Source organism: Salmo trutta, chromosome 14, assembly GCF_901001165.1.
Source record: "Salmo trutta chromosome 14, fSalTru1.1, whole genome shotgun sequence".
In the NCBI taxonomy this organism is placed as follows: domain Eukaryota; kingdom Metazoa; phylum Chordata; class Actinopteri; order Salmoniformes; family Salmonidae; genus Salmo; species Salmo trutta.
In genome coordinates this window covers 82,993,190-83,056,070 of record NC_042970.1, presented here as the reverse complement: position 1 = coordinate 83,056,070, position 62,881 = coordinate 82,993,190, and the positions used below count along the sequence as shown (strand labels likewise).

Below are 62,881 nucleotides of genomic sequence, written 5' to 3'. Positions count from 1 at the left end.
ATGTGATGTCACTAAGGCACCACTGATCATTATAACAGAATGTGATGTCACTAAGGCACCACTGATCATTATAACAGAATGTGATGTCACTAAGGCACCACTGATCATTATAACAGAATGTGATGTCACTAAGGCACCACTGATCATTATAACAGAATGTGATGTCACTAAGACACCACGCATCATTATAACAGAATGTGATGTCACTAAGGCACCATGCTGATCATTATAACAGAAGTGATGTCACTAAGGCACCACTGCTCATTATAACAGAATGTGATGTCACTAAGGCACCACGCTGATCATCATATAACAGAATGTGATGTCACTAAGGCACCACTGATCATTATAACAGAATGTGATGTCACTAAGGCACCCACTGATCATTATAACAGAAGTGGATGTCACTAAGGCACCACTGATCATTATAACAGAATGTGATGTCACTAAGGCACCACGCTGATCATTATAACAGAATGTGATGTCACTAAGGCACCACTGATCATTATAACAGAATGTGATGTCACTAAGGCACCACGCTGATCATTATAACAGAATGTGATGTCACTAAGGCACCACGCTGATCATTATAACAGAATGTGATTGTCATCTAAGGCACCACGCTATCATTATAACAGAGTGATGTCATAAGGCCCACGCTGATCATTATAACAGAATGTGATGTCACTAAGGCACCACGCTGATCATTATAACAGAATGTGATGTCACTGAGGCACCACGCATCATTATAACACAATGTGATGTCACTAAGGCACCACTGATCATTATAACAGAATGTGATGTCACTAAGGCACCACTGATCATTATAACAGAATGTGATGTCACTAAGGCACCACGCTGATCATTATAACAGAATGTGATGTCACTAAGGCACCACTGATCATTATAACAGAATGTGATGTCACTGAGGCACCACGCATCATTATAACAGAATGTGATGTCACTAAGGCACCACTGATCATTATAACAGAATGTGATGTCACTAAGGCACCACTGATCATTGTAACAGAATGTGATGTCACTAAGGCACCACTGATCATTATAACAGAATGTGATGTCACTAAGGCACCACTGATCATAATAACAGAATGTGATGTCACTAAGGCACCACGCTGATCATTATAACAGAATGTGATGTCACTGAGGCACCGCTGATCATTATAACAGAATGTTAAATGCGAGTCTATTATACTGAATAAAAACCCTTTGGCTGAAGGGCCAGCATTTATACACATTAACTTTGATCAATGCAAAATGCTGTTTAATAAAAGCTCATAAGACACTCATCACTGATCTGGAGTCAGGGCATAACATTATAAAACAAACTAGGGGGCGATTACAGCGCTAACATCTGATCTGGAGTCAGAAGATAAACCATCCCACGGACAGATGAAGCTACAGAGAAACGTGATGATTAGTATGTCATAAGAAGAGTTGTCCGACCCCTGAACAAAACAACGTCTCTCTATAGCCTGTAAACATTTAAAACAGCAGAGGTCAAAGGGCACAGACACAGGGTACAGTGAGTGATGTAAGCCATTAGCAGTGAGTCATTATTAGACAGCGAGGCCAGAGTTCCTTTGATATCTTCTAATCCCTACATAATCCCCATCATACAGATTAACTAACCACACACACATTACATACACATTACATACAGACAGACACAGTGTGGATGTGTGGTGTTATACTGGGTTTCAGCTTGACACAGAAGACAGTGTGATGACGGATGACAATGAGGGGTCACACACACATGGCAGGAGCATGTTAAAGACACATGAATCAGAGAACTAACAGACTTCAATACATGAACTATCAAAACAGTAATAAGCACATCTAAAGCAGTGTAACAGTGTGTCCCAGAGTTCCTCCCCGTGGGATCATCCCTCCTTCTTGTTCCTACCAAACAACTTAAAGCTGGACGTCTTCTTCTTTTCTTTCTTGTGTCTGAAAGAGAGAGGAGGATGGGATGAGAGTAGAGGCAGAGAGGATGGGATGAGAGTAGAGGTAGAGGAGGATGGGATGAGAGTAGAGGTAGAGGAGGATGGGATGAGAGTAGAGGTAGGGAGGATGGGATGAGAGTAGAGGTAGAGGAGGATGGGATGAGAGTAGAGGTAGAGAGGATGGGATGAGAGTAGAGGTAGAGGAGGATGGGATGAGAGTAGAGGTAGAGGAGGATGGGATGAGAGTAGAGGTAGAGAGGATGGGATGAGAGTAGAGGTAGGGAGGATGGGATGAGAGTAGAGGTAGAGGAGGATGGGGTGAGAGTAGAGGTAGAGAGGATGGGATGAGAGTAGAGGTAGAGAGGATGGGATGAGAGTAGAGGTAGGGAGGATGGGATGAGAGTAGAGGTAGGGAGGATGGGATGAGAGTAGAGGTAGAGGAGGATGGGATGAGAGTAGAGGTAGGGAGGATGGGATGAGAGTAGAGGTAGGGAGGATGGGATGAGAGGAGAGGTAGAGGAGGATGGGATGAGAGTAGAGGTAGAGGAGGATGGGATGAGAGTAGAGGTAGAGGAGGATGGGATGAGAGTAGAGGTAGGGAGGATGGGATGAGAGTAGAGGTAGGGAGGATGGGATGAGAGTAGAGGTAGGGAGGATGGGATGAGAGTAGAGGTAGAGAGGATGGGATGAGAGAGTAGAGGTAGAGGAGGATGGGATGAGAGTAGAGGTAGAGAGGATGGGATGAGAGTAGAGGTAGGGAGGATGGGATGAGAGTAGAGGTAGGGAGGATGGGATGAGAGAGTAGAGGTAGAGGAGGATGGGATGAGAGTAGAGGTAGAGAGGATGGGATGAGAGTAGAGGTAGGGAGGATGGGATGAGAGTAGAGGTAGAGGAGGATGGGGTGAGAGTAGAGGTAGAGAGGATGGGGATGAGAGTAGAGGTAGAGAGGATGGGATGAGAGTAGAGGTAGGGAGGATGGGATGAGAGTAGAGGTAGGGAGGATGGGATGAGAGTAGAGGTAGAGGAGGATGGGATGAGAGTAGAGGTAGGGAGGATGGGATGAGAGTAGAGGTAGGGAGGATGGGATGAGAGTAGAGGTAGAGGAGGATGGGATGAGAGTAGAGGTAGAGGAGGATGGGATGAGAGTAGAGGTAGAGGAGGATGGGATGAGAGTAGAGGTAGGGAGGATGGGATGAGAGTAGAGGTAGGGAGGATGGGATGAGAGTAGAGGTAGGGAGGATGGGATGAGAGTAGAGGTAGAGAGGATGGGATGAGAGAGTAGAGGTAGAGGAGGATGGGATGAGAGTAGAGGTAGAGAGGATGGGATGAGAGTAGAGGTAGGGAGGATGGGATGAGAGTAGAGGTAGGGAGGATGGGATGAGAGAGTAGAGGTAGAGAGGAGGGGATGAGAGTAGAGGTAGAGAGGATGGGATGAGAGTAGAGGTAGAGAGGATGGGATGAGAGTAGAGGTAGAGAGGATGGGATGAGAGAGAGGTAGAGAGGATGGTATGAAGTAGAGGTAGAGGATGGGATGAGAGTAGAGGTAGCGGAGGATCGGGAATGAGAGTAGAGGTAGAGAGGATGGGATGAGGTAGAGGTAGAGAGGATGGGATGAGAGTAGAGGTAGGGAGGATGGGATGAGAGTAGAGGTAGAGAGGATGGGATGAGAGTAGAGGTAGAGAGGATGGGATGAGAGTAGAGGTAGAGAGGATGGGATGAGAGTAGAGGTAGGGAGGATGGGATGAGAGTAGAGGTAGAGGAGGATGGGATGAGAGTAGAGGTAGGGAGGATGGGATGAGAGTAGAGGTAGAGGAGGATGGGATGAGAGTAGAGGTAGGGAGGATGGGATGAGAGTAGAGGTAGAGGAGGGATGAGAGTAGAGGTAGGAGGATGGGATGGAGTAGAGGTAGAGGAGGATGGGATGAGAGTAGAGGTAGGAGGATGGGATGAGAGTAGAGGTAGAGAGGATGGGATGAGAGTAGAGGTAGAGGAGGATGGGATGAGAGTAGAGGTAGGGAGGATGGGATGAGAGTAGAGGTAGGGAGGATGGGATGAGAGTAGAGGTAGAGGAGGATGGGATGAGAGTAGAGGTATGGAGGATGGGATGAGAGTAGAGGTAGGGAGGATGGGATGAGAGTAGAGGTAGAGAGGATGGGATGAGAGTAGAGGTAGAGAGGATGGGATGAGAGTAGAGGTAGAGAGGATGGGATGAGAGTAGAGGTAGGGAGGATGGGATGAGAGTAGAGGTAGGGAGGATGGGATGAGAGTAGAGGTAGAGAGGATGGGATGAGAGTAGAGGTAGGGAGGATGGGATGAGAGTAGAGGTAGAGAGGATGGGATGAGAGTAGAGGTAGAGAGGATGGGATGAGAGTAGAGGTAGAGAGGATGGGATGAGAGTAGAGGTAGAGAGGATGGGATGAGAGTAGAGGTAGAGAGGATGGGATGAGAGTAGAGGTAGGGAGGATGGGATGAGAGTAGAGGTAGAGAGGATGGGATGAGAGTAGAGGTAGGGAGGATGGGATGAGAGTAGAGGTAGAGAGGATGGGATGAGAGAGTAGAGGTAGAGAGGATGGGATGAGAGTAGAGGTAGGGAGGATGGGATGAGAGTAGAGGTAGAGAGGATGGGATGAGAGTAGAGGTAGGGAGGATGGGATGAGAGTAGAGGTAGGGAGGATGGGATGAGAGTAGAGGTAGGGAGGATGGGATGAGAGTAGAGGTAGAGAGGATGGGATGAGAGTAGAGGTAGAGAGGATGGGATGAGAGTAGAGGTAGAGGAGGATGGGATGAGAGTAGAGGTAGAGAGGATGGGATGAGAGTAGAGGTAGGGAGGATGGGATGAGAGTAGAGGTAGAGAGGATGGGATGAGAGTAGAGGTAGAGAGGATGGATGAGAGTAGAGGTAGAGAGGATGGGATGAGAGTAGAGGTAGGGAGGATGGGATGAGAGTAGAGGTAGAGGAGGATGGGATGAGAGAGTAGAAGTGGTGAGAGAAGTTACAAAAAGAACCATAACTAAAAGAGAGATTACAATAAGAACCACGACAGACAATAGAAGAGAGCGATTACAATAAGAACCACGACAGACAATAGAAGAGAGAGATTACAATAAGAACCACGACAGACAATAGAAGAGAGCGATTACAATAAGAACCACGACAGACAATAGAAGAGAGAGATTACAATAAGAACCACGACAGACAATAGAAGAGAGAGATTACAATAAGAACCACGACAGACAATAGAAGAGAGAGATTACAATAAGAACCACGACGGACAATAGAAGAGAGAGATTACAATAAGAACCACGACAGACAATAGAAGAGAGAGATTACAATAAGAACAACGTATGGTAGAAAATTGCATGGAATAAAGTTTCTCAGTAATCTCTCGAGACTGAGTTGGGCCTCTGGGGCTTGGCGCTGGCAATTGAGTTATGATGGCTTGGTGATAAAACCTACATTTCATAGAATGACTTGGTGTTTGTGTACTATGAGCTACCAGGGAGGAGATGTCTCTGGTGTGGACGGCTGATGGGAGGAACCTTGTCTTTGGGGCCAAACCCTGGTTTCTATACAATTACAACAATCTGTCTGGGGGGTTCATTCTCTCTCACAAACAAAACCTCACCTTGAACAACATTCCACACATCTGTTGTTTGTCATGAACATTTCAGGAGGATGTACTTTGCTATAAAGAGCTGTAACCCAAATCTGCTGGTGGCTTCTCAGTAATCCCCTCCGGTTGACCAGCTCCATTATTACAAAAATTAAACCCATAATAAGGTTGATTGTTTTGAAGAAACCTAAAAAAAAAAAGTTTTAAAAAGTCTCTCCTCTAGTTAGAAATATTCCAGGACCAATTATTAGATTTTTTTAACCTTTATTTAACTTGGCAAGTCAGTTAAGAACAAATTCTTATTTACAATGACGGCCTAGGAACAGTGGGTTAACTGCCTTGTTCAGGGCAGAACGACAGATTTTTACCTTGACAGACAAAAAGAAGAGAGAGGTTACAATAAGAACCATGACAATCTGTAGTCAGTGTGCTGTTCATGACAACACGCTGCTGTGAACTTTGAACTGGCACACTGTACTAGTAGAGAACTGATAGGTTGAGTCTAAGTCAAGGAGGGAGACAAGCCTGTTGGTCTGGGACTAGCTCCACCAAGCCTGTTGGTCTGGGACTAGCTCCACCAAGCCTGTTGGTCTGGGACTAGCTCCACCAAGCCTGTTGGTCTGGGACCAGCTCCACCAAGCCTGTTGGTCTGGGACCAGCTCCACCAAGCCTGTTGGTCTGGGACACCAAGCCTGTTGGTCTGGGACCAGCTCCACCAAGCCTGTTGGTCTGGGACACCAAGCCTGTTGGCCTGGGACCAGCTCCACCAAGCCTGTTGGTCTGGGACTAGCTCCACCAAGCCTGTTGGTCTGGGACTAGCTCCACCAAGCCTGTTGGTCTGGGACACCAAGCCTGTTGGTCTGGGACTAGCTCCACCAAGCCTGTTGGTCTGGGACCAGCTCCACCAAGCCTGTTGGTCTGGGACACCAAGCCTGTTGGTCTGGGACACCAAGCCTGTTGGTCTGGGACACAGCCTGTTGGTCTGGACTAGCTCCACCAAGCCTGTTGGTCTGGGACTAGCTCCACCAAGCCTGTTGTCTGGGACACCAAGCCTGTTGGTCTGGGACCAGCTCCACCAAGCCTGTTGGTGTGGACTAGCTCCACCAAGCCTGTTGGTCTGGGACTAGCTCCACCAAGCCTGTTGGTCTGGGACACCAAGCCTGTTGGTCTGGGACTAGCTCCACCAAGCCTGTTGGTCTGGGACTAGCTCCACCAAGCCTGTTGGTCTGGGACCAGCTCCACCAAGCCTGTTGGTCTGGGACACCAAGCCTGTTGGTCTGGGACTAGCTCCACCAAGCCTGTTGGTCTGGGACCAGCTCCACCAAGCCTGTTGGTCTGGGACCAGCTCCACCAAGCCTGTTGGTCTGGGACCAGCTCCACCAAGCCTGTTGGTCTGGGACCAGCACCACCAAGCCTGTTGGTCTGGGACACCAAGCCTGTTGGTCTGGGACCAGCTCCACCAAGCCTGTTGGTCTGGGACACCAAGCCTGTTGGTCTGGGACACCAAGCCTGTTGGTCTGGGACCAGCTCCACCAAGCCTGTTGGTTTGGGACCAGCACCACCAAGCCTGTTGGTCTGGGACACCAAGCCTGTTGGTCTGGGACCAGCTCCACCAAGCCTGTTGGTCTGGGACACCAAGCCTGTTGGTCTGGGACCAGCTCCACCAAGCCTGTTGGTCTGGGACACCAAGCCTGTTGGTCTGGGACCAGCTCCACCAAGCCTGTTGGTCTGGGACCAGCTCCACCAAGCCTGTTGGTCTGGGACCAGCTACACCAAGCCTGTTGGTCTGGGACACCAAGCCTGTTGGTCTGGGACCAGCTCCACCAAGCCTGTTGGTCTGGGACCAGCTCCGCCAAGCCTGTTGGTCTGGGACACAAAGCCTGTTGGTCTGGGACCAGCTCCACCAAGCCTGTTGGTCTGGGAACAGCTCCACCAAGCCTGTTGGTCTGGGACCAGCTCCACCAAGCCTGTTGGTCTGGGACCAGCTCCACCAAGCCTGTTGGTCTGGGACACCAAGCCTGTTGGTCTGGGACACCAAGCCTGTTGGTCTGGGACACCAAGTCTGTTGGTCTGGGACACCAAGTCTGTTGGTCTGGGACTAGCTCCACCAAGCCTGTTGGTCTGGGACACCAAGCAGACCCACATCACCAAGCCGACTTCTGCCATGCTGACTCTACCACAAGGCAAACTACCCCCCAAATCAGTAACAGAACATACCATAGGATACATGTGACAGAGGGTTAGAGAGGATCTCCCATAGGATACAGAGGGTTAGAGACTAAGGACATTATTAGAGAGATGATTCACACATTTGAAGAGCGATAACACTTCCTGATTTGGCCTCCTTTTCGATTCGGTTCATTAAGAAATGCTAGCAGCCATGACTGAATTCAAACGAGAGTTGGTTTCGGGGTGTGGTTTGATATGTGTGTGTGTGTGTGTGTGTGTGTGTGTGTGTGTGTGTGTGTGTGTGTGTGTGTGTGTGTGTGTGTGTGTGTGTGTTCACAGGTGGGAAGGGGTAGCCAAATTATTTAGCCAATTAGCTTCAGCCAGCTGTTGTGCGACGGTGGCAAAATTGGTTTGACTTTGGGCTAGTTAGGGACCGTCAATAAATTACACACAATGTAAATCAGACCATATTTTCATGTAGCACACCTTTTAGTTCTCATTAAATGATTTCAATATCTGTATATGAATTTCTACAATTTATAGTTGGTTTGAGGTTAAGTAATTGAAATTTGGAGCTATTGTATTTTTGTGTACATTATGCAATTTACTGATGGTTCCATAGGGCTATTCATAGGGCTAAGTCAACACAAATTCACCACAGGCATTGCAATCAGGTCGCAAACAACTGCACTCCGAATTGATGATTACTTGTGTGCTGCCAGCTGTGGGCAGGATTGAAACACCCCCAACCTTCATTTATGATGTGATGCAGTCACGACCTTAAATCTCACAAAACAACATTTTGGGACGAGACTGACGTTATGACATAAATGATTCTATTTACATTTTGAAAGTAGAATAAATGTTTGACTCATAGGTGCCACAGAGGCTGTTTTCTAAATGGGAAGTTGGTTTTCAGGGGCAGTTGGTCTTTAAAGAACAGGTTAGACAGAGATCAGAGCAGTTGGTCTTTAAAGAAAAGGTTAGACAGAGACCAGAGCAGTTGGTCTTTAAAGAAAAGGTTAGACAGAGACCAGAGCAGTTGGTCTTTAAAGAAAAGGTTAGACAGAGACCAGAGCAGTTGGTCTTTAAAGAAAAGGTTAGACAGAGACCAGAGCAGTTGGTCTTTAAAGAAAAGGTTAGACAGAGACCAGAGCAGTTGGTCTTTAAAGAAAAGGTTAGACAGAGACCAGAGCAGTTGCTCTTTAAAGAAAAGGTTAGACAGAGACCAGAGCAGTTGAAAAACTGCACCAGAGGTCAAGTCAAGGTGACAAAGCAGTGGGTTTCAACACACAGAATGATTTACAATCATTTAGAAGAGGCATTATTCCATCAACTAAGGTACAAATACTGTTTCTACAGAACCCCCCCCCCCCCCACCACCACACACACATCAGAATAATAATGCCATTAACTTGTTTAATACATAGGCAGCCTCTGGTCTATTTAGAAAAGTTATCCTGGCTGACCAGACCTGATTAAAACATTACCGAGGCTGCGTCCCTATATAGGGAATGGGGTGCCTTTTTGGGATGCACTCCAAACAGCAGCGACCATTCAAAGTTGAACCAAATTATTTTTCTCCGTTTCCAGCTAACCACTCAGCATGATGAATAACAGATGAGACTGACTTCTGACTGACTCTCAGTTTAGGGTCAAATGAACCTGCTACATTAACCACAGACATTATCACACGTCAGACTCATCAGTTCAGTTACAGACCATATAGGATTTATTTTCCACATGAAAGGGGGTGGAAATTGTTAGACGCTTTTCCATTAACAGCTATTAGACTTAATGAGATGCATAATTTCCCAATGAAAACACACATATTTGGACTATTTAAATAAATAAATACAAAGTGAAAAACATAGATAGTGGTAGGCTCATCAACTAGATGAAAGTTTGAAAGTGAAAGAACTTAAATGAATCAGATGTGTCATAGGCAGCTGAAGGATGACCTCAGGTACTGTAGAATCACTGAAACGTCAAGCTGTGTGTAGAATCACTGAAACGTCAAGCTGTGTGTAGAATCACTGAAACGTCAAGCTGTGTGTAGAATCACCGGGAAACGTCAAGCTGTGTGTAGAATCACCGGGAAACGTCAAGCTGTGTGTAGAATCACGGAGAAACGTCAAGCTGTGTGTAGAATCACCGGGAAAAGTCAAGCTGTGTGTAGAATCACCGAGAAACATCAAGCTGTGTGTAGAATCACCGAGAAACATCAAGCTGTGTGTAGAATCACCGAGAAACGTCAAGCTGTGTGTAGAATCACCGAGAAACGTCAAGCTGTGTGTAGAATCACCGGGAAACGTCAAGCTGTGTGTAGAATCACCGGGAAACGTCAAGCAGTGTGTAGAATCACTGAAACATCAAGCTGTGTGTAGAATCACCGGGAAACGTCAAGCTGTGTGTAGAATCACCGGGAAACATCAAGCTGTGTGTAGAATCACGGAGAAAACGTCAAGCTGCGTGTAGAATCACCGAGAAACGTCAAGCTGTGTGTAGAATCACCGGGAAACGTCAAGCGGTGTGTAGAATCACCGGGAAACGTCAAGCTGTGTGTAGAATCACTGAAACGTCAAGCTGTGTGTAGAATCACTGAAAGGTCAAGCTGTGTGTTGAATCACTGAGAAATGTCAAGCTGCGTGTAGAATCACTGAAACGTCAAGCAGTGTGTAGAATCACTGAAACGTCAAGCTGTGTGTAGAATCACTGAAACGTCAAGCTGTGTGTAGAATCACTGAGAAACATCAAGCTGTGTGTAGAATCACTGAAACATCAAGCTGTGTGTAGAATCACTGAAACGTCAAGCTGTGTGTAGAATCACCGGGAAACGTCAAGCTGTGTGTAGAATCACTGAGAACATCAGCTGAGAAACATCAAGCTGTGTGTAGAATCACTGAAACATCAAGCTGTGTGTAGAATCACTGAGAAACGTCAAGCTGTGTGTAGAATCACTGGGAAACGTCAAGCTGTGTGTAGAATCACCGGGAAACGTCAAGCTGTGTGTAGAATCACCGGGAAACGTCAAGTTGTGTGTAGAATCACTGAAACGTCAAGCTGTGTGTAGAATCACTGGGAAACGTCAAGCTGTGTGTAGAATCACTGAAACGTCAAGCTGTGTGTAGAATCACTGAAACGTCAAGCTGTGTGTAGAATCACTGAAACGTCAAGCTGTGTGTAGAATCACTGAGAAACGTCAAGCTGTGTGTAGAATCACTGGGAAACGTCAAGCTGTGTGTAGAATCACCGGGAAACGTCAAGCTGTGTGTAGAATCACTGGGTGTAGAATCACTGAACGTCAAGCTGTGTGTAGAATCACTGAAACGTCAAGCTGTGTGTAGAATCACTGAAACGTCAAGCTGTGTGTAGAATCACTGAGAAACATCAAGCTGTGTGTAGAATCACTGAAACATCAAGCTGTGTGTAGAATCACTGAAACGTCAAGCTGTGTGTAGAATCACCGGGAAACGTCAAGCTGTGTGTAGAATCACTGAGAAACATCAAGCTGTGTGTAGAATCACTGAAACATCAAGCTGTGTGTAGAATCACTGAGAAACGTCAAGCTGTGTGTAGAATCACTGAAACGTCAAGCTGTGTGTAGAATCACTGGGAAACGTCAAGCTGTGTGTAGAATCACTGAAACGTCAAGCTGTGTGTAGAATCACTGGGAAACGTCAAGCTGTGTGTAGAATCACCGGGAAACGTCAAGCTGTGTGTAGAATCACTGAAACGTCAAGCTGTGTGTAGAATCACTGAAACGTCAAGCTGTTGTTAGAATCACTGAAACGGTCAAGCTGTGTGTAGAATCACCGGGAAACGTCAAGCTGTGTGTAGAATCACCGGGAAACGTCAAGCTGTGTGTAGAATCACCGAGAAACGTCAAGCCGTGTGTAGATCACCGGGAAAAGTCAAGCTGTGTGTAGAATCACCGAGAAACATCAAGCTGTGTGTAGAATCACCGAGAAACATCAAGCTGTGTGTAGAATCACCGAGAAACGTCAAGCTGTGTGTAGAATCACCGAGAAACGTCAAGCTGTGTGTAGAATCACCGGGAAACGTCAAGCTGTGTGTAGAATCACCGGGAAACGTCAAGCAGTGTGTAGAATCACTGAAACATCAAGCTGTGTGTAGAATCACCGGGAAACGTCAAGCTGTGTGTAGAATCACCGGGAAACATCAAGCTGTGTACTGAGAGCAGCTCAGTTTTCTCCCCTACTGGTTCTGATGAGGGTTATATAAGGGAAACTGATCCTAGACCTGTCGTGTAGGGACTGACCTTGGGTTTGATAAGGGTTATTTAAGGGAAACTGATCCTAGACCTGTCGTGTAGGGACTGACCTAGGTTCTTCATCATCTTATTGAGCTGCTCATCTTCCTCATCCTCCCTGAAGAGAGATCAGACAGAGAAGATTAACGACACAGCATGACTAATCTATACACACACACAATCCCAGAGAGCCATTCACATTAAGACAGCTTCTCCGCCCTCTCTTACCTGAATCTGTCATCCCCCTTTCTCTCTCACCTGAATCTGTCATCCCCCCTCTCTTACCTGAATGTCATCCACCCCTCTCTCTCTCTTACCTGAATCTGTCATCCCCCCTCTCTCTCACCTGAATCTGTCATCCCCCTCTCTCTCTCTCCTACCTGAATCTGTCATCCCCCTCTCTCTCTCCTGAATCGGTCATCCCCTACCCGAGTCTGTCATCACCCTCTCATTCCTACCTGAGTCTGTCATCCCCCCCCTCTCTCCTACCCGAGTCTGTCATCGCCCTCTCTCCTACCCGAGTCTGTCATCGCCCTCTCTCCTACCCGAGTCTGTCCTCCCCCCTCTCTCCTACCCGAGTCTGTCATCCCCCCTCTCTCCTACCCGAGTCTGTCATCGCCCTCTCTCCTACCCGAGTCTGTCCTCCCCCCTCTCTCCTACCCGAGTCTGTCATCCCCCCTCTCTCCTACCCGAGTCTGTCATCGCCCTCTCTCCTACCCGAGTCTGTCCTCCCCCCTCTCTCCTACCCGAGTCTGTCATCGCCCTCTCTCCTACCCGAGTCTGTCATCGCCCTCTCTCCTACCCGAGTCTGTCCTCCCCCTCTCTCCTACCGAGTCTGTCATCCCCCTCTCTCCTACCTGAGTCTGTCATCCCCTCTCTCTCCTACCCGAGTCTGTCATCCCCCCTCTCTCCTACCTGAGTCTGTCATCCCCCCTCTCTCCTACCCGAGTCTGTCATCCCCCCTCTCTCCTACCTGAGTCTGTCATCGCCCTCTCTCCTACCTGAGTCTGTCATCCCCCCTCTCTCCTACCCGAGTCTGTCATCCCCCCTCTCTCCTACCCGAGTCTGTCATCCCCCTCTCTCCTACCTGAGTCTGTCCTCCCCCTCTCTCCTACCTGAGTCTGTCATCCCCCCTCTCTCCTACCTGAGTCTGTCATCCCCCCTCTCTCCTACCTGAGTCTGTCATCGTCCAGTACATCTATGATGGCGTTCCTGTCATTGACGATCTCCACCAGCTTGACCATCAACTCCTCTTCTCTACGACGGTCCCACGATGTCTTCAGCCGCTCTGCACACATTAACACACGTCATGTTACTGACTAACATTCTGCTACAATCAGTGTTAACACACACCCCACTGTCTCCTCACCAGGTTTGTCCCCAACACACACCCCACTGTCTCCTCACCAGGTTTGTCCCCAACACACACCCCACTGTCTCCTCACCAGGTTTGTCCCCAACACACACCCCACTGTCTCCTCACCAGGTTTGTCCCCAACACACACCCCACTGTCTCCTCACCAGGTTTGTCCCCAAGCACACACCCCACTGTCCTCCTCACCAGGTTTGTCCCCAACACACACCCCACTGTCTCTCACCAGGTTTGTCCCCACACACACGCCACTGTCTCCTCAGCCAGGTTTGTCCCCAACACACACCCCACTGTCTCCTCACCAGGTTTGTCCCCAACACACACCCCACTCTGTCTCCTCACCAGGTTTGTCCCCAACACACACCCCACTGTCTCCTCACCAGGTTTGTCCCCAACACACACCCCACTCTGTCTCCTCACCAGGTTGTCCCCACACACACCCATTGTCTCCTCACCAGGTTTGTCCCCAACACACAACCCCACTGTCTCCTCACCAGGTTTGTCCCCAACACACACCCCACTGGTCTCCTCACCAGTTTGTCCCCAACACACACCCCACTGTCTCCTCACCAGGTTTGTCCCCACACACACCCCACTGTCTCCTCACCAGGTTTGTCCCCAACACACACCCCACTGTCTCCTCACCAGGTTTGTCCCCAACACACACCCCACTGTCTCCTCACCAGGTTTGTCCCCAACACACACCCCACTGTCTCCTCACCAGGTTTGTCCCCAACACACACCCCCACTGTCTCCTCACCACGTTTGTCCCCACACACACCCCACTGTCTCCTCACCAGGTTTGTCCCCACCACACACCCCCCTCTGTCTCCTCACCAGGTTTGTCCCCAACACACACCCCACTGTCTCCTCACCAGGTTTGCCCAAACACACACACCCACTCTGTCTCCTCACCAGGTTTGTCCCCAACACACACCCCACTGTCTCCTCACCAGGTTTGTCCCCAACACACACCCCACTGTCTCCTCACCAGGTTTGTCCCCAACACACACCCCACTCTGTCTCCTCACCAGGTTTGTCCCCAACACACAACCCACATTGTCTCCTCACCAGGTTTGTCCCCAACACACACCCCACTTTGTCTCCTCACCAGGTTTGTCCCAACACACACCCCACTGTCTCCTCACCAGGTTTGTCCCCAACACACACCCCACTGTCTCCTCACCAGGTTTGTCCCCAACACACACCCCACTGTCTCCTCACCAGGTTTGTCCCCATCACACACCCACTGTCTCCTCACCAGGTTTGTCCCCACACACACCCCACTGTCTCCTCACCAGGTTTGTCCCAACACACACCCACTGTCTCCTCACCAGGTTTGTCCCCAACACACACCCCACTGTCTCCTCACCAGGTTTGTCCCCAACACACACCCCACTGTCTCCTCACCAGGTTTGTCCCCAACACACCCCACTGTCTCCTCACCAGGTTTGTCCATGAGTCTCCTCAGCTCCTGCTCTACACTGGGCTGTTGTTCCTCCAAGTCTTGTGTCTTCGCTCTGCACACACACACACACACACACGTTAGAGGACAAGGAAATATCTGCTGTGTGTATTTTTGTAGTTCTGTGTGTGTGTGTGTGCGGTGTGTGCAGAGCGTCTGCGTGTGGTTCTGTGTGTGTGTGTGTGCGTGTGGTGCGGTGTGTGTATGTCTGAGTGTGGTTCTGTGTGTGTGTGGTGCGGTGTGTGTATGTCTGAGTGTGGTTCTGTGTGTGTGTGGTGCGGTGTGTGTATGTCTGAGTGTGGTTCTGTGTGTGTGTGTGTGTGTATGTCTGAGTGTGGTTCTGTGTGTGTGTGGTGCGGTGTGTCTATGTCTGAGTGTGGTTCTGTGTGTGTGTGGTGCGGTGTGTGTATGTCTGAGTGTGGTTCTGTGTGTGTGTGTGTGTGTGGTGCGGTGTGTGTATGTCTGAGTGTGGTTCTGTGTGTGTGTGGTGCGGTGTGTGTATGTCTGAGTGTGGTTCTGTGTGTGTGTGTGGTGCGGTGTGTGTATGTCTGAGTGTGGTTCTGTGTGTGTGTGTGTGTGAGACTCACATGTAGACCAGTTCAGACTCTCTCCTCATGGACACCTGCTTGTTTCTGATGAGGTTAAACCATTCCACCATCAGGTCATCCATCACCACGTCCTCTTCTCCCTCTGAAACACACACACACACACACACACACACACACACACACACACACACACACACACACACACACACACACACACTTATCAACACAGTGGAATTTAAAAGCAGACTTCAAGATATTAAAGACATACTGACAGAGTTCAAGGTCATGAAACACTAGAGAAATATTAAAGACACTATTTCCCCTCCCCTCCCTCCCTCCTCGCCCTCCCGCCCTCCCTCCCTCCCTCCCTCCTCGCCCTCCCGCCCTCCCTCCCTCCTCCACGCCCTCCCTCCTCGCCCTCCCTCCCTCCCTGCCCTCCCTCCCTCCCTCCCTGCCCTCCCTCCCTCCCTCCCTGCCCTCCCTCCCTCCCTGCCTCCCTCCCCTCCCTGCCCCTCCCTCCCTCCCTGCCCTCCCTCCCTCCCTCCCTCCCTCCCTCCCTCCTCGCCCTCCCTACCTCCCTCCTCACCCTCCCTCCCTCCCTCCCTCCTCGCCCTCCCTCCATCCCTCCTACTCGCCCTCCCTCCATCCCTCCTCGCCCTCCCTCCCTCCCTCCCTCCTCGCCCTCCCTCCCTCCCCTCCCTCCCTCCCTCCCTGCCCTCCCTCCAGCCACCAGGGCTGTCTTTATTTCCTCCTACCGCCCGTCAATCCCACAGAGACAGGAAGCTATCAGAGACTTCATTAGAGCCAGAAGTGGCGGAAATTCACCAGTCTCTTTTTGGGTCACATCCCCTCAGGTGACACCGACCCCAATCTACACCTCTCCCCTCCTCACTCTCAATCTCCCCCCTCTTCCCTCTCAATCTCCCCCTCACTCCTCACGCTCAATATCCCCCTCTCCATCCATCTCTCCTCTTCCATCTGTGTGAGTCTTACCCTCTTCATCCCCCTCTGCTCCACCTCTCCTCCTCACTCTCCATCTCCCCCTCTGTGTGAGTTTTACCCTCTTCATCCCTCCCTGCTCCCTCTCCTCTTCCTCCTCACTCTCCCGTCTCCATCTCTCCTCTGTGTGAGTCTTACCCTCTCTCCTCCTCTTCCTCCCGTCTCCATCTCTCCTCTGTGTGAGTCTTACCCTCTCTCCTCCTCTTCCTCCCGTCTCCATCTCTCCTCTGTGTGAGTCTTACCCTCTCTCCTCCTCTTCCTCCCGTCTCCATCTCTCCCTCTGTGTGAGTCTTACCCTCTCTCCTCCTCTTCCTCCCGTCTCCATCTCTCCCTCTGTGTGAGTCTTACCCTCTCTCCTCCTCTTCCTCCCGTCTCCATCTCTCCTCTGTGTGAGTCTTACCCTCTCTCCTCCTCTTCCTCCCGTCTCCATCTCTCCTCTGTGTGAGTCTTACCCTCTTCATCCCTCCCTGCTCCCTCTCCTCTTCCTCCTCACTCTCCCGTCTCCATCTCTCCTCTGTGTGAGTCTTACCCTCTTCATCCCTCCCTGCTCCCTCTCCTCTTCCTCCTCACTCTCCCGTCTCCATCTCTCCTCTGTGTGAGTCTTACCCTCTTCATCCCTCCCTGCTCCCTCTCCTCTTCCTCCTCACTCTCCCGTCTCCATCTCTACCTCTGTGTGAGTCTTACCCTCTTCATCCCTCCCTGCTCCCTCTCCTCTTCCTCCTCACTCTCCCGTCTCCATCTCTACCTCTGTGTGAGTCTTACCCTCTTCACAGGAGCGTAGTTGTTTCTCCAGGTCCACTCCTTTCCTCTCCAACTCATTAACACTGTCCTCTATCTCCTGAAGCTCTCTGAGGATCTCTTCCTTCGGGATGTAGTCTGGTTTACCCTGCACACACACACATTAATATAAAACACAACATAAACACAGATATGAACATCCCTCTCCGCGTCTCCATGTGTTAAACCTACTGGATTAGGTGTGTTGGTGTCTGTGTTGGGGCCGTTGGCTGTCGTTGAGCTCTTCCCTGTCAGAACGCCTGGTAGAGGAAACACATAGAACACTGTTTTATGGGGAGCAGGGGAAGTGGATTTATGTCTGTCTGTGTGTGTGTGTGTCTGACTTACCGCGTGTCCCAGGGCCGGTGTTCAGCGGGCTGGGTGAGGAGGCTTCTGGAGGGCTGGAGGGGGCCAGAGTACACCCAGCAGGGACTGAAGCATGGAGGTTTCCTGATCCACCGGCCCGGGGCCGAGACAGGGTTTCAGCCTTCTGAATGTCAGGGTGGAGGGGAGAGGAGTCTTTAGGTCCTACAGGCCTGGCGAGAGAGAGGAGGGGAGGAGGAGAGAGATGGGGGTGGATTAGAGAGAGGAAGAACAGAGGAGGAGAGAGAGCGAGAGAGAGGAGCGAGGGGAAGAACAGGGGAGGGGAGGAGAGAGAGAGCGAGAGAGAGGAGGGAGGGGAAGAACAGATGTAACAAGGTCTGTCTCTTCCTTTCCTCCCTGAATGCAATCTAACCTCTCATTTTCTCACAGTTAGTTTTTTCCTTCACCAGTCTCTCACCTTTTGTACGTTCTGAGAGTCTGAGGATCAGTAGGACTGAGGAGGAGGAAGAGGAAGAAGAGGAGGAGGAGGAGGAGGAAGAATGGTCATCTGGGGCCAGGGGGTGGGACTCTGAGCAGGGACTTCATGTTGCACTAGGGAAGGGCTTTAGCCGCGACTCACCGCAGGTCTGATGTGGGCGAGGAGGGAGGGGAGGGTCTTTGATCTCCGGTGGACCATCAAAACAGAGCGGCTTGGAGCGGCATGTGCAAACCGCCTGCAGAACGAATGAACGGATGAGGGATGGAAAGATGAACGGATGAATCCACGAGTACAGGTAATATGGCCAAGTGATTTTCCTCACACCCAGGTGACCCGTCTACAGCGGCTGGGACCTCACACCCAGGTGACCCGCCTACAGCGGCTGGGACCTCACACCCAGGTGACCCGTCTACAGCGGCTGGGACCTCACACCCAGGTGACCCATCTACAGCGGCTGGGACCTCACACCCAGGTGACCCGCCTACAGCGGCTGGGACCTCACACCCTGGTGACCCGTCTACAGCGGCTGGGACCTCACACCCAGGAGACCCGCCTACAGCGGCTGGGACCTCACACCCAGGTGACCCGCCTACAGCGGCTGGGACCTCACACCCAGGTGACCCGTCTACAGCGGCTGGGACCTCACACCCAGGTGACCAGACCTCCCAGATTACTAGTGGACCAGTGACAACACAACTGGAAGTGGGATAGAACCAAGTTGGAATAGAACCAAAGTAGAACAGAATAGGAGTAGGGTTGAACAGTAGTGGAACATAACAGAGTTCTGTAAAGTAGAATGGAGTTCTACAGATTATTTTAGAGTTCTGTAAAGTGGAATAGAGTATAGAGAATATAGAGTAGAATATAGAGTAGAGTAGAATATAGAGTAGAATATAGAGTAGAATATAGAGTAGAGTAGAATATAGAGTAGAATATAGAGTAGAATATAGAGTAGAGTAGAATATAGAGTAGAATATAGAGTAGAATATAGAGTAGAGTAGAATATAGAGTAGAATATAGAGTAGAATACAGAGTAGAGTAGAATACAGAGTAGAATATAGAGTAGAATATAGAGTAGAGTAGAATATAGAGTATAATACAGAGTAGAATATAGAGTAGAATATAGAGTAGAATATAGAGTAGAATATAGAGTAGAGTAGAATATAGAGTAGAATATAGAGTAGAATACAGAGTAGAGTAGAATATAGAGTAGAATATAGAGTAGAGTAGAATATAGAGTATAATACAGAGTAGAATATAGAGTAGAATATAGAGTAGAATATAGAGTAGAATATAGAGTAGAATACAGAGTAGAATACAGAGTAGAATATAGAGTAGAATATAGAGTAGAATATAGAGTAGAATATAGAGTAGAATATAGAGTAGAATATAGAGTAGAATACAGAGTAGAATATAGAGTAGAATATAGAGTAGAGTAGAATATAGAGTAGAATATAGAGTAGAATACAGAGTAGAATACAGAGTAGAATATAGCGTAGAATACAGAGTAGAATATAGAGTAGAATACAGAGTAGAATATAGAGTAGAATATAGAGTAGAATACAGAGTAGAATACAGAGTAGAATACAGAGTAGAATACAGAGTAGAATATAGAGTAGAATATAGAGTAGAATATAGAGTAGAGTAGAATACAGAGTAGAATACAGAGTAGAATACAGAGTAGAATACAGAGTAGAATATAGAGTAGAGTAGAATATAGAGTAGAATACAGAGTAGAATATAGAGTAGAATATAGAGTAGAATACAGAGTAGAATACAGAGTAGAATACAGAGTAGAATATAGAGTAGAAAATAGAGTAGAATATAGAGTAGAATATAGAGTAGAGTAGAATATAGAGTAGAATATAGAGTAGAATATAGAGTAGAATATAGAGTAGAGTAGAATATAGAGTATAATACAGAGTAGAATATAGAGTAGAATATAGAGTAGAGTAGAATATAGAGTAGAATATAGAGTAGAATACAGAGTAGAGTAGAATATAGAGTAGAATATAGAGTAGAATATAGAGTAGAATGTAGAGTAGAATAGAGTATAATACAGAGTAGAATATAGAGTAGAATATAGAGTAGAATATAGAGTAGAATACAGAGTAGAATATAGAGTAGAATACAGAGTAGAATACAGAGTAGAATATAGAGTAGAATATAGAGTAGAATACAGAGTAGAATATAGAGTAGAATATAGATTAGAATATAGAGTAGAGTAGAATATAGAGTAGAATACAGAGTAGAATACAGAGTAGAATACAGAGTAGAATACAGAGTAGAATATAGAGTAGAATACAGAGTAGAATACAGAGTAGAATATAGAGTAGAATATAGAGTAGAATATAGAGTAGAATACAGAGTAGAATATAGAGTAGAATATAGAGTAGAATACAGAGTAGAATACAGAGTAGAATATAGAGTAGAATATAGAGTAGAATACAGAGTAGAATACAGAGTAGAATATAGAGTAGAATACAGAGTAGAATATAGAGTAGAATACAGAGTAGAATATAGAGTACAATAGAGTAGAATATAGAGTAGGATACAGAGTAGAATATAGAGTAGAATATAGAGTAGAATATAGAGTAGAATATAGAGTAGAATATAGAGTAGAGTAGAATATAGAGTAGAATATAGAGTAGAATATAGAGTAGAATATAGAGTAGAGTAGAATGTAGAGTAGAATATAGAGTAGAATATAGAGTAGAATATAGAGTAGAATAGAGTATAGAGTAGAATATAGAGTAGAGTAGAATACAGAGAAGAATGTAGAGTAGAATGTAGAGTAGAGTAGAATACAGAGTAGAATATAGAGTAGAATATAGAGTAGAATATAGAGTAGAATAGAGTATAGAGTAGAATATAGAGTAGAATATAGAGTAGAATATAGAGTAGAATATAGAGTAGAATGTAGAGTAGAATATAGAGTAGAATATAGAGTAGAATATAGAGTAGAATATAGAGCAGAATATAGAGTAGAAGAGAATATAGAGTACAGTAGAATGTAGAGTAGAATATAGAGTACAGTAGAATATAGAGTACAGTAGAATGTAGAGTATAGTAGAATATAGAGTAGTATAGAGAATATAGAGCAGAATATAGAGTAGAATAGAGTAGAATATAGTAGAATAGAGCATATAGAGCAGAACATAAAGAATAGAATATAGAGTAGAACATAGAATGTAGAGTAGAATATAGAGTAGAATACAGAGTAGAATATAGAGTAGAATACAGAGTAGAATACAGAGTAGAATATAGAGTAGAATATAGAGTACAATATAGAGTAGAATATAGAGTAGAATATAGAGTAGAATATAGAGTAGAATATAGAGTAGAATATAGAGTAGAATACAGAGTAGAATATAGAGTAGAATATAGAGTAGAGTAGAATACAGAGTAGAATATAGAGTAGAGTAGAATATAGAGTAGAATATAGAGTAGAATACAGAGTAGAATACAGAGTAGAATACAGAGTAGAATATAGAGTAGAATATAGAGTAGAATAGAATATAGAGTAGAGTAGAATACAGAGTAGAATACAGAGTAGAATACAGAGTAGAATATAGAGTAGAATACAGAGTAGAATACAGAGTAGAATACAGAGTAGAATAGAGAGTAGAGTAGAATATAGAGTAGAATATAGAGTAGAATACAGAGTAGAATATAGAGTAGAATATAGAGTAGAATATAGAGTAGAATATAGAGTAGAATAGAGTATAGAGTAGAATATAGAGTAGAATATAGAGTAGAATAGAGTATAGAGTAGAATATAGAGTAGAATATAGAGTAGAATATAGAGTAGAATATAGAGTAGAATACAGAGTAGAACACAGAGTAGAATATAGAGTAGAATATAGAGTAGAATATAGAGTAGAATACAGAGTAGAATACAGAGTAGAATATAGAGTAGAATATAGAGTAGAATATAGAGTAGAATATAGAGTAGAATACAGAGTAGAATATAGAGTAGAATATAGAGTAGAATACAGAGTAGAATACAGAGTAGAATACAGAGTAGAATATAGAGTAGAATGTAGAGTAGAATATAGAGTAGAATATAGAGTAGAATACAGAGTAGAATGTAGAGTAGAATACAGAGTAGAGTAGAATAGAGAATATAGAGTAGAATAGAGCATATAGAGTAGAATAGAGTAGTATAGAGAATATAGAGCAGAATATAGAGTAGAATAGAGAATATAGAGTACAGTAGAATGTAGAGTACAGTAGAATGTAGAGTATAGTAGAATGTAGAGTATAGTAGAATGTAGAGTAGAATATAGAGTACAGTAGAATGTAGAGTATAGTAGAATATAGAGTAGTATAGAGAATATAGAGCAGAATATAGAGTAGAATAGAGTAGAATATAGTAGAAAAGAGCATATAGAGCAGAACATAAAGAATAGAATATAGAGTAGAACATAGAATGTAGAGTAGAATATAGAGTAGAATACAGAGTAGAATATAGAGTAGAATATAGAGTAGAATATAGAGTAGAATATAGAGTAGAATACAGAGTAGAACAAAGATTAGAATATAGAGGAAAGTAGAACAGAGTAGAATATAGAGGAGAGTAGAATATAGAGGAAAGTAGAATATAGAGTAGGGAAGGTTAGAATATAGAGTAGAGAGAGTATAGAGCAGAATATTGCGTAGAATAGAACATAGAGTAGAGAAGAATAGAATATGGGTAGAGTAGAGTAGAACATAGAATGTAGAGTAGAACGTAGAGTAGAATGTAGATTACAGAGTAAAATATAGAGTAGAGTAGAATATAGAGTAGAATGTAGAGTAGAGTAGAATATAGAGTAGAATATAGAGTAGAATGTAGAGTAGAATAGAATATAGAGTAGAGCAGAATATAGAGTAGAATATAGAGTAGAGTAGAATATAGAGTAGAATATAGAGTAGAGCAGAATATAGAGTAGAATATAGAGTAGAGTAGAATACAGAGTAGAATACAGAGTAGAATATAGAGTAGAATATAGAGTAGAATATAGAGTAGAGTAGAATATAGAGTAGAATGTAGAGTAGAATATAGAGTAGAATATAGAGTAGAATATAGAGTAGAATATAGAGTACAATATAGAGTAGAGTAGAATATAGAGTAGAATATAGAGTAGAATATCGAGTAGAATATAGAGTAGAATATAGAGTAGAATATAGAGTAGAGTAGAATATAGAGTAGAGTAGAATATAGAGTAGAATATAGAGTAGAATATAGAGTAGAATATAGAGTAGAATACAGAGTAGAATATAGAGTAGAATATAGAGTAGAATACAGAGTAGAATATAGAGTAGAATACAGAGTAGAATACAGAGTAGAATATAGATTAGAATATAGAGTAGAATATAGATTAGAATATAGAGTAGAATATAGAGTAGAATATAGAGTAGAATATAGAGTAGAGCAGAATATAGAGTAGAGTAGGGAAGGTTAGAGTACAGTAGAATGTAGAGTAGTGTAGGGAAGGTTAGAGTACAATAGAATGTAGAACAGAACATAGAGCAGAGTAGAATATAGAGTAGAACGTATAGTAGATTATAGAGTAGAATATAGAGTAGAGTAGGACGTAGAGTGTAGAATGTAGAGTAGGATATAGAGTAGAATATAGAGTAGAATATAGAGTAGAATATAGAGTAGAATATAGAGTAGAATATAAAGTAGAGTAGAATATAGAGTAGAATATAGAGTAGAATGTAGAGTAGAATATAGAGTAGAATATAGAGTAGAATATAGAGTAGAATATAGAGTAGAATATAGAGTAGATTAGAATATCGAGTAGAGTAGAATAGAACAGAGTAGAATATAGAGTAGAATATAGAGTAGAATATAGAGTACAATAGAATGTAGAGTAGAATGTAGAGTAGAATGTAGAGTAGAACGTAGAGTAGAATACAGAGTAGAATACAGAGTAGAATACAGAGTAGAATATAGAGTAGAATGTAGAGTAGAATGTAGAGTAGAATAGAATACAGAGTAGAATGTAGAGTAGAACGTAGAATAGAATATAGAATAGAATGTAGAGTAGAATGTAGAATATAATATAGAGTAGAATGTAGAGTAGAATGTAGAGTAGAATGTAGAGTAGAATACAGAGTAGAATATAGAGTAGAATATAGAGTAGAATATAGAGTAGAATATAGAGTAGAATGTAGAGTAGAATGTAGAGTAGAATGGAATACAGAGTAGAATATAGAGTAGAATAGAATATAGAGTAGAATGTAGAGTAGAATATAGAGTAGAATATAGAGTAGAATATAGAGTAGAATACAGAGTAGAATAGAATACAGAGTAGAATGTAGAGTAGAATAGAATATAGAGTAGAATGTAGAGTAGAATGTAGAGTAGAGTAGAATATAGAGTAGAATACAGAATAGAATACAGAGTAGAATGTAGAGTAGAATAGAATATAGAGTAGAATGTAGAGTAGAATAGAATATAGAGTAGAATGTAGAGTAGAGTAGAATATAGAGTAGAATGTAGAGTAGAATGTAGAGTAGAATATAGAGTAGAATGTAGAGTAGAATATAGAGTAGAATATAGAGTAGAATACAGAGTAGAATATAGAGTAGAATATAGAGTAGAATATAGAGTAGAATGTAGAGTAGAATGTTGAGTAGAATGTTGAGTAGAATATAGAGTAGAATATAGAGTAGAATATAGAGTAGAATATAGAGTAGAATACAGAGTAGAATAGAATACAGAGTAGAATACAGAGTAGAATACAGAGTAGAATGTAGAATGTAGAGTAGGATATAGAGTAGAATACAGAGTAGAATGTAGAATGTAGAGTAGGATATAGAGTAGAATACAGAGTAGAATGTAGAATGTAGAGTAGGATACAGAGTAGAATACAGAGTAGAATGTAGAATGTAGAGTAGGATATAGAGTAGAATACAGAGTAGAATGTAGAATGTAGAGTAGGATATAGAGTAGAATATAGAGTAGAATACAGAGTAGAATGTAGAGTAGGATATAGAGTAGAATATAGAGTAGATTGTAGAGTAGGATATAGAGTAGAATATAGAGTAGAATGTAGAGTATACTTACGTGGAGGCAGGTTTGAGTCTGGACCGCCAGTCAGCAGGAGAGCTGCTGTTGTCTGCTGTTGCTAAAGAGAGACAAGACAAAATACAGACCCCAAAAACATTACATCAACCATAATAGCCACAAATAATTACCACTAAAAAGTGAAATCAGTGAAATGTGGATAACCAACTGGACAGACAGGGCAAATGGTGCTCACCCATAGTGTTGCTGGGAGAAGCAGCTCCGGGTGCCTTATCTAGGGGTTTGTTCCACAGGCCTGTTCTGCTGGCTGGGGTTGGGGTGGAGGTGTTTGTGTTGGGAGTGAGGGGGGTGAGGAGAGAAGGGTCTGCTTTTAGCTTAACTCTGCCCCTAGTCTCCTTTTTAGGAGTCTCTGTCTCTTTCTTGGGTGTTTCAGCAGGGGTAGGTCTGAGAGAGGGAGATCTGGGGGTCAAGGGGAGACAGACAGGCCTTTCAACATCTTACAGACTCAAATAGTATTTCCTCAATTCCTCACATCTTATTTAATGCCTTGCTTCCTTCTCATACGCATTGGAAGAGAAGGTCCCTCCCCTCTGATCTGAAAAGGAGACAAGGTAAGAGGACGCAAGGAAAAATGAATTGAGGAAGGGCCATTGACGGCAACTGTATGATTGAAGTGCTATTCCCCTATTTTACCAGCAGAGGTCGGGCTCTATTTTTTTAATTTAACCTTTAACTTCTCTAGGGTAGGGGGCAGTATTTTCACGGCCAGATGAAAAACGTACCCAAATTAAACGGCCTACTACTCGGGCCCAGGAACTAGAATATGCATATTATTAGTAGATTTGGATAGAAAACACTCTGAAGTTTCTAAAACTGTTTGAATGATGTCAGAGTATAACAGAACCCATATGGCAGGCAAAAACCTGAGAAGAATCTAACCAGGAAGTGGGAAATCTGGTGCTTGTAGTCTTTTCAAGTCATTGCCTATCCAACACACAGTGATTTAGGGTTCATTTTGCACTTCCTAAGGCTTCCACTAGATGCCAACAGTCTTTAGAACCCAGTTTCAGGCTTTTGCAGTGAACAGAGAGCGAACAAAGGAAGTTGGTGACGCAGGAAAGGACATGAGTTCATTGGCGCGCATTCACGTGAGGAGGTAGCTGTGTTCCATAACGTTTTTCAAGACATTGGAATCGTCAGGTTGGAATATTATTGAAGTTCTAACCTGTTAGGGATAGGGAGCAGTATTTTCATGGCCAGATAAAAAACGTTCCCGATTTAATCTGGTTACTACTCCTGCCCAGAAACTAGAATATGCATATAATTAGTAGATTTGGATAGAAAACACTCTAACGTTTCTAAAACTGTTTGAATGGTGTCTGTGAGTATAACAGAACTCATATGGCAGGCCAAAACATGAGAAGATTCTATACAGGAAGTGCCCTGTCTGACCATTTCTTGTCCTTCTGTAGCCTCTCTATCAAAAATACAGCATCTCTGCTGTAACGTGACATTTTCTAAGGCTTCCATTGGCTCTAGGAAGGCGCCAGAAAGTGGAATGATAGCTCTGCAGTCTCTGGGCAAAAAAACAGTAGGGGTTTTTGTGAGTGGTCCTTCTGGGAACAATGACACTGAGGATCTAGTGCACGAGACGACATTTTTTTCTTTCACTGTTTGAACAGATACAACGTCTCCCGGTTGGAATATTATCGCTATTTTACGAGAAAAATCGCATAAAAATGTATTTTAAACAGCGTTTGACATGCTTCGAAGTACGGTAATGGAATATTTTGACATTTTTTGTCACGAAACGCGCCAGCGCGTCACCCTTCAGATAGTTACCTGAACGCACGAACAAAACAGAGCTATTTCAATATAACTATGGATTATTTTCGAACCAGAACAACATTTGTTGTTGAAGTAGAAGTCCTGGGAGTGCATTCTGACGAAGAACAGCAAAGGTAATCCAATTTTTCTTATAGTAAATCTGAGTTTGGTGGGTGTCAAAATAGCTAGCCGTGATGGCCGGACTATGTACTCAGAATATTGCAAAATGTGCTTTCACCGAAAAGCTATTAAATCGGACACCGCGAATGCATAAAGGAGTTCTGTATCTATAATTCTTTAAATAATTGTTATGTTTTTTGTGAACATTTATCGTGAGTAATTTAGTAAATTCACCGGAAGTTTTCGGTGGGTATGCTAGTTCTGAGCATCACATGCTAATGTAAAAAGCTGTTTTTTGATATAAATATGAACTTGATTGAACAAAACATGCATGTATTGTATAACATAATGTCCTAGGAGTGTCATCTGATGAAGATCATCAAAGGTTAGTGCTGCATTTAGCTGTGGTTTTGGTTTTTGTGACATATATGCTTGCTTTGAAAATGGCTGTGTGATTATTTTTGGGAGGGTACTCTCCTGACAATCTAATGTTTTGCTTTCGCTGTGAAGCCTTTTTGAAATTGGACAGTGTGGTTAGATTAACGAGAGTCTTATCTTTAAAATGGTGTAAAATAGTCATATGTTTGAGAAATTGAAGTTATAGCATTTTTTAGGTGTTTGTATTTCGCGCCACGCTCTGCTATTGGATATTGGTGAGGCGTTCCGCTAGCGGAACGTCTGTCCCTAACAGGTTCTAAGTTAAAAAGGCCCTAAAGGTTGATGCTATACAACGTTTGACATGTTTCAACGAACGTAAATATAACTTTTTTTGACTTTTCGTCGTGACATTTTGTCCGCGCTTCCTACATTTGGAGTAGCTTACTGAACGCGCAAACAACAAGGAGGTATTTGGACATAAATTATGGACTTTATCGAACAAAACAACATTTATTGTGGACCTGGGATTCCTGGAAGTGCCTTCTGATGAAGATCGTCAAAGGTAAGTGAATATTTCTAATGCTATTTATGATTTTAGATGACTCCAAAATGGCGGGTATCTGTATTGCCTAATGTATGTTTCTGAGCGCCGTACTTAGATTTTTGCAAAGTGTGCTTTCCCCGTTAAGCTTTTTTGAAATCTGTCACAGCGGTTGCATAAAGGAGATGTTCATCTAAAATTCTTTGAATAACAGTTTAATATTTTATCAACGTTTATGATGAGTATTTTTGTAAATTGTTGTGCTGATTCACCGACAGTATTGGAGGCAAAAATATCTTCTGAACATCACGCGCCAATGTAAAATGCTGTTTTTGGATATAAATATGAACTTTATCGAACAAAACATACATGTATTGTCTAACATTGAGTCCTAGGAGTGTCATCTGATGAAGATCGTCAAAGGTTAGTGCTTAATTTTAGCTGAATTTCTGGTATTTGTGACCCCTCTCCTGCTTGGAAAATGGCTGTGTGGTTTTTCTTGTGTTGTACCTGTGCTAACATAATCTAACTTTATGCTTTCGCCGTAAAGCCTTTTTGAAATCGGACAATGTGGTTACATTAAGGAGAAGTGTACCTTTAAAATGGTGTAAAATAGTCGTATGTTTGAGAACTTTGAATTATGACATTTTGTTGTTTTTGAATTTGGCGCTCTGATTTTTCACTGGCTGTTGAATCGTGTGTTCCGTAGGTAGCATCCCATCTGCCCGCGAGAGGTTAACTAGGCAAGTCAGTTAAGAACAAATTCTTATTTACAATGACGGCCGACACTGGACTATAGCGCGGCGCACTATAGGACTCCCAATCAAGGCCGGTTGTGATACAGCCTGGAATCGAACTAGGGTCTGTAGTGATGCAGTGCCTTAGACCGCTGCGCCAACACTGTCTAATTCAACATTTCCAAAACAAAAGGGGTGGTCGTTTTGGTTTTTTGCCCTAACATCAGTGCTTAATTTGAGCTGGATCCTATTTGAGCCGGATCCTATTTGCCCGGATATGGCAACTCTCGTGGCATGATTCATTCATTATTTCACTGTTCGCACTGTAGACATTCTAATGAAAGCGATCAGAGTTAAATCAAGTTGCCTGCTCGTTATTTCTCCCGCCCCCCAGAAAGACCATCATGTAAAAGTACAGTGATATTTCTATGTAATTATCCCATCCTGCCACACTGATCCCAGACCTGCCCTCTTATTTATACATAGAGGTTATGGGGAGGGCAACTGTGTGGTATGCAACTGATCTTGACACGGGGGGGGGGGGCAGTGTGGTATGTAACTGATCTTGACACGGGGGGGGGGCAGTGTGGTATGTAACTGATCCTGACACGGGGGGGGGCAGTGTGGCATGTAACTGATCCTGACACGGGGGGGGGGGGCAGTGTGGTATGTAACTGATCCTGACACGGGGGGGGGCAGTGTGGTATGTAACTGATCCTGACACGGGGGGGGGGCAGTGTGGTATGTAACGGATCCTGACACGGGGGGGGGGGGGGGGGCAGTGTGGTATGTAACTGATCCTGACACGGGGGGTGGGGGCAGTGTGGTATGTAACTGATCCTGACACGGGGGGGGGGCAGTGTGGTATGTAACTGATCCTGACACGGGGGGGGGGGGGGCAGTGGTGGTATGTAACTGATCCTGACACGGGGGGGGGGGGGCAGTGTGGTATGTAACTGATCCTGACACGGGGGGGGCAGTGTGGTATGTAACTGATCTTGACACGGGGGGGGGCAGTGTGGTATGTAACTGATCTTGACACGGGGGGGGCAGTGTGGTATGTAACTGATCCTGACACGGGGGGGGGCAGTGTGGTATGTAACTGATCCTGACACGGGGGGGGGGGGGTGGGTGGGCAGTGTGGTATGTAACTGATCTGACACGGGGGGGGCAGTGTGGTATGTAACTGATCCTGACACGGGGGGGGGCCGTGTGGTATGTAACTGATCCTGACACGGGGGGGGCAGTGTGGTATGTAACTGATCCTGACACGGGGGGGGGGGGCAGTGTGGTATGTAACTGATCCTGACACGGGGGGGGGCAGTGTGGTATGTAACTGATCCTGACAAGGGGGGGGGGGCAGGTGGGTATGTAACTGATCTTGACACGGGGGGGGGGCAGTGTGGTATTGTAACTGATCCTGACACGGGGGGGCAGTGTGGTATGTAACTGATCCTGACACGGGGGCAGTGTGGTATGTAACTGATCCTGACACGGGGGGGGGGGGCATTGTGGTATGTAACTGATCCTGACACGGGGGGGGGGGGGGGGGGGGGGAGGTAGAGAGCTTGTGTCTACAAACCACTGGAGGGATTCAACCAGCAGAACTAGAAGCTGGACTGGACAGTAACATCCTCTGACTCAAACGGAAAAAAAAAGTAAAAAGGATTTTGAACATGCCTGAACCAAGGAGCATTTGGTGGCAGGAAGCCTTGTAGACGAGGTTAAAGAGGACACCCAGGTTGGACAAATCAGACACTACAGCCAGAGTCTTCAGAACAGCCTTAGGAGACCAAACACCACAGCCACAGGACCGCTCATGGCTTTGAGCTACAAATGGACTCTCAGCAGCTAAACGGACTTGACTTGGGAAGATCCGTTGTGGGAGGTTTTGAAAACTAAAAAAGGTAGGATTTATATTTTTCCTTTACAAACTTGTTGTGTACTGTGAAGTTAAGGTGAATGTGCTTCATATTATAACATATGGAGGCCTATATATCCTCATGTGTGTTCTGCTGTAGCCTACATGGATTTATTTTATTTGAAGTTATATTCTGATATTGTGATATTTGTTCTACTGTTACATTGATGTCGAGAAAATGATCTGAAATCTGGGTCTGCATATGGCCGGTGTTCTGCAGTGACTTCTAAAATGTTCCTGTACATTGATGTCGAGAAAACGATGCAGCTGTACTGGAGTATGTGGGTGAACTGCAGCGACATCTAAAACGCTTTGAATGAATCAGTACCTTGGAGAGCGCTGTCCGTTTCACCACCAGAGACAGTAGTCTACCTGGAGAGCGCTGTCCGTTTCACCACCAGAGACAGTAGTCTACTTGGTGAGCGCTGTCCGTTTCACCACCAGAGACAGTAGTCTACTTGGAGAGCGCTGTCCGTTTCACCACCAGAGACAGTAGTCTACTTGGAGAGCGCTGCCCGTTTCACCACCAGAGACAGTAGTCTACTTGGAGGGCGCTGCCCATTTCACCACCAGAGACAGTAGTCTACTTGGAGAGCGCTGCCCGTTTCACCACCAGAGACAGTAGTCTACTTGGAGAGCGCTGTCCGTTTCACCACCAGAGACAGTAGTCTACTTGGAGAGCGCTGTCCGTTTCACCACCAGAGACAGTAGTCTACTTGGAGAGCGCTGTCCGTTTCACCACCAGAGACAGTAGTCTACTTGGAGAGCGCTGTCCGTTTCACCACCAGAGACAGTAGTCTACTTGGACAGCGCTGTCCGTTTCACCACCAGAGACAGTAGTCTACTTGGAGAGCGCTGTCCGTTTCACCACCAGAGACAGTAGTCTACTTGGAGAGCGCTGTCCGTTTCACCACCAGAGACAGTAGTCTACTTGGAGAGCGCTGCCCGTTTCACCACCAGAGACAGTATTCTACTTGGAGAGCGCTGTCCGTTTCACCACCAGAGACAGTAGTCTACTTGAAGAGCGCTGTCCGTTTCACCACCAGAGACAGTAGTCTACCTGGAGAGCGCTGCCCGTTTCACCACCAGAGACAGTAGTCTACCTGGAGAGCGCTGCCCGTTTCACCACCAGAGACAGTAGTCTACTTGGAGAGCGCTGTCCGTTTCACCACCAGAGACAGTAGTCTACTTGGAGAGCGCTGTCCGTTTCACCACCAGAGACAGTAGTCTACTTGGAGAGCGCTGCCCGTTTCACCACCAGAGACAGTATTCTACTTGGAGAGCGCTGCCCGTTTCACCACCAGAGACAGTAGTCTACTTGGAGAGCGCTGTCCGTTTCACCACCAGAGACAGTAGTCTACTTGGAGAGCGCTGTCCGTTTCACCACCAGAGACAGTAGTGTACTTGAAGAGCGCTGTCCGTTTCACCACCAGAGACAGTAGTCTACTTGGCTCTTTACTCTGTCTGCTGCGCTGCTACGTTCTGTTCAACACTTTTTTTCCTCAGTGTGTTCCGGTACCTCAGAGCCCCCCGATAACCCCCCGTTTTCACGCTCACTATGTGTTCCGGTACCTCAGAGCCCCCCCGATAACCCCCCGTTTTCACGCTCACTATGTGTTCCGGTACCTCAGAGCCCCCCCGATAACCCCCCGTTTTCACGCTCACTATGTGTTCCGGTACCTCAGAGCCCCCCGATAACCCCCCGTTTTCACGCTCACTATGTGTTCCGGTACCTCAGAGCCCCCCGATAACCCCCCGTTTTCACGCTCACTACGTGTTCCGGTACCTCAGAGCCCCCCGATAACCCCCCGTTTTCACGCTCACTGTGTTCCGGTACCTCAGAGCCCCCCGATAACCCCCGTTTTCACGCTCACTATGTGTTCCGGGACTTCCCGATCTACAAATGAAGCACCGCCTAACACTGCACAGCTGACTCAAACGATCAAAGCCTGATGATTAGTTGATTATTTGAATCAGCTGTGCAGCGCTACGGCAAAAAACAAAACGTGCACCCCTTTGGGGTCCTGAGGAGAGAGTTGAGTTCTGAGAATGTCTGAGATGTCTCACCTGTTCTCAGTCTTCTTCAGTCCTACAGGGGGCCAGGGAGGACTTGAAGCACCAGCTGTGGTGTTGTTGTTCTCTGTTAGTTTCTTAGTGATGACAGCACCAGCTGTTGTTGTGGTGTTGTTGCTCTCTGTTAGTTTCTTAGTGATGACAGCACCAGCTGTGGTGTTGTTGCTCTCTGTTAGTTTCTTAGTGATGACAGCACCAGCTGTTGTTGTGGTGTTGTTGCTCTCTGTTAGTTTCTTAGTGATGACAGCACCAGCTGTGGTGTTGTTGCTCTCTGTTAGTTTCTTAGTGATGACCGCACCAGCTGTTGTTGTGGTGTTGTTGCTCTCTGTTAGTTTCTTAGTGATGACAGCACCAGCTGTTGTTGTTGTGTTGTTGCTCTCTGTTAGTTTCTTAGTGATGACAGCACCAGCTGTGGTGTTGTTGTTCTCTGTTAGTTTCTTAGTGATGACAGCACCAGCTGTTGTTGTGGTGTTGTTGCTCTCTGTTAGTTTCTTAGTGATGACAGCACCAGCTGTGGTGTTGTTGCTCTCTGTTAGTTTCTTAGTGATGACAGCACCAGCTGTTGTTGTGGTGTTGTTGCTCTCTGTTAGTTTCTTAGTGATGACAGCACCAGCTGTTGTTGTTGTGTTGTTGCTCTCTGTTAGTTTCTTAGTGATGACAGCACCAGCTGTTGTTGTGGTGTTATTGTTCTCTGTTAGTTTCTTAGTGATGACAGCACCAGCTGTTGTTGTGGTGTTGTTGCTCTCTGTTAGTTTCTTAGTGATGACAGCACCAGCTGTGGTGTTGTTGTTCTCTGTTAGTTTCTTAGTGATGACAGCACCAGCTGTTGTTGTGGTGTTGTTCTCTGTTAGTTTCTTTGTGATGACAGCACCAGCTGTGGTGTTGTTGCTCTCTGTTAGTTTCTTAGTGATGACAGCACCAGCTGTTGTTGTGGTGTTGTTGCTCTCTGTTAGTTTCTTAGTGATGACAGCACCAGCTGTTGTTGTGGTGTTGTTGCTCTCTGTTAGTTTCTTAGTGATGACAGCACCAGCTGTGGTGTTGTTGCTCTCTGTTAGTTTCTTAGTGATGACAGCACCAGCTGTTGTTGTTGTGTTGTTGCTCTCTGTTAGTTTCTTAGTGATGACAGCACCAGCTGTGGTGTTGTTGCTCTCTGTTAGTTTCTTAGTGATGACAGCACCAGCTGTTGTTGTGGTGTTGTTGCTCTCTGTTAGTTTCTTAGTGATGACAGCACCAGCTGTTGTTGTGGTGTTGTTGCTCTCTGTTAGTTTCTTAGTGATGACAGCACCAGCTGCGGTGTTGTTGCTCTCTGTTAGTTTCTTAGTGATGACAGCACCAGCTGTTGTTGTGGTGTTGTTGCTCTCTGTTAGTTTCTTAGTGATGACAGCACCAGCTGTGGTGTTGTTGCTCTCTGTTAGTTTCTTAGTGATGACAGCACCAGCTGTTGTTGTGGTGTTTTTCTCTGTTAGTTTCTTAGTGATGACAGCACCAGCTGTTGTTGTGGTGTTGCTCTCTGTTAGTTTCTTAGTGATGACAGCACCAGCTGTTGTTGTGGTGTTGTTCTCTGTTAGTTTCTTAGTGATGACAGCACCAGCTGTTGTTGTGGTGTTGTTGTTCTCTGTTAGTTTCTTAGTGATGACAGCACCAGCTGTTGTTGTTGTGTTGTTGCTCTCTGTTAGTTTCTTAGTGATGACAGCAGCAGCCTGGGTCTTGGTACTGCAGTCTTCTTTAGATGGAGAGGCTTTCACATCACTATCCATCTTGAAGACAACTCTACCTCTACCCTGAACCACGTCCCTGTCCCCACCTGTACCCCCACCTACCACCACATTCACACCCTTATCCCCACCCCAACCTGAACCCCCTCCCTTGCCCCCTACCCCACCCAAACTCACTACCACACTCACACCCTGGCCAACCCTCACTACTGTCCCCTGCGAGCCGGCATTCGGGACTCTATTTGTAGGTAGACTCTGTGCCTGTCCCTGAGTCTGGGTCTTGCCCTGGTTCTCCTGCCCAGTGGGGGTGTTCCCAGATTGGAAGAACTGGAGCCGGGCCTGCTGGGTCTTGGATGCTGTGGGAGTGGTGGCGCTAGTTGTAGTGTTGAAGCTCCGTGGGACTGTGGTGGGTCCAGAGGCTGCAAGGCTCACTATGCCCAGGGAGGAGAGCCCCGGGCTGGGCCGTGAGGAGGCGGCAGAGGGGGTGGTGGTTTTGGAGCTCAGCCAGCTAGGGCCAAATTTGGAGGGGGTACTGGTGGGTGTCGGAGCTGGGGTGGATTTCGAGGGGTCTGTGTATTTGGGTCCGGGGGTATTCTTGGAGAGGTCTGAGAGAGGGGTGGTCTTGACAGTGGGAGGAGGGTGAGAGGTATATTTGGGTCCGGGGGTATTCTTGGAGAGGTCTGAGAGAGGGGTGGTCTTGACAGTGGGAGGAGGGTGAGGGGTGTATTTGGAGGCAGCAGTGGTAGTAGGGTTGTTTTGGGGCAGGTCTCGGACAGGGGTGTGTGTTGGCAGCGCCCCCTGGGGGTGGTGGTGGGAGGTACAGATGAAGGAGCCTGGTGTTGGTCCAGGTTTACAGTTACCAGACAGTAGAGTGGTGGAACACTCACTACACCTGGAGAACACAGGAACAGACATGACATAGAACACCACCTATATATGGAGAACACAGAAGACCAGTGGTAGAAACAATATTGTGTCTGGCTGTCTGCACATCTGTCAACCAACCAAATCTCTGTCTCCACCTGTCCGTGTATAGACTGATACATGTTACAGTAATGAACGTAGTGTGAAGTACAGCTGTCTACCATGGTACAGCTCCATATAGTTAAACCTTTCAATAGGTGACTGGTATAATAACACATGGTACAGCTCCATAGAGTTAACCCTTTCAATAGGTGACTGGTATAATAACACATGGTACAGCTCCATAGAGTTAACCCTTTCAATAGGTGACTGGTATAATAACACATGGTACAGCTCCATAGAGTTAACCCTTTCAATAGGTGACTGGTATAATAACACATGGTACAGCTCCATAGAGTTAACCCTTTCAATAGGTGACTGGTATAATAACACATGGTACAGCTCCATAGAGTTAACCCTTTCAATAGGTGACTGGTATAACAACACATGGTACAGCTCCATAGAGTTAACCCTTTCAATAGGTGACTGGTATAATAACATGGTGGAGTCATTAACATGGTGAAGTCTTACCTGGCACAGCTCCTGTGATACAGCCTCCCATCCACTAGGTGTCTCTGGACCAGATGAACGTGTTTATTACACACGAAACACTTACTGCTCAGAGTCCCCGTCTTATTGGAGCGCTCCGACAACACATCCTTCTGGGGGGGACAGATTAGCCTTCTGTTAGTTACAACAGACAGTATTTAACCTAGTAACCTAGGGGTTATTGGAGGGACTACAGGCAGGAGTATTAGGGTCCCATAGGGGTTATTGGAGGGACTACAGGCAGGAGTATTAGGGGCCCCTAGGGGTTATTGGAGGGACTACAGGCAGGAGTATTAGGGTCCCCTAGGGGTTATAGGAGGGACTACAGGCTCCTAGGAGTATTAGGGTCCCATAGGGGTTATTGGAGGAACTACAGGCAGGAGTATTAGGGGCCCCTAGGGGTTATTGGAGGGACTACAGGCAGGAGTATTAGGGTCCCCTAGGGGTTATAGGAGGGACTACAGGCTCCTAGGAGTATTAGGGTCCCATAAGGGTTATTGGAGGGACTACAGGCAGGAGTATTAGGGTCCCATAGGGGTTATTGGAGGGACTACAGGCAGGAGTATTAGGGTCCCCTAGGGGTTATTGGAGGGACTACAGGCAGGAGTATTAGGGTCCCCTAGGGGTTATTGGAGGGACTACAGGCAGGAGTATTAGGGTCCCCTAGGGGTTATTGGAGGGACTACAGTGGGTCCGTGAAACAATGATTATTTTATTTCAAATCGCTAGAAACAAAACAGAAAACAAAACATTTTGAATTACAAACCTACACTAGAAAAGAGGAGAATCTTATTGTATTCCTCAAGTCATTATATGGAGCTAAATATCTGACATAGGCTTTGACAAAGCACCTGTTCATAGCCTACCAGTCTCAACGACACTCACTGGACTATCTGACAGACTGGCAATACAATCAAATCAAAGTGTATTGGTCACGTGCACAAGGTACAGTGAAACGCTTGCTTTGCTATTAACTCTTCAACAATGCACTACAACATAAATATCCATCAACAATCAACAACTAGTAATAATAATTAGCTTGTTAATACGACCAATCAGGCTAGTTACAACTGGGGTGGAGTGAAACCCTACAGGAGGGCATCTCTCCAGGAACAGGGTTGGCCAACCCTGGAGAAGAGTATTTAAAGGAGATCCTTACCTGTGCTGCCCTGTCTGGTCTGGTTGAGGCTTTGGGTGAGGAGGAGGGGGGAGGGCGGTTCTCAGTAGCGGATTTAGAGGGGGGAGAGGCGGGGAAGACCTTGGAGACAACTGCTTGGTTCTTTTCCCAGAAGGCCCCTCTTCTGTGGATGCCTCCGCTGGACGCTTTATCCCCGCCATGCCGCCAACTACACACACACACACACACACACTACTTGATCAAAGTTCATCACAGTATGTGTGTGCCCATATCGTGTGAGCAGCGTGTGGGCAGCGTGTCAGTATCGTGTGGGCAGCGTGTCAGTATCGTGTGGGCAGCGTGTCAGTATCGTGTGGGCAGCGTGTCAGTATCATGTGGGCAGCGTGTCAGTATCATGTGGGCAGCGTGTCAGTATCATGTGGGCAGCGTGTCAGTATCATGTGGGCAGCGTGTCAGTATCATGTGGGCAGCGTGTCAGTATCATGTGGGCAGCGTGTCAGTATCATGTGGGCAGCGTGTCAGTATCATGTGGGCAGCGTGTGGCAGCGTGTCAGTATCATGTGGGCAGCGTGTCAGTATCGTGTGGGCAGCGTGTCAGTATCATGTGGGCAGCGTGTCAGTATCATGTGGGCAGCGTGTCAGTATCATGTGGGCAGCGTGTCAGTATCATGTGGGCAGCGTGTCAGTATCATGTGGGCAGCGTGAGTATCATGTGGGCAGCGTGTCAGTATCATGTGGGCCAGCGTGTGAGTATCATGTGGGCAGCGTGTCAGTATCATGTGGGCAGCGTGTGGGCAGCGTGTCAGTAGCATGTGGGCAGCGTGTCAGTATCATGTGGGCAGCGTGTCAGTATCATGTGGGCAGCGTGTCAGTATCATGTGGGCAGCGTGTCAGTATCATGTGGGCAGCGTGAGTATCGTGTGGGCAGCGTGTCAGTATCGTGTGGGCAGCGTGTCAGTATCGTGTGGGCAGCGTGTCAGTATCGTGTGGGCAGCGTGTCAGTATCGTGTGGGCAGCGTGTCAGTATCGTGTGGGCAGCGTGTCAGTATCATGTGGGCAGCGTGAGTATCATGTGGGCAGCGTTCAGGTATCATGTGGCAGCGGTCAGTATCGTGGGGGCAGCGTGCAGTATCATGTGGGCAGCGTGTCAGTATCATGTGGGCAGCGTGTCAGTATCGTGTGGGCAGCGTGAGTAGCCATGTGGGCAGCGTTGTCCGTATCATGTGGGCAGCGTGTCAGTAATCATGTGGGCAGCGTGTCAGTATCATGTGGGCAGCCGTGTCCGTATCATGTGGGCAGGCGTGTCAGTATCATGGGGGCCAGCGGTCAGTATCGTGGTGGGCAGCGTGGTCAGTATCGTGTGGGCAGCGTGGCCAGTATCGTGTGGGCAGCGTGTCAGTATCGTGTTGGGCAGCGTGTCAGTATCGTGTGGGCAGCGTGTCATGTATCGTGGGGGCAGCGTGTCAGTATCCGTGTGGGCAGCGTGTCAGTATCGGGTGGGCAGCGTGTCAGTATCGTGTGGTAGCGTGTCAGTATCGTGTGGGCCAGCGTGTTCAGTATCAGTGTGGGCAGCGTGAGTTATCATGGTGGGCAGCGTGGTGGGCAGCGTGCAGTAGCATGTGGGCAGCTTTTCCCGTATATGTGGGCACCGTGTTCCAGTATCATGAGGGGCCAGCGTGTCAGTAATCATGTTGGGCGAGCGGTGTTCAGTACTCGTATGGTGGGCAGCGTGTCAGGTATCATGTGCGGCAGCGTGTCAGTATCATGTGGGCAGCGTGTCAGTATCATGTGGGCAGCGTGAGTATCATGTGGGCAGCGTGTCAGTATCATGTGGGCAGCGTGTCAGTATCATGTGGGCAGCGTGTCAGTATCATGTGGGCAGCATGAGTATCATGTGGGCAGCGTGTCAGTAGCATGTGGGCAGCTCGTGAGTATCATGTGGGCAGCGTGTTGGCAGCATGTGGGTATCATGTGGGCAGCATGTGGGTATCATGTGGGCAGCATGTTGGCAGCATGTGGGTATCATGTGGGCAGCATGTTGGCAGCGGGTGGGTATCATGTCGGCAGCGTGTTGGCAGCATGTCATGTGTATGTATGCTTGCACATGTTTACTCAATATGTATGTATGTATGTATGTATGTATGTATGTATGTATGTATGTATGTATGTATGTATGTATGTATGTATGTATGTATGTATGTATGTATGTGTACTACTCACTAGGTGATTTGCCATGGAAGTGGTTGTAGTATTGTGAGACATATGTCAGAATACTGAGTCTGTCTGGTATCTTCAGGGCCACCATGTCCTCAGCATCTAACAGAGCTGGGATCCCCAACTCATCCTCCGCTACCCGGAACGCCTGGGAGCACACAGATATATAGAAGGCTGGAACACACAGAAACATAGAAGGCTGGAACACACAGATACACAGAAGGCTGGAACACACAGATACACAGACGGCTGGAACACACAGATACATAGAAGGCGGGAACCCACAGATACATAGAAGGCGGGAACCCACAGAAACATAGAAGGCTGGAACACACAGATACACAGAAGGCTGGAACACACAGATACACAGACGGCTGGAACACACAGATATATAGAAGGCTGGAACCCACAGAAACATAGAAGGCTGGAACCCACAGATACATAGAAGGCTGGAACCCACAGATACATAGACGGCTGGAACACACAGATACATAGAAGGCTGGAACCCACAGAAACATAGAAGGCTGGAAGACACAGATACATAGAAGGCTGGAAGACACAGATACATAGAAGGCTGGAACCCACAGATACATAGATGGCTGGAACCCACAGATACATAGATGGCTGGAACCCACAGATACATAGATACATAGAAGGCTGGAACCCACAGATACATAGATGGCTGGAACCCACAGATACATAGATGGCTGGAACCCACAGATACATTGAAGGCTGGAACCCACAGATACATTGAAGGCTGGAACACACAGATACATAGAAGGCTGGAACACACAGATACATAGAAGGCTGGAACACACAGATACATTGAAGGCTGGAACACACAGATACATAGAAGGCTGGAACACACAGATACATAGAAGGCTGGAACACACAGAATACAATAGAGGCTGGAACACACAGATACATTGAAGGCTGGAACACACAGATACATAGAAGGCTGGAAAACACAGATACATAGATGGCTGGAACACACAGATACATAGAAGGCTGGAACACACAGATACATAGACGGCTGGAACACACAGATACATAGACGGCTGGAACACACAGATACATTGAAGGCTGGAACCCACAGATACATTGAAGGCTGGAACACACAGATACATAGAAGGCTGGAACACACAGATACATTGAAGGTTGGAACACACAGATACATAGAAGGCTGTACACCTGGGAACAAAGAGATATCAGAAGTTGGAATGCCTGGGAGCACAGAACAAGAAGGCACGACAACGTCTCTTTCCCCTCAGCAGGCTGAAAAGATTTGGCATGGGTCCTCAGATCCTCAAAAAGTTCTACAGCTGCACCGCTGAGAGCATCTTGCCGTGCTGCCAACTGCTTGGCATCCGTCCACAAGGCGCTACAGAGGGTAGTGTGTACGGCCCAGTACATCACTGGGGCGAGCTTCCTGCCATCCAGGACCTCAATACCAGGCGGTGTCAGAGGAAGGCCCTAAAAATTGTCAGACTAAAGTAGAGGTCGACCGATTAAACGGAATGGCCAATTAATTAGGGCCGATTTCAAGTTTTCATAACACTCGGTAATTGGTATATTTCCGAAAAAAGCACTGTCGTTGCACCAATGTACCTAACCATAAACATCAATGCCTTTCTTTAAAATCAATACACAAGTATATATTTTTAAACCTGCATATTTAGTTAATATTGCCTGTTAACATGAAATTGTGTCACATCTCTGGAGTTCATAGCCAGCAGCATACCACCCTGCATCCAACTGCTGGCTTGCTTCTGATGCTAAGCAGGGTTGGTCCTGGTCAGTCCCTGGATGGGAGACCAGATGCTGCTGGAAGTGGTATTGGAGGGCCAGTAGGAGGCACTCTTTCCTCTGGTCTAAAAAATATCCCAATGCCCCAGGGCAGTGATTGGGGACACTGCCCTGTGTAGGGTGCCGTCTTTCAGATGGGACGTTAAACGGGTGTCCTGACTCTCTGAGGTCATTAAAGATCCCATGGTACTTATCATAAGAGTAGGGGTGTTAACCCTGGTGTCCTGGCTAAATTCCCAATCTGGCACTCATACCATCACGGCCACCTAATCATCCCCAGATTCCAATTGGCTCATTCATCCCCCTCCTCTCCCCTGTAACTATTCCCCAGGTCGTTGCTGTAAATGAGAATGTGTTCTCAGTCAACTTACCTGGTAAAATAACGGTTAAATAAAAATTGCACACAGAGTCAGGGTATATGCAACAGTTTGGGCCGCCTGGCTCGTTGTGAAACTAATTTGCCAGAATTTTACGTAATTATGACATAACATTGAAGGTTGTGCAATGTAACAGGAATATTTAGACTTATGGATGCCACCCATTAGATAAAATACGGAACGGTTCCGTATTTCACTGAAAGAAAAAAACGTTTTGTTTCCGGATTCGACCATATTAATGACCTAAGGCTCGTATTTCTGTGCTATTATGTTATAATTAAGTCTATGATTTGATAGAGCAGTCTGACTGAGCGTTGGTAGGCAGCAGCAGGCTCGTAAGCATTCATTCAAATAGCACTTTACTGCGTTTGCCAGCAGCCCATCGCTGTGCTTCAAGCATTGCGCTGTTTATGACTTCAAGCCGGGTGGGTATAATTTGTGGAACGTTCCAACAGGAATCTATTCCAAAAACTCCGTAAATAACAAGGTTGCCAAAAAACAACGCATACAAAGTTGCATAGAGGCAGAATAAGATACCTGTTAGGGAGTGGTCTATTTCATTGCGTTTTTCACTCATCACGTTTATTCCGAAAAATGTCTGTCCTCACTCTGGTGGCCTATAGACAAACATTAAGAATAAGCTACGTGGTGAGCTGATGCCTATTCGGCAGCTAGTTAGCTAGGTTTGTATGCGTTGCTACTTTGTATGCGTTGTTGGTTGGCAACCTTTTACTTTACGTTTTTTAGAACAGATTCCTGTTGGAACGTTCCACAAATGATACCCACCCCTTCAAGCCTGTCAACTCCCAAGATTAGGCTGGTGTAACTGATGTGAAATGGCTAGCTAGTTAGCGGGCTGCGCGCTAATAGCGTTTCAAACGTCACTCGCTCTGAGACTTGGAGTAGTTGTTCCCCTTGCTCTGCATGGGTAACGCTGCTTCGAGGGTGGCTGTTGTCGATGTGTTCCTGGTTCGAGCCCAGGTAGGAGCGAGGGACGGAAGCTATACTGTTACACTGGCAATACTAACGTGCCTATAAGAACATCCAATTGTCAAAGGTATATGAAATACAAATCGTAGAGAGAGAAATAGTCCTATAATTCCTATAATAACTACAACCTAAAACTTCTTACCTGGGCATATTGAAGACTCATGTTAAAAGGAACCACCAGCTTATATATGTTCTCATGTTCTGAGCAAGGTACTTAAACATTAGCTTTCTTACATGGCACATAATGCACTTTTACTTTCTTCTCCAACACTTTGTTTTTGCATTATTTAAACCAAATTGAACATGTTTCATTATTTATTTGAGGCTAAATGGATTTTATTGATGTATTATATTAAGTTAAAATAAGTGTTCATTCAGTATTGTTGTAATTGTCATTATTACAAATACATTTTTTTTTTTTTTTTTTAAATCGGTCGATTAATCGGTATCGGCCTTTTTGTGGGCCTCCAATAATCGGTATCGGCGTTGAAAAATCATAATCGGTCGACCTCTAGACTAATGCCACCAAAGTCATGGACTGTTCTCAGTCTACGCTACCGCACGGCAAGCGATAACAATGTACCAAGTCTGGAACCAACAGGACCCTGAACAACTTCTACCAGACTGTCTACATAAGACCTCCATTACCTCTGCACATTGACTCGGTACTGGTCCCCCTTGTATAGAGCCAAATTATCGTTACTCAGTGTGTATAGAGCCAAGTTATCGTTACTCAGTGTGTATAGAGCCAAGTTATCGTTACTCAGTGTGTATAGAGCCAAGTTATCATTACTCATTGTGTATAGAGCCAAGTTATCGTTACTCAGTGTGTATAGAGCCAAGTTATCGTTACTCAGTGTGTATAGAGCCAAGTTTTCGTTACTCATTGTGTATAGAGCCAAGTTATCGTTACTCAGTATGTACAGAGCCAAGTTATCGTTACTCATTGTGTACAGAGCCAAGTTATCGTTACTCATTGTGTATATAGCCAAGTTATCGTTACTCAGTATGTATAGAGCCAAGTTATCGTTACTCAGTGTGTATATAGCCAAGTTATCGTTACTCATTGTGAATAAAGCCAAGTTATCGTTACTCAGTGTGTATATAGCCAAGTTATCGTTACTCAGTGTGTATAGAGCCAAGTTATCGTTACTCATTGTGTATAGAGCCAAGTTATCGTTACTCATTGTGTATAGAGCCAAGTTATCGTTACTCATTGTGTATAAAGCCAAGTTATCGTTACTCATTGTGTATATAGCCAAGTTATCGTTACTCAGTGTGTATAGAGCCAAGTTATCGTTACTCATTGTGTATAGAGCCAAGTTATCGTTACTCAGTGTGTATATAGCCAAGTTATCGTTACTCATTGTGTATATAGCCAAGTTATCGTTACTCATTGTGTATATAGCCAAGTTATCGTTACTCATTGTGTATATAGCCAAGTTATCGTTACTCAGTGTGTATAGAGCCAAGTTATCGTTACTCATTGTGTGTTTATTGACGTGTGATTACTGTTGTACTACTTGTCTATGTTCTTTCTCTCTCCCTTGTTGGGAAGGACCAATCAGCTGTCTGCACCTGTTGTTTACCAAGCATGTGACCAATAACATGTGATTTAAATATTGTTATCAAGATTGACAGAACCATGCTACAACACACTGTAGATATGGAGATCTGCTGACTCAGGGACTGGTCTATAGAGGCAGAGACTCAGAGACAGTGTTGTTCTCATTCCAACACTCCCATTGGTCTATAGAGGCAGAGACTCAGAGACAAAGCGCTGTTCTCATTCCAACACTCCCATTGGTCTATAGAGGCAGAGACTCAGAGACAGTGTTGTTCTCATTCCAACACTCCCATTGGTCTATAGAGGCAGAGACTCAGAGACAAAGCGCTGTTCTCATTCCAACACTCCCATTGGTCTATAGAGGCAGAGACTCAGAGACAGTGTTGTTCTCATTCCAACACTCCCATTGGTCTATAGAGGCAGAGACTCAGAGACAGTGTTGTTCTCATTCCAACACTCCCATTGGTCTATAGAGGCAGAGACTCAGAGACAGTGTTGTTCTCATTCCAACACTCCCATTGGTCTATAGAGGCAGAGACTCAGAGACAGTGTTGTTCTCATTCCAACACTCCCATTGGTCTATAGAGGCAGAGACTCAGAGACAAAGCGTTGTTCTCATTCCAACACTCCCACATGACTGGAATAGCTGGTAAAGTGACTTTGTGTGTGAGAAAGAGAGATGTCTTTGTTACTATTTCTGTGTTTGAGAAATCCCTGTCCACTAATTTCTGAATTTGCAAGGCAGAATGTGTGTTAACTCCTTGTTTACAGTAGCTGCTATGTAGGTCTTAGTGTTGTAATGGACTATGTGTGTGAATACAGCCCAAGCAACTGAAGTAGCTGGCCTGGCAGGCTGGCCTGCCTGGCTGGCTGGCTGGCCTGGCTGGCTGGCCTGGCTGGCTGGCTGGCTGGCCTGGCTGGCTGGCCTGGCAGGCTGGCTGGCCTGGCTGGCTGGCTGGCCTGGCTGGCTGGCTGGCTGGCTGGCCTGGCTGGCTGGCCTGGCTGGGCTGGCTGGCCTGGCTGGCTGGCCTGGCTGGCTGGCTGGCTGGCTGGCTGGCCTGGCTGGCTGGCCTGGCAGGCTGGCTGGCTGGCTGGCTGGCTGGCTGGCTGGCAGGCTGGCAGGCTGGCCTGGCAGGCTGGCAGGCTGGCCTGGTTCTACAGCTGCGATTTTACACCAGAACAAATAAAGTATGAGAAGAAAACAGACAAGACAGGATAGATCACAGCAGTGATTCAGGAAAGAGAAACAGACAAGACAGGATAGATCACAGCAGTGATTCAGGACTTAAAGAGAAACAGACATATAAAGACAGGACAGGATAGATCACAGCAGTGATTCAGGACTTAAAGAGAAACCATTGCAGGACCATCAACAGTCTGGAGTTCTTGGGAATTTCTCCTGTTAGATTCCTCACTTTCAAGTCAGAAATGTTCCTGGCTTTCCTGATGACTAGAAGAAAGCATGGAAAGCCCGGGGGTTTCAACAGTCAAAGTGTGTGTGTGTGTGTGTGTGTGTGTGTGTGTGTGTGTGTGTGTGTGTGTGGTGTGTGGTGTGTGTGTGTGTGTGTGTGTGTGTGTGTGTGTGTGTGTGTGTGTGTGTGTGTGTGTCTGCAGCAGGACATGCTCCCCTCATCCACACCATTTCCTGGAACTCCAACTCCATGGAAGCAGAAAGGAAGGACAGAAGAGCTACTCCATAACAGCATTCCAAGTAGGGCCCTGTTCCCTATAAAGTCCACTACATTTGACCCAAGCCCTGTGGACCCTGGTGAAAGGTAGTGCACTATTTAGGGAATAGGGTGCCATTTGAGCTGTACCCTGTGACAAGATGATTTGATAAACAACATGTCTGTGTCTGAAACCGGCTGACTGTTATCAGTTCATCACTATAGTTATAAAAAGCTGTTTACATTACTATGATCCAACTTTCACTTCTGAAGGCAGGCCAGCCATGACACACACAGTTGAAACCTCCAGGCTAACCTCTCCCTTCTCTCTCCCTGCCCTGAGGAAACCTCCAGGCTAACCTCTCCCTTCTCTCTCCCTGCCCTGAGGAAACCTCCAGGCTAACCTCTCCCTTCTCTCTCCCTGCCCTGAGGAAACCTCCAGGCTAACCTCTCCCTTCTCTCTCCCTGCCCTGAGGAAACCTCCGGGCTAACCTCTCCCTTCTCTCTCCCTGCCCTGAGGAAACCTCCAGGCTAACCTCTCCCTTCTCTCTCCCTGCCCTGAGGAAACCTCCAGGCTAACCTCTCCCTTTTCTCTCCCTGCCCTGAGGAAACCTCCAGGCTAACCTCTCCCTGCCCTGAGGAAACCTCCAGGCTAACCTCTCCCTTTCTCTCCCTGCCCTGAGGAAACCTCCGGGCTAACCTCTCCCTGCCCTGAGGAAACCTCCAGGCTAACCTTTCCCTTCTCTCTCCCTGCCCTGAGGAAACCTCCAGGCTAACCTCTCCCTTCTCTCTCCCTGCCCTGAGGAAACCTCCAGGCTAACCTCTCCCTTCTCTCTCCCTGCCCTGAGGAAACCTCCAGGCTAACCTCTCCCTTCTCTCTCCCTGCCCTGAGGAAACCTCCAGGCTAACCTCTCCCTTCTCTCTCCCTGCCCTGAGGAAACCTCCAGGCTAACCTCTCCCTTCTCTCTCCCTGCCCTGAGGAAACCTCCAGGCTAACCTCTCCCTTCTGTCTCCCTGCCCTGAGGAAACCTCCAGGCTAACCTCTCCCTTCTCTCTCCCTGCCCTGAGGAAACCTCCAGGCTAACCTCTCCCTTCTCTCTCCCTGCCCTGAGGAAACCTCCAGGCTAACCTCTCCCTTCTCTCTCCCTGCCCTGAGGAAACCTCCAGGCTAACCTCTCCCTTCTCTCTCCCTGCCCTGAGGAAACCTCCAGGCTAACCTCTCCCTTCTGTCTCCCTGCCCTGAGGAAACCTCCAGGCTAACCTCTCCCTTCTGTCTCCCTGCCCTGAGGAAAACCTCCAGGCTAACCTCTCCCTTCTCTCTCCCTGCCCTGAGGAAACCTCCAGGCTAACCTCTCCCTTCTCTCTCCCTGCCCTGAGGAAACCTCCAGGCTAACCTCTCCCTCCTCTCTCCCTGCCCTGAGGAAACCTCCAGGCTAACCTCTCCCTTCTCTCTCCCTGCCCTGAGGAAACCTCCAGGCTAACCTCTCCTTCTCTCTCCCTGCCCTGAGGAAACCTCCAGGCTAACCTCTCCCTTCTCTCTCCCTGCCCTGAGGAAACCTCCAGGCTAACCTCTCCCTTCTCTCTCCCTCCCCTGAGGAACCTCCAGGCTAACCTCTTCCCTTCTCTCTCCCTGCCCTGAGGAAACCTCCAGGCTAACCTCTCCCTTCTCTCTCCCTGCCCTGAGGAAACCTCCAGGCTAACCTCTCCCTTCTCTCTCCCTGCCCTGAGGAAACCTCCAGGCTAACCTCTCCCTTCTCTCTCCCTGCCCTGAGGAAACCTCCAGGCTATTACTGTAGTTCTATGTCAGAATAATCCAGATGCTAGAATGTTACTGTAGTTCTATGTCAGAAGTATAGTGGTAGAATGTTACAGTAGTTCTATGTCAGAATAATCCAGACGCTAGAATGTTACTGTAGTTCTATGTCAGAATAATTCAGACGCTAGAATGTTACAGTAGTTCTATGTCAGAAGTATAGTGGTAGAATGTTATTGTAGTTCTATTTCAGAATAATTCAGAGGCTAGAATGTTACTGTAGTTCTATGTCAGAAGTATAGCGGTAGAATGTTACTGTTGTTCTATGTCAGAAGTATAGTGGTAGAGTGTTAGGCCTCGATATATCACTCTATGTAATGAATTTGTGCTAAAATGGTGGTCAGTTTGCTGGAGTTTATGGTCTGGAGTGACAGTCAGTTGGCTGTATAATCTATAGTAGTCTATGGTGAGACTCAGCTGGCTGTATAATCTATAGTAGTCTATGGTGAGACTCAGCTGGCTGTATAATCTATAGTAGTCTATGGTAAGGACTAGTGAGACTCAGCTGGCTGTATAATCTATAGTAGTCTATGGTGAGACTCAGCTGGCTGTATAATCTATAGTAGTCTATGGTGAGACTCAGCTGACTGTATAATCTATAGTAGTCTATGGTGAGGAGTAGTGAGACTCAGCTGGCTGTATAATCTATAGTAGTCTATGGTGAGACTCAGCTGACTGCATAATCTATAGTAGTCTATGGTGAGACTCAGCTGGCTGTATAATCTATAGTAGTCTATGGTGAGACTCAGCTGGCTGTATAATCTATAGTAGTCTATGGTGAGACTCAGCTGGCTGTATAATCTATAGTAGTCTATGGTGAGACTCAGCTGGCTGTATAATCTATAGTAGTCTATGGTGAGACTCAGCTGGCTGTATAATCTATAGTAGTCTATGGTGAGACTCAGCTGGCTGTATAATCTATAGTAGTCTATGGTGAGACTCAGCTGGCTGTATAATCTATAGTAGTCTATGGTGAGACTCAGCTGGCTGTATAATCTATAGTAGTCTATGGTGAGACTCAGCTGGCTGTATAATCTATAGTAGTCTATGGTGAGACTCAGCTGGCTGTATAATCTATAGTAGTCTATGGTGAGACTCAGCTGGCTGTATAATCTATAGTAGTCTATGGTGAGACTCAGCTGGCTGTATAATCTATAGTAGTCTATGGTGAGACTCAGCTGGCTGTATAATCTATAGTAGTCTATGGTGAGACTCAGCTGGCTGTATAATCTATAGTAGTCTATGGTGAGACTCAGCTGGCTGTATAATCTATAGTAGTCTATGGTGAGACTCAGCTGGCTGTATAATCTATAGTAGTCTATGGTGAGACTCAGCTGGCTGTATAATCTATAGTAGTCTATGGTAGGAGTGAGACTCAGCTGCTGTATAATCTATAGTAGTCTATGGTGAGACTCAGCTGACTGCATAATCTATAGTAGTCTATGGTGAGACTCAGCTGGCTGTATAATCTATAGTAGTCTATGGTGAGACTCAGCTGGCTGTATAATCTATAGTAGTCTATGGTGAGACTCAGCTGACTGCATAATCTATAGTAGTCTATGGTGAGACTCAGCTGGCTGTATAATCTATAGTAGTCTATGGTGAGACTCAGCTGACTGCATAATCTATAGTAGTCTATGGTGAGACTCAGCTGGCTGTATAATCTATAGTAGTCTATGGTGAGACTCAGCTGACTGCATAATCTATAGTAGTCTATGGTGAGACTCAGCTGGCTGTATTATCTATAGTAGTCTATGGTGAGACTCAGCTGACTGCATAATCTATAGTAGTCTATGGTGAGACTCAGCTGGCTGTATAATCTATAGTAGTCTATGGTGAGACTCAGCTGGCTGTATAATCTATAGTAGTCTATGGTGAGACTCAGCTGGCTGTATAATCTATAGTAGTCTATGGTGAGACTCAGCTGGACTGCTATAATCTATAGTAGTCCTATGGTGAGACTCAGCTGGGCTGTATAATCTATCGTAGTCTATGGTGAGACTCAGCTGGCTGTATAATCTATAGTAGTCTATGGTGAGACTCAGCTGGCTGTATAATCTATAGTAGTCCTATGGGTGAGACTCAGCTGGCTGTATAATCGATAGTAGTCTAGGTGAGACTCAGCTGGCTTGTATATCTAGTAGGTCCTATGGTGAGACTCAGCTGGCTGTATAATCTATAAGTATAGTCTATGGTGAGACTCAGCTGGCTGTATAATCTATAGTAGTCCTATGGTGAGACTCAGCTGGCTGTATAATCTATAGTAGTCTATGGTGAGACTCAGCTGGCTGTATAATCTATAGTAGTCTATGGTGAGACTCAGCTGGCTGTATAATCTATAGTAGTCTATGGTAAGGACTAGTGAGACTCAGCTGGCTGTATAATCTATAGTAGTCTATGGTGAGACTCAGCTGGCTGTATAATCTATAGTAGTCTATGGTGAGACTCAGCTGGCTGTATAATCTATAGTAGTCTATGGTGAGACTCAGCTGGCTGTATAATCTATAGTAGTCTATGGTGAGACTCAGCTGGCTGTATAATCTATAGTAGTCTATGGTGAGACTCAGCTGGCTGTATAATCTATAGTAGTCTATGGTGAGACTCAGCTGACTGCATAATCTATAGTAGTCTATGGTGAGACTCAGCTGACTGCATAATCTATAGTAGTCTATGGTGAGACTCAGCTGGCTGTATAATCTATAGTAGTCTATGGTGAGACTCAGCTGGCTGTATAATCTATAGTAGTCTATGGTGAGACTCAGCTGGCTGTATAATCTATAGTAGTCTATGGTGAGACTCAGCTGGCTGTATAATCTATAGTAGTCTATGGTGAGACTCAGCTGGCTGTATAATCTATAGTAGTCTATGGTGAGACTCAGCTGGCTGTATAATCTATAGTAGTCTATGGTGAGACTCAGCTGGCTGTATAATCTATAGTAGTCTATGGTGAGACTCAGCTGGCTGTATAATCTATAGTAGTCTATGGTGAGACTCAGCTGGCTGTATAATCTATAGTAGTCTATGGTGAGACTCAGCTGGCTGTATAATCTATAGTAGTCTATGGTGAGACTCAGCTGGCTGTATAATCTATAGTAGTCTATGGTAAGGACTAGTGAGACTCAGCTGGCTGTATAATCTATAGTAGTCTATGGTGAGACTCAGCTGACTGCATAATCTATAGTAGTCTATGGTGAGACTCAGCTGGCTGTATAATCTATAGTAGTCTATGGTGAGACTCAGCTGGCTGTATAATCTATAGTAGTCTATGGTGAGACTCAGCTGACTGCATATCTATAGTAGTCTATGGTGAGACTCAGCTGGCTGTATAATCTATAGTAGTCTATGGTGAGACTCAGCTGACTGCATAATCTATAGTAGTCTATGGTGAGACTCAGCTGGCTGTATAATCTATAGTAGTCTATGGTGAGACTCAGCTGACTGCATAATCTATAGTAGTCTATGGTGAGACTCAGCTGGCTGTATAATCTATAGTAGTCTATGGTGAGACTCAGCTGACTGCATAATCTATAGTAGTCTATGGTGAGACTCAGCTGGCTGTATAATCTATAGTAGTCTATGGTGAGACTCAGCTGGCTGTATAATCTATAGTAGTCTATGGTGAGACTCAGCTGGCTGTATAATCTATTGTAGTCTATGGTGAGACTCAGCTGGCTGTATAATCTATAGTAGTCTATGGTGAGACTCAGCTGGCTGTATAATCTATAGTAGTCTATGGTGAGACTCAGCTGGCTGTATAATCTATAGTAGTCTATGGTGAGACTCAGCTGGCTGTATAATCTATAGTAGTCTATGGTGAGACTCAGCTGGCTGTATAATCTATAGTAGTCTATGGTGAGACTCAGCTGGCTGTATAATCTATAGTAGTCTATGGTGAGACTCAGCTGGCTGTATAATCTATAGTAGTCTATGGTGAGACTCAGCTGGCTGTATAATCTATAGTAGTCTATGGTGAGACTCAGCTGGCTGTATAATCTATAGTAGTCTATGGTGTGGAGTAGTGAGACTCAGCTGGCTGTATAATCTATAGCAGTCTATGGCTGAAGAAATTTGTCTTGGTACCTAAAACCCTCAAACTTTTACAGATGCACAATTGAGAGCATCCTGTCAGGCTGAATCATCGCCTGGTACGGCAACTGCATTGCCCGCAACCGCAGGGCTCTCCAGAGGGTGGTGCGGTCTACCCAACGCATCACGGGGGGGCGACGACGACACCTACAGTACCCGATGTCACAGGAAGGCCAAAACAAACCTCAAGGACATCAACCACCCGAGCCATCCCGCTATCACACGTATGTGTGTCTTCATCAGTAACTTACCAGGTGGTTGTTGTCATAGACATTCTCCTTCTTCAGGGAATCAAAGTCACTGAGGAGAAGAAGCACAGATTTGGTTGATGACATGACACATCAATCACACCACTGACACAAGCTACCTGTCATTATTCCCTGGATCTCACACCACTGACACAAGATACCTGTCATTATTCCCTGGATCTCACACACCACTGAAGCAAGCTACCTGTCATTATTCCCTGGATCTCACACCCCACTGAAGCAAGCTTCCTGCCATTATTCCCTGGATCTCACACCCCACTGAAGCAAGCTACCTGTCATTATTCCCTGGATCTCACACACCACTGAAGCAAGCTACCTGTCATTATTCCCTGGATCTCACACCCCACTGAAGCAAGCTACCTGCCATTATTCCCTGGATCTCACACACCACTGAAGCAAGCTACCTGCCATTATTCCCTGGATCTCACACACCACTGAAGCAAGCTACCTGCCATTATTCCCTGGATCTCACACACCACTGAAGCAAGCTACCTGCCATTATTCCCTGGATCTCACACACCACTGAAGCAAGCTACCTGCCATTATCCCCTGGATCTCGCACACCACTGAAGCAAGCTCCCTGCCATTATTCCCTGGATCTCAATCTAGTCCACAGGAGGTTGGTGGCACCGTAATTAGGGAGAACAGGCTCGTGGTAATGGCTGTAGTGAAATTAGTGGAGTGGTATCAAAATACGGCAAACACATGGGATGCCATTCCATTTGCTCCGACTCCTTTGCAGAATCATTCAAAAACGTCTTCACTTGAGAACCACACAATCATAACGACAGCATCAATGATGTCACTCCATCTTATGACCAGTGATTCACTTTGCTATTATTAAAATGTCAAAATGCAAATCTGAGTCAGTCTCACACACCAGTTTTCCACTGATTCTATAAAAAAAATAGATATATTTGGGTCTTTAGACTGAGTCCTCCTTTGAGTGAAACATGTGGAAAAGACAACTTGACATTCAAACAGTAGACTTCCTAGGCTACTGATTATCACAAATAGTCAATGTTATGTTTAGATGGTTACCCTCTCATCAGCTGTTTACTGTAAACCTAGAATCTACTGTGTCTTTAAAAGAAAGATTTGACAAAAGACTAGGCTTTATCACTGATATACAGATATTGTTATATTCAGAAATCGTGTCAAATTCCGTTTTTAATTTGAGGATTAGTTTACCTCCAGGCAATGAAAGGAAACTTTAACATAATATTTATTTCGTGTTGCATACAAGTGCTACTTTATTGCAATAAATACAGGTTACGCTGTCACCATAGGAACTAAAACAAAAATCAAGACTCATTCTGTTTAAACTGTCGAGTTTATTAACTTCCTCATAGAATTTCGCAACTCTCAAAGTAGTTATATCGATACTGCCCTTTACTTACATGAGGTCGGGTCTGTTTCGGTGAATGAGGGCGCAGAAAGCCATCCCGTCCCTGAAAGAAGTTGTCATATTGGTGATAGTGACATCTCTGTAACCCTGAACCTGGATCTTACACCACTGTTGCAGCGCTTTAACCGCAGACATCCTAGTTCTCTCCCGAAACCCAGAACCGAGTGCAAGCGGCAAGACGCGAACCAAGTTCACGAACTGACGGCAACTTAAATAAATAGACTAGTGACTGAAATCCGCCTTAGGGGAAAAAGGTTTTGATCCAACTTCTGACGAATGATTGGGGAAACCGTATTAAAAAGAGAGAGAAAGTCGTCCGCGTGGTTCTGTTCAATGATTTATATAAATACACTAGTTAACACATACGAGGCGCTGTGTTGAAGCCACCGCGCCTCCATCTTGTCACTCCCCTACCGATGGAAAACATATTCTGGAAGATATAGAAATCCATTTATTAATGTCAACATTCGTTAACGCCACTTTTATTCTATTACAGACACCACAATGCATACTTTACATTATGTGGGTTAAACATAAAAAAAATATATAAAATGTTTTCCTTAAAGTCTAATTTTGGGGAGATTACTAATGTCCCCACTACAAAAAAAATACATGTCATTTTGTCCTTGAAACATTTAATTGAAATACTGTATAATTCCATTCATTCCTATGGATGACTGCTACTGGGGAGTACCAATATGGTCGACCGGTGGCTTCAAAGCCTCTCAATGGCCAATACATAGTATATTTATTCTAGTGTTGATATACATCCTTGATTCTGTTTGGCAATCAAAGGAAAACTGATTTGATACCTGAAAAGGTTTCTTGTCGTGACGTAGAATGGGCAGAGTCAAACGGGTATTTCCAGAAAAGGGGGTGTTTTCTGATATCGGAGTTTCTTGATATCAACTTACACCCATTGACGCTCGTCATCGGTCCGTGGCTGTGTGTGTGTGTGTGTGTGTGTGTGTGTGTGTGTGTGAGTGAGTGAGTGAGTGAGTGAGTGAGTGAGTGAGTGAGTGAGTGAGTGAGTGAGTGAGAAAGTATTGCTCTATTCATGAATTTACAATTACAGTATTATTTTGTTGCAAGAACAAGGCAAGTATCAGTTACAAGAGAGTTGTCTATGTGGTTCTGTTTGGTGATCAAATCAAACCGATTAAGTCAACTGATTTGACACCTGAAAAGGTTTCTGTGGGGGGGAGAAGAGAGGGAGAGAGTAAAGAGGAGAGAGAGAAAGAAAGCAATGCTCTAGTCATGAATTTACAATTACAGTGATTTTGTTGCAAGAACATGGTAAATATCAGTAGTGAATTTGACATAAAGCTGTGACTTTCCTTTTGAAGGAGGATCTGTGTCTGATCTTGGCCTAGATGAAGGAGGATCTGTGTCTGATCTTGGCCTAGATGAAGGAGGATCTGTGTCTGATCTTGGCCTAGATGAAGGAGGATCTGTGTCTGATCTTGGCCTAGATGAAGGAGGATCTGTATCTGATCTTGGCCTAGATGAAGGAGGATCTGTGTCTGATCTTGGCCTAGATGAAGGAGGATCTGTGTCTGATCTTGGCCTAGATGAAGGAGGATCTGTGTCTGATCTTGGCCTAGATGAAGGAGGATCTGTGTCTGATCTTGGCCTAGATGAAGGAGGCAGCCCAGTAAAACAGCTGACTCACAGTGGGTGTGGCTTTATGTAACACTAAAGGGTTCTACACAGTCTATGTGGTTTGTTTGCGTAACTCTCAACGTACTTTTGTGCGACTGCATTTTTGCGACACGACACAAACGGAGCTCCGTAGAAAATCACTGTGGAGAGCCCTTAAAGCTACCAGGTGGTCCCTGGTCTGCTCTACCTTAACTCGCCTGTCCTGCCAAGAAAATGTGTGTATGTGTGCCCAACCTGCCAAGTTACCTGACACCTTCCCACTACCATACTGAGATCCTGTTTCCAGGTAGATATGGAACTACTACAGTACTATAACCTAGATACTGATCTGACCCGTTTCCATGTAGATATGGAACTACTACAGTACTATCACCTAGATACTGATCTGAGATCCTGTTTCCAGGTAGATATGGGAGGAACTACTACAGTACTATAACCTAGATACTGATCTGACCCGTTTCCATGTAGATATGGAACTACTACAGTACTATAACCTAGATACTGATCTGACCCGTTTCCATGTAGATATGGAACTACTACAGTACTATCACCTAGATACTGATCTGAGATCCTGTTTCCAGGTAGATATGGGCGGAACTACTACAGTACTATAACCTAGATACTGATCTGAGATCCTGTTTCCATGTAGATATGGACCTACTACAGTACTATAACCTAGATACTGATCTGACCCGTTTCCAGGTAGATATGGAACTACTACAGTACTATCACCTAGATACTGATCTGACCCGTTTCCAGGTAGATATGGAACTACTACAGTACTATAACCTAGATACTGATCTGACCCGTTTCCAGGTAGATATGGAACTACTACAGTACTATCACCTAGATACTGATCTGAGATCCTGTTTCCAGGTAGATATGGAACTACTACAGTACTATCACCTAGATACTGATCTGACCCGTTTCCAGGTAGATATGGGAGGAACTACTACAGTACTATCACCTAGATACTGATCTGAGATCCTGTTTCCATGTAGATATGGGAGGAACTACTACAGTACTATAACCTAGATACTGATCTGAGATCCTGTTTCCAGGTAGATATGGGAGGAACTACTACAGTACTATCACCTAGATACTGATCTGAGATCCTGTTTCCAGGTAGATATGGGAGGAACTACTACAGTACTATCACCTAGATACTGATCTGAGATCCTGTTTCCAGGTAGATATGGAACTACTACAGTACTATCACCTAGATACTGATCTGACCCGTTTCCAGGTAGATATGGGAGGAACTACTACAGTACTATAACCTAGATACTGATCTGAGATCCTGTTTCCAGGTAGATATGGAACTACTACAGTACTATAACCTAGATACTGATCTGAGATCCTGTTTCCAGGTAGATATGGGAGGAACTACTACAGTACTATCACCTAGATACTGATCTGAGATCCTGTTTCCAGGTAGATATGGAACTACTACAGTACTATCACCTAGATACTGATCTGAGATCCTGTTTCCAGGTAGATATGGAACTACTACAGTACTATAACCTAGATACTGATCTGAGATCCTGTTTCCAGGTAGATATGGAACTACTACAGTACTATAACCTAGATACTGATCTGAGATCCTGTTTCCAGGTAGATATGGGAGGAACTACTACAGTACTATCACCTAGATACTGATCTGAGATCCTGTTTCCAGGTAGATATGGGAGGAACTACTACAGTACTATAACCTAGATACTGATCTGAGATCCTGTTTCCAGGTAGATATGGAACTACTACAGTACTATCACCTAGATACTGATCTGAGATCCTGTTTCCAGGTAGATATGGAACTACTACAGTACTATCACCTAGATACTGATCTGAGATCCTGTTTCCAGGTAGATATGGAACTACTACAGTACTATCACCTAGATACTGATCTGAGATCCTGTTTCCAGGTAGATATGGGACTACTACAGTACTATCACCTAGATACTGATCTGAGATCCTGTTTCCAGGTAGATATGGGAGGAACTACTACAGTACTATCACCTAGATAATGATCTGAGATCCTGTTTCCAGGTAGATATGGGAGGAACTACTACAGTACCCACACACACACACACACTATCAACATTCCCCCTACCCACACACAGTATCAACATTCCCCCCTACCCACACACAATCAACATTCCCCCCACCCACCCACACACACACAATCAACATTCCCCTACCCACCCACACACACTATCAACATTCCTCCTACCCACCCACACACTATCAACATTCCCCCTACCCACCCACACACTATCAACATTCCCCCCTACCCACCCACACAATCAACATTCCCCCTACCCACCCACACACTATCAACATTCCTCCTACCCACCCACACACTATCAACATTCCCCCTACCCACCCACACACTATCAACATTCCACCCTACCCACCCACACAATCAACATTCCTCCTACCCACCCACACACTATCAACATTCCCCCTACCCACCCACCCACCCACCATCAACATACCCACCATCCCTACTGGACATCCCCCTACCCACCCACCATCAACATTCCCCCCGACCCACCCACACTGGACATCCCCCCCCCAAACATAACTACTTCAGTCTGTCCCCTACCCACCCAGAACCTCGGCCCCCTCTTAATCCCAAAATCCAGACAGGAAATGCTTTGAGTGTGCGGACCAGAGAGCATCTGACAGGGCTCTCTCTCTCTCTCTCTCTTTCTGTCTCCTACCAACTGAGCTACAGGGAAGGCTATCTCTCATCTGTATATATATATATGTCTGCAACGGAAAGACCCATCTGGAAACAGTTAGCCCTACACCCCGTGTGTGTGTGTGTGTGTGTGTGTGTGTGTGTGTGTTTGCCCAGAGCCAATGAAAACACTGTGTGAGAGCTTAGTTTATCAGTAATGGGGACTGACCCAACCCACAGTGTATCTACTACTGTGATAACAGGGAACATAGTCAGTGGTTCGCGTTCTCTTTCCAAGGCAGTTACAGATTACTGGGAGAGAGATACTGGGAGATATCACCACAGCAGGCATGTGCACAAGGGAAAGAGAGAGATACAAAAGGTGTGTGTGAGAGAGAGTGTATTTGAGAGAGTTTTGTACTTCAACTATTTGCACATCGTTACAACACTGCACATGGTAATAATATGACATTTGAAATGTCTCTATTCCTTCGAAACTTTTGTGACTAATGTTTACTGTTAATTTCTTGTTTATTTCACTTTTGTTTATTCTCTATTTCACTTGCTTTGGCATTGTAAACAGATGTTTCCCACGCCAATAAAGCCCTTTGGCATTGTAAACAGATGTTTCCCACGCCAATAAAGCCCTTTGGCATTGTAAACAGATGTTTCCCACGCCAATAAAGCCCTTTGGCATTGTAAACAGATGTTTCCCACGCCAATAAAGCCCTTTGAATTGAGAGAGAACAGCTGTAAGTAAGAGGACATAACAAATGATTCACTATTGCTCATATTTCCTCAATGCCAAATCCCAGCCTGATGCAGAGCAGTCAGGAAGTAGAACCATGAATAGTTCCTTATTAGAAGAGAGAGATCACCATGGTCCTCCTCCTGAACCGACTGGGGAGAACAGATTAATATGAAACTAATCTACTCTCTCTCTCTCTCACTACGTCTGTCTGCCTCTCTCTCTCTCTCTCTCACTACGTCTGTCTGCCTCTCTTTCCCTCCCACTACGTCTGTCTGCCTCTCTCTCCCTCCCACTACGTCTGTCTGCCTCTCTCTCCCTCCCACTACGTCTGTCTGCCTCTCTCTCTCTCACTACGTCTGTCTGCCTCTCTCTCCCTCCCACTACGTCTGTCTGCCTCTCTCTCTCTCACTACGTCTGTCTGCCTCTCTCTCCCTCCCACTATGTCTGTCTGCCTCTCTCTCTCTCACTACGTCTGTCTGCCTCTCTCTCCCTCCCACTACGTCTGTCTGCCTCGCTCTCTCTCACTACGTCTGTCTGCCTCTCTCTCCCTCCCACTACGTCTGTCTGCCTCTCTCTCTCACTACGTCTGTCTGCCTCTCTCTCCCTCCCACTACGTCTGTCTGCCTCGCTCTCTCTCACTACGTCTGTCTGCCTCTCTCTCTCTCTCACTACGTCTGTCTGCCTCTCTCGCTCCCACTACGTCTGTCTGCCTCTCTCTCTCTCACTATGTCTGTCTGCCTCTCTCTCCCTCCCACTACGTCTGTCTGCCTCTCTCTCTCACTACGTCTGTCTGCCTCTCTCTCCCTCCCACTACGTCTGTCTGCCTCGCTCTCTCTCACTACGTCTGTCTGCCTCTCTCTCTCTCTCTCACTACGTCTGTCTGCCTCTCTCGCTCCCACTACGTCTGTCTGCCTCTCTCTCTCTCACTACGTCTGTCTGCCTCTCTCTCCCTCCCACTACGTCTGTCTGCCTCTCTCTCTCTCACTACGTCTGTCTGCCTCTCTCTCTCTCACTATGTCTGTCTGCCTCTCTCTCCCTCCCACTACGTCTGTCTGCTTCTCTCTCCCTCCCACTACGTCTGTCTGCCTCTCTCTCCCTCCCACTACGTCTGTCTGCCTCTCTCTCTCTCACTACGTCTGTCTGCCTCTCTCTCTCTCTCACTACGTCTGTCTGCCTCTCTCTCTCTCACTACGTCTGTCTGCCTTTCTCTCTCCCTCCCACTACGTCAGTCTGCCTCTCTCTCTCCCTCCCACTACGTCAGTCTGCCTCTCTCTCTCCCTCCCACTACGTCAGTCTGCCTCTCTCTCCCTCCACACGTCAGTCTGCCTCTCTCTCTCCCTCCCACTACGTCAGTCTGCCTCTCTCTCTCCCTCCCACTATGTCAGTCTGCCTCTCTCTCTCCCTCCCACTACGTCAGTCTGCCTCTCTCTCTCTCTCTCCCTCCCACTACGTCTGTCAGCCTCTCTCTCTCTCCGTCAGCCCCCCTCTCTCGCTCTCTCTACCATCTGTCAGCCTCCCTCTCTCTACCTCTGTTAGCCTCTCTCTCTCTACCTCTGTCAGCCTCTCTCTCTCTACCTCTGTCATCCTCTCTCTCTCTACCTCTGTCAGCCTCTCTCTCTCTACCTCTGTTAGCCTCTCTCTCTACCTCTGTTAGCCTCTCTCTCTACCTCTGTTAGCCTCTCTCTACCTCTGTTAGCCTTTCTCTCTACCTCTGTTAGCCTCCCTCTCTCTCTACCTCTGTCAGCCTCTCTTTCTCTCATCTGTCAGGCTCTCTCTCTGTCAGTCTCTCTCTCTCTGTCAGCCTCTCTCTTGCTCTCTCTGTCAGCCTCTCTCGCTCTCTCTGTCAGCCTCTCTCTCGCTCTGTCAGCCTCTCTCTCTCTCTGTCAGCCTCTCTCTCTCTCTCTGTCAGCCTCTCTCTCTCTCTCCCTCTCTCTCTGTCAGCCTCTCTCTTTCTCTCTACCTCTGTCAGCCTCTCTCTCTACCTCTGTCATCCTCCCTCTCTCTCTCTCTACCCTCTGTCAGCCTCCCTCTCTCTCTCTCTACCTCTGTCAGCCTCCCATAGGGGTGCAGACTGTGTGGGGGGATAGGGGTAGAGACTGTGTGGTGGGATAGGAGTACAGACTGTGTGGTGGGATAGGGGTGCATAGATGTGTGATTATGTTTGTTTATTAGACTTCAACACATTCTGGGCCCCCACTATCATAATAATAACAGAGCTCACAGGGGTGAAGAGTGAGAGGGGGAGGAGGGAGAAGAGAGAGCAGAGAGGGGGAAGAGATGGGGGAGAAGAGAGAGCAGAGAGGGAGAAGAGATGGGGGAGGAGGAGAGCAGATGGGGGAGGAGGAGAGCAGAGGGGGGAGAGCGGAGAGGGGGGACACAATTGTTCATATCTGGAATGTGCTGTATCAGAGATGAACATTAACACAGTTGTTCATATCTGTAATGTGCTGTGTGAGAGATGATTAAATGTGACCAGTGTGTTCAGTAGAGGTGAGAACAGCAGCATTCAGAATAACAGAGAACAGATGTCCTTCCTGGTTCAAGACACAGATGTCCGGCATCAGCCCTGTACTCCACAAGACAGACCAAACTGTACCTAGAACAGTAAGGGGGTTGAATTGTGACAGCACAGCGCCCTCTACAGGTGAACATGTGTCAGTGGCTCATGAAGACCAACTGACCCAGCAAAGACCGATGAGGGAGAGAGAAGATTCAGAAACTCTTGGAGGACAAGAAATGTTCAGAACTTTTGTGAAACATCACAACACAGTGGGAAAATATGACCAGTAGAAATCTAAACTGGAAGGTCTTCAGAGATAGATGAGGGGGGTTGAGGGTAGCTGAAGGATGGAACTGGTCTTCAGAGATAGATGGGAGGGGTTGAGGGGAGCTGAAGGATGGGACTGGTCTTCAGAGATAGATGGGAGGGGTTGAGGGGAGCTGAAGGATGGGACTGGTCTTCAGAGATAGATGGGAGGGGTTGAGGGGAGCTGAAGGATGGGACTGGTCTTCAGAGATAGATGGGAGGGGTTGAGTGGAGCTGAAGGATGGAACTGGATGGTGTTCAGAGATAGATGGGAGGGGTTGAGGGGAGCTGAAGGATGGAACTGGAAGGTCTTCAGAGATAGATGGGAGGGGTTGAGGAGAGCTGAAGGATGGGACTGGGTGGTCTTCAGAGATAGATGGGAGGGGTTGAGGGGAGCTGAAGGATGGGACATTATGGTCTTCAGAGATAGATGGGAGGGGTTGAGGAGAGCTGAAGGATGGAACTAAAAATGAGCAAAAGATAACTACTGTCAAATATATATATATATAGTAGAAGCTGGAAGTAGTGTTGTTGTCCATTAGTTTACTCCAGTTAGGGGAGGGGTAGTAGGGTTAGGAGAGGAGTGGTAGGGTTAGGAGAGGGGTGGTAGGGGTAGGGTTAGGAGAGGGGTGGTAGGGTTAGGAGAGGGATGGTAGGGTTAGGAGAGGGGTGGTAGGGTTAGGAGAGGGGTGGTAGGGTTAGGAGAGGGGTGGTAGGGTTAGGAGAGGGGTGGTAGGGTTAGGAGAGGGGTGGTAGGGTTAGGAGAGGGGTGGTAGGGTTAGGAGAGGGGTGGTAGGGTTAGGAGAGGGGTGGTAGGGTTAGAAGAGGGGTGGTAGGAGAGGGGTGGTAGGGTTAGGAGAGGGGTGGTAGGGTTAGGAGAGGGGTGGTAGGGTTAGGAGAGGGGTGGTAGAGTTAGGGGAGGGGTGGTAGGGGTAGGGTTAGGAGAGGGGTGGTAGGGTTAGGAGAGGGGTGGTAGGGTTAGGAGAGGGGTGGTAGGGTTAGGAGAGGGGTGGTAGGGTTAGGAGAGGGGTGGTAGGGTTAGGAGAGGGATGGTAGGGTTAGGAGAGGGATGGTAGGGTTAGGAGAGGGATGGTAGTGTTAGGAGATGGGTGGTAGGGTTAGGAGAGGGATGTAGGGTTAGGAGAGGGGTGGTAGGGTTAGGAGAGGGGTGGTAGGAGAGGGGTGGTAGGGTTAGGAGAGGGATGGTAGGGTTAGGAGAGGGATGGTAGTGTTAGGAGATGGGTGGTAGGGTTAGGAGAGGGATGTAGGGTTAGGAGAGGGATGGTAGTGTTAGGAGAGGGGTGGTAGGGTTAGGGGAGAGGTGGTAGGGTTAGGAGAAAAATACCAAAAAATATACAGTGCATTCAGAAAGTATTCAGACCCCTTCACTTTTTCCACATTATGTTACATCACAGCCTTGTTCTAAAATTGAATATTGTTTTTTCCCCTCATCAATCTAAACACAATACCTCATAAATGACAAAGCAAAAACAGTTTTTTGAAATGTTTGCAAATTTATAAAAAAAGAAAACTGAAATATTACATTTACATAAGTATTCAGACCCTTTACTCAGTACTTTGTTGAAGCACCTTTGGCATCGATTACAGCCTCAAGTATTCTTGGATATGACCCTACAACCTCGTCACACCTGTATTTGGGGAGTTTCTCCCATTCTTCTCTGCAGATCCTCTAAAGCTCTGTCAGGTTGGATGGGGAGCGTCGCTACACAGCTATTTTCAGGTCTCTCCAGAGATGTTCGATAGGGTTCAAGTCCGGGCTATGGCTGGGCCACTCAAGGACATTCAGAGACTTGTCC

General features: G+C 46.1%; 1 protein-coding gene across 1 annotated transcript; it reads right to left on the bottom strand.

The window, feature by feature from the left end:
* Positions 1–12,028: 12,028 nt before the first annotated feature.
* Positions 12,029–53,510, bottom strand: LOC115147911 (MICAL-like protein 2). The gene is given in 16 exon segments (XM_029690166.1): positions 12,029–12,137; positions 13,193–13,307; positions 14,838–14,911; positions 15,444–15,546; positions 17,166–17,289; positions 17,373–17,440; positions 17,529–17,716; positions 25,043–25,103; positions 25,239–25,462; positions 32,595–35,207; positions 35,810–35,940; positions 36,987–37,111; positions 37,114–37,173; positions 39,186–39,327; positions 51,737–51,785; positions 53,155–53,510. Coding segments are annotated over 16 exon segments (4,308 nt in total). The 5' UTR covers positions 53,298–53,510; the 3' UTR covers positions 12,029–12,049.
* Positions 53,511–62,881: the final 9,371 nt, after the last annotated feature.